General features: G+C 40.3%; 1 protein-coding gene and 1 non-coding gene across 2 annotated transcripts; both read right to left on the reverse strand.

Moving 5' to 3' along the window:
- Positions 1-20,441: 20,441 nt before the first annotated feature.
- On the reverse strand, positions 20,442-38,807 carry TMCO5A (transmembrane and coiled-coil domains 5A). Its single transcript, XM_087815028.1, has 11 exons — positions 38,776-38,807; positions 33,820-33,969; positions 33,284-33,407; positions 32,653-32,703; positions 31,861-31,932; positions 28,422-28,478; positions 27,909-27,968; positions 27,425-27,489; positions 26,338-26,395; positions 21,257-21,261; positions 20,442-20,640 (listed from the first exon to the last, which is right to left on the reverse strand). Exons 1-11 carry the CDS (start codon positions 38,805-38,807, stop codon positions 20,442-20,444), a joined length of 873 nt encoding a protein of 290 aa, XP_087671154.1.
- LOC148094159 (small nucleolar RNA U13) lies at positions 23,657-23,760 on the reverse strand. Its single transcript, XR_015716549.1, has one exon. It is a non-coding gene; the product is annotated as a small nucleolar RNA U13 (small nucleolar RNA).
- Positions 38,808-72,089: the final 33,282 nt, after the last annotated feature.

Genomic DNA, 72,089 nt, shown 5'->3' on the forward strand with positions numbered 1-72,089 from the left:
TAAAATGTATATTTTATGAATGAAGACATAGAAATAATATTCTTAGCAATTCATCACTGAAGTTGGGAATTTTAAACATGTAAAAGGTTCTAAAGTCTATGGGGGGGGCAAAGGGGACTATTTGTGTGTATTGGCAAGTGGCACTTTGTCCTACTTCCCAAATCACAGATGTCAACAAGCTGCCAGTGTCTAGGGCCAGGTCTGAAAACACTTTGGACCTGTATCTTTGTGCTCATGGGTGTCATGGTTATCAGTATCAGCATCTGGTAAGGGCTGATTTATAAAGAACATCAATGAACTTTTGTCAGTTCTCCCTTTCTAAAGTTGAAAGAGGTATTTGGTGTTGACAGGGACAGTGTTTTAAAAAATCATTTGTTTATACACCTGGTAATTGGTTCTATTTGGCATCTTCTACATTGCCTAAGTACTATTTAGCATATTTAATGAGATTCCCGTGAGCTTTAAAAAAATTTAAATGAAAGATTTAGATTTCACGAAAAGAAGAGGCAGCTGGTGAGACTTGGTCGTATGACAGGTGGAGAGCATATTTTTGGGTTGAGAAGCTCAAAACAGACTTTCTAGTCTTTTCTGCCTATTGACTTGGAAGGCACCCACATTGAACCCGCCTTCTTTTATTCAGAGGCACCAGTGAAATGTCTGCTGCTAGAATCTTTTTTGACAGCCAGCAGCACTTACACGAGCCGGCTGAGGAGCCATAGGTGGCTGGTTGACCAGCTCGCTCGCAGGCGCGGCGAGGCTCTGTGCCAGGACTGCACACATACAACAGCACAGTGGGAGCTGCTTTTCTGCCCCAGGCTTGGTAAAAATGGAATCTGTGAGTTGAAAAGAATGGTGATTTGGTTCCTTTTATCCCCCGGACAAACAGAGTGGGAATGAAGATTAGCACAAGCTCATATTTTTTAGATGCTGATTTGCAGAATTAATGTATAGCCCCCTTAGATGAGTGATGTCTTGACCATAGTGTTCAACTTTATCGTTAAGAGAAGAAAGTAAAACTGTTTTCATGTCTTTTCTGGGTAATTTTTTTGAGGCTAGCACCACCATGTGGATAAAGCAGATACATATTTTCCTTGGGCTTGCGTAACAGGCCAACACTATGCCTCAGGAAAGGTGATTTTGGTTGGTATCTTCTTGCCTGTCTTGTATCTTTTCTGAGTCATCACAGAGCATCATGGTGATAAAAATTTTTTTTTGCAGCAGTGTGATACTGCTCTCAAGGATCTTCTGCTTTTATAAAACGAGTGCACTGCATGCAGGAAGATGATTGTGGAAGATTCATAGCTTTGTATCAGGCAGAGCGAAAATCAGACCCCTGGTTTGGAATCCACTAATTTGCACTCTGTGAGAAATGCCAGGAGCTGTTATTGAGGCAATTTTCTGACCTTTATTGCCCAAGGGATGTGCTGGCTGAATCAGAGAAAAGGGAGAGAAATAAAATCTGCTTGTAGAGTGCAAAAGAATTTTATCAAACTACATTTTTGGGGGGGAGAATAAAGGGGAAAGAAGGGATCAGTTAGAAACACTCCATTGACTATGGCTCTAGTCCTAATAGCATGGTGAGGGAGTGGCTGGCAAAGACAGATTTTTTTTTTCCCTGTGTCACTGGCACCAAGATCCCTGGAGAGGGGCAAGGCTGGCTTCTCTGAGGGGCTGCTTCCTCATGTCCATATTGGCTGGTATGCATGTCAGGAGTGGGCTCTAATAGGTGGAGGTAGGGAGAGCTGTTGCTTTTAAGGATCTAGTACCATTTAGAACCTAAGAGTCCACCCTCTCAGATGTGCTAACATTTTCATCTCTCTGATGAGCTACTAAAGTGATAGGAAAATGTATAGAACCGTTTCTTGCCACCCGCCACTATTGCCTTAGCACATCTCCTTTACTCTTTCCCATAACCGGCCCTGCTCCCACAGCTGTAGACATTAATAGATGTGGAGTTTCAGACTGAAAGAGCTCCTTGTGGTTGAATATGGGCGGATGCCAGTCTGGAGAGAGTTTCTAGGGACACATTGTGGTGCTGTCCTCTGCAGAAGGCCATTATATCAAAAGTCAGTATGACAGGACGCTGGGTGAGCCAGCTGATATGTGTAGATTTGGGATTAAATTAGGATCAGAACACAGGTAAACAGAGAACAGGAAAATAGAGAAAATCAATGAAATCAGAAGTTAGTTCTTGAAAAGGATCAGCAGATTGATAAACTTTTAGCTACATGACCGAAAAAAAGAAGAATCAAGTAACTAAAATAAAAAATTTTAAAAAAGTGGGGTCATTACTATCAGTGCTGTACGATTAAAAAAGTATTACAAACTTTTGTACACCAACAAATTAGATAACCCAGATGAAATAGGCAAATCCTAGAAATACAAAGTCTGTCAAGACTGGATCATGAAAAAAATAGAAAACCTATTCTGTATGATAGATCTATAACAAGTAAGGAGACTGAATCAGTAATCTCAAATCTCCTAGCAAAGAAAAGTCCTGGACCTGGTGAATTTTAACAAACATTTAAAGAACTAAAACCAATCATTCTCAAACTTTTCCAAAACATGAAGAGGAGGGACGCTTCCTAGCTCAATCTATGAGCCTAGCATTTCCCTGATATCAAAGCCAGACAGAGGTGCTATAAGAAAACTAGAGCCCAACCAGCATGGCTCAGTGGTTGAGCACCAACCTACGATCCAGGAGATCATGATTCGATTCCTGGTCAGAGCACATGCCTGGGTTATGGGCTCCACCCCCGATGGGGAATGTGCAGGAGGCAGCAGAGCAATGACTCTCATCATTGTTATTTCTATCTCTCTCTCCCTCTCCCTTCCTCTCTCTGAAATAAATAAAAACATATTTAAAAAACAAACAAACAAACAAAACTAAAGACAAATTTCCTTATAAACATTGATGCAAAAATCCTCAATAAAATGCTGGCAAATCAAGGCCAGCAGCATTTCAAAAGACTTATGTGCCATGACCAAGTGGGACTTATTCTGGGAATGCAAATATGATTGAAATGAAAATTGATCATTGTGATACACATTAAGAAAATAAGAATAAAACCACATGATTATCTCAGTTGATACAGAAAAAGCCTTTCACAAAATTCAACATCCTTTCATGATAAATACACTTAACAAACTAGAGATAGAAGGAAAGCACCTCAATATAATCAAAAACCACATATGGAAGACTTATAATGAACATCATACTCAGTGATAAAAAACTGGAAGCCTTTTCAGGAACAAGGGAAAGGAACAAGGGAAGGATGCTGGCTTTTACCACTTCCATTCACTACAGTGTTGGCAATTTTAGCCAGAGCAATTAGGGGGAAAAAAAAGTAATAAAAGGCATCCAGATGGGAAGGAAAGAAAGGAATAAAATAATCTCTGTTCACACATTTAATCTTATATAGAGAGAAAATCCTAAAGGTTACACACAAAAACCTGTTAGAACTAATAAACAAATTTAGCGAAGGAGTAGGATACAAAATAAACATGCAAAAATTAGTTGTATATGCAGACAATAACAGCAAATAATTTGAAAGAAAATTAGGAAAACAATTCCACTTACAGTAGTTTTAAAAAGAGTAAAATTCTTAGGAGTTAACCAAGGAGGTGAAGGCTTTAATAATAAAAACTACAAAACATTGTGTAAGAAATTAAAGAATACATAAATACATGGAAAAACATCTCATGGTCATGGGTTGAAAAACTTAATATTAAGATGCCAATATCACCCAAAGTGACCTACAACTTCAATGCAATCCCTACCAAAATTTGAAAATCTCCATGCTTTTTAATTTTTTGTTTTGCAGAAAAAGAAAAAACCCATCCAAAGATTTATATGGACTCTCAAGGACCAGTGGATAGCCAAAATAATCTTGAAAACAAGATTGAAGAAAAAAATGGACTAACACTTCCTGATGTCAAAACTTACTACAAAGCTATGCGGTCCACTGTCAAGACCATGTGGTACTGGGATAAAGACATGCACATAGACAAATGCATCAAAATAAAGGGCCCAGGAATAAATCCTTGCAGATGTATTTAAGTGATTTTCAGCAAGAATGCCAAGACCATTCAATGGGGAGAGATCATTTTTACTTTCAACAAATGGTGCTGGAAAAATTGATTATCCACATGCAATAGAATGAAGCTGGACCCTTACCTAACACCATATACAAAAAATTAGCTAAAATGGATCAAAGACCTAAACATAAAAGAGTTTAAACTACAAAACTCTTAGAAAAAAACATAGTATAAAACCTTTACAGCATTAAATTTGGCAACGATTCCTTGAATGTATTAACAAAGGCATGGCAACAAAAGAAAAAATAGATGTATTTGACTTCATAAAAATTAAAAAACTTTGTGCATAAAATACATTATTAGCAGAGTAAAAAGCAATCAACAAAGTGGGAATAACTATTTGCAAGTTACATATACATATACATATACATATACATATACATATACATATACATATACATATACATATACACATACACATACACATACATATACATATATATATGGTAGATTAGTATTCATAATATGTCAAGAATTCTTTTTTTTTTGGATCTGAATCATTTTATTTTATATTGTTAAATTTTATTTTTGTTTAAAATATTACAGATGTCCCTTTTTCTCCCCAATGACCTGTTCCACCCCATCCCATCCCCCTCCCCAGTCCGTCTCCCCATCGTTGTCTGTGTCCTTGGGTTGTGCATATATGCGTATAAATTCTTTGGCTACTCTCTCCCCCTCCACCCACCCACCCTCCTCCATCCCTCTGACATTCGTCAGTCTGATCCATGCTTCCATGTCATTGAATCTATTCTGTTCATCAGTTTATTAAGTTCTTTAGATTCTACATATAAGTGAGATCATATGATGTTTGTCTTTCTCTGCCTGACTTATTTCACTTAGCATGATTTTCTCCAGGTCCATCCATACTGTCCCAAAGGGCACGAGATTCTTCTTCTTTATAGCTGCGTAGTATTCCATGGTGTAAATGTCCCACAGCTTTTTCATCCACTCATCTACTGATGGGCACTTGGGCTGTTTCCAGATCTTAGCTATTGCAAACTGTGCTGCTATGAACATCGGGGTACATATATTCTTTCTGATTAATGTTTCAGTATTCTTAGGATACATTCCTAGGAGTGGAATCACTGGCTCAAACGGCAGCTCCATTTCGAATTTTTTGAGGAACCTCTATACCATTTTCCATAGTGGCTGTACCAGTCTGCATTCCCACCAGCAGTGTACGAGGGTTCCCCTCTCCACCTCCTCGCCAGCACATGTCGTTTGTTGATTTGTTGATGGCAACCATTCTGACAGGCGTGAAGTGATACCTTATTGTGGTTTTAATTTGCATCTCTCTGATGATTAGCGACATTGAACATTTTCTCACGTGTCTCTTGGCCATCTGTATGTCCTCTTTGGAGAAGTGTCTATTCAAGTCCTTTGCCCATTTCTTAATTGGGTTGTTTGTCTTCCTCTTGCTGAGTAATATGAGTTCTTTGTGCACTTTGGAAATTAGCCCCTTATCAGATATATCCTTGGCAAATATATTTTCCCAGACCGTGGGGTTCCTTTTTATTTTAGGCTGTTTTCTTTTGCTGTGCAGAAGCTTTTTAGTTTGATGTAGTCCCATATGTTTATTTTTTCTTTTGTTTCTCTTGCCCTAGGAGATGTATCAGTGAAAATTCCACTATGTGGGATGTCTGTGACTTTACTGCCTGTTTTCTTCCAGGATTTTTATGGTTTCATGACTTACATTTAAGTCTTTTATCCATTTTGAGTTTATTTTTGTGTATGGTGGTAGTTGGTTTTGGGTAGTATGGACATTTTAATGATATTAATTCTTCCAATCCATGAGCATGGTATATTCTTCCACTTGTTTAAATCTTCCTCTATTTCTTTTTTCAGTGTCACGTAGTTTTCCGAGTACAGGTTTTTTACATCCTTAAGTTTATTCCTAGGTATCTTATTTTTTTAGTTGCAATGGTAAATGGTATTGCTTTTTTAGTTTCTCTCTCTGAAAGTTCATTGTTGGTGTATAAGAATGCCATTGATTTCCAGATGTTGAGTTTGTGTCCAGCTACCTTGCCAAAATCGTTTATCAAATCTAGCAGTACTTTGATGGAGTCTTTAGAGTTTTCTATGTACAATATCATGTCATCTGCAAATAATGACAGTTTTACCTCCTCCTTCCCAATTTGGATACCTTTTATGTTTTCTTCCTGTCTGATGGCGATGGCAAGGACTTCCAGTACTATGCTGAATAAGAGTGGTGAAAGTGGACATCCCTGTCTTGTTCCGGTTTTTAATGGAATGGTTTTAGTTTTTGCCCATTGAGCATGATGTTGGCTGTAGGTCTGTCATATATGGCCTTTACTATGTTGAGGTATGATCCCTCTATTCCCACTTTGCTGAGAGTTTTTATCAGAAATGGGTGCTGGATTTTGTTGAATGCTTTTTCTGCATCTATTGATATGATCATATGATTTTTGTCCTTCACTTTGTTTATGTGATGTATCACGTTTATTGACTTGCGGATGTTGTACCAGCCTTGCATCCCCGGAATAAATCCCACTTGGTCATGATGTATGATCTTTTTAATGTATTGTTGGATCAGGTTTGCTAGTATTTTAGTGAGGATTTTAGCATCTATGTTCATCAGGGATATTGGCCTGTAATTTTCTTTCTTTGTAGTATCTTTATCTGGTTTTGGGATTAGGATGATGCTGGCCTCATAAAAAGAGTTTGGGAGTTTTCTCTCCTCTTGAATTTTCTGGAATAGCTTGAATAGAATAGGTGTTAATTCTTCTTTGAATGTTTGGTAAAACTCGCCTGTAATCCATCTGGTCCAGGACTTTTGTTTTCTGGGAGTTTTTTGATTACTGCTTCAATTTCATTAGTTGTTATCGGCCTATTCAGGTTTTCTGCCTCTTCTTGATTCAGCTTTGGAAGGTTGTATGCTTCTAGGAATTTGTCCATTTCCCCCATGTTGTCCAATTTGTTGGCATACAGTTGCTCATAATATTTTCTTACAATCCTTTGTATTTTTGTTGAATCAGTTGTTATATCACCTCTTTCATTTCTGATTTTATTTATTTGCGTCCTCTCTCTTTGTTTCCTAGTGAGTCTGGATAAAGGTGCATCAATCTTATTTACCTTTTCAAAGAACCAACTCTTGGTTTCATTGATTTTTTGTCTCTATGTCTTCAATTTCTGCTCTGATTTTTATTATTTCCTTTCTTATACTTCCTCGGGGCTTTTCTTGCTGTTCTTGTTCTAGTTCTTTTAGTTGTTGTGTTAGATGGTTCATTAGATCTTTTACTTGTTTCTTGAGATGGGCCTGTAATGCTATGAACTTTCCTCACAGGACTGCTTTCGCCGTGTCCCATAGATTTTGGGTTGTTGTCTATTCATTTTCGTTACTTTCCATGAAGTGTTTGATTTCTTCCTTGATCTCCTTGGTAACCCATTCATTGTTTAATAACATGCTATTTAGCCTCCATGTGTTTGAATATTTTTGAGTTTTTTTATAGTGGTTGATTCCTAGTTTCATGGCATTGTGATCCGAGAAGATCCTTGATATGATTTCAATCTTCTTATATTTGTAGAAACTTGCCTTGTGCCCTAACATGTGGTCTATTTTTGAGAATGTTCCTTGTGCACTTGAGAAGAATGTGTATGCTGCTGCTTTGGGGTGAAATGTTTTGTAAATGTCAATTAAATCCATAAGGTCTAGTGAGTCATTTAAGGTCTGCGTTTCCCTGTTGATTTTTTGTCTTGATGATCTGTCCAGTGCTGATAGTGGGGTGTTAAAGTCCCCCACTATGATTGTGTTGCTGTCAATCTCCCCTTTAAAGTCCCCAAGAAATTTTTTATATATTTAGGTGCTCCTATATTGGGTGCATAAATGTTTATAAGAGTTATTTCCTCCTGTTGGATTGATCCCTTTAGTATTATGTAGTGACCATCTCTGTCTCTTGTTATGTTCTTTATTTTGAAGTCTGTTTTGTCAGAAATAAGAATTGCTACTCCAGCTTTCTTTTCCTTTCCATTTGCCTGGAATATTTTACTCCATCCCTTCGCTTTTAGCCTGTGTGAGTCTTTTGCTCTCAAGTGGGTCTCTTGTAGACAGCATATATTTGGGTCCTGTTTTCTTTTCCATTCAGCTACCTTATGTCTTTTGATTGGACCATTTATTCTGTTTACATTTAAGGTTACTATTGATATCAACTTATTTAATGCCATTTCCCCCCTTTATGCTGATGTACCTTTCTCTCACTATTCCTTCTTTTTCTTAAAGCAGTCCTTTTAGCATTTCTTGCAATGCTTGTTTGGTGGTACTGAACTTCTTTAGCCTTTTTTTTTTTTTTGTCTGGGAAGCTCTTTATTTCACCTACAATTTTAAATGATAGCCTTGCTGGATAAAGCAACCTTGGCTGCATGTTCTTGCTTTTCATAACTTGGAGAATTTCATGCCACTTCCTTCTGGACTTAAGAGTCTCTGTTGAGAGATCGGCTGTCAGCCTTATGGGGGTTCCCTTGTAGGTGTTTGCTTGTCTCTCTCTTGCAGCCCTTAATATTTTCTCTTTGTCCTTGACGTTTGCCATTTTAATTATGATGTGTCTTGGAGTGGGTCTCTTTGGGTCCCTCTTGTTTGGAACCCTCTGTGCTTCCAGAACTTGTGTGGCTTTCTCCTTCGCCAGCCTAGGGAAGTTTTCTATCATTATTTCCTCCACCATGTTCTCTATCCCTTGCTCTCTTTCCTCCCCTTCTGGCACCCCGATAATGTGAATGTTGTTTCACTTCATGTTGTCCCAAAGCTCCCTTAGACTGTCCTCATGCATTTTAAGTGTTTTTTCTTTTTGCTGCTCTGATTGAGTGATTTTTTCTACCTTGTCTTCTGAGTCACTTATTCTATCCTCTGCTTCATTGAGCCTGCTTTTAATTCCTTCCAGTGCATTCTTGATATCAGATACAGCATTCTTTATCTCTGTCTGATTTTGTTTATGGTATCTATCTCTTTTTTTATGTTTTCACTAAGGTCCTTTATCTTATCTAGTGTCTTCTTAAGTTCCTTGAACATCTTCACCATCAATCCTCTGAACTCCATTTCTGATAACTTGCTTAACTCCATCTCATCAAAGTCTTTTTCTGGCAGTTTTTCCTTTTCTTTAATTTGGGGGTTGTTTCTTTGTCTTCCCATTTTGGTAGGTCTTAATGTTTGTATCTATATATTAGATATATTTGCTGTCTCCCAGTCTTGTGGTATGGGATTTTGTCTTGTGGGTCCAGTGGAGCCCAGAGGTGTATTTTCCTTATACTTCTGAGCTCTTTGCTCTAGGCATGTCCTACTTGTGGTGTTCCTTTTGTGGTTTCTTATGTTCTCCTGTTGTGGTTGGGTCTAGATTGTCATTGATCAGTTCTTGGGAGGCCCCTCCTCTCAGGTTGGCTGTGTCTCAGCCCCAGCCTCGTCGTGTAAGCTGTTGTACAGGTCCTGGCAAGGCAGGACAACACACAATTAAACTTCCAGGAAACAAGAGGTATCTTACAAAATATCTTGACAGTCACAATGAAAACAACCCATGTGAAAACAGAACTGGGAGAGTGAAGGGAGAACACACACAAAAAATGCTTTAAAAAAAGAAAGAGAGAAAGAAACTAATGCTTAGAGAGAGATGTATATTGTTGTTAAAACTGGTGAAAATTTAGAAAATAATAATAAACTAAAATGTAAAAAATTGAGAAGCTACTGGGAGATAACAGAAGCAGAGAAAAGATTCTGAGAGAAGGGCCAGCAGAAAATTAAGGGAGAGAATAGGAATAGGATAATAGTTGAAAATGAGAAAACAAAAATACAATAAAGAGAATAAGAGAAACTAACAACCAAACAAAAAGACAGAAAGACAGAAGGGAGGATAACAAAAGAATGAAAGAAAAGTAGAAAAGGAAAAGAAAAAAAGTTATGACAATGGATCGAGAGGAGAGAGAGAGATAAAGCCCAGACAGGGAGGTAGTCTGGTAAGAGATTTGATGGAAACTATAGAGGAAAGCAGTAAACTTGGTTATAATGATAAAGTCCCAGTCATTAAGCAGGGATATCAAGAAAGTTTTGATAGTAGAAGCAAGGATAAAACAAAAGAAAGCAAATAAACAAAACAAAACTAAAAACAAGCTAAGCAAGACAAAATTCTTTTATAAAAAAGGAAAAAAGTAGTTAAAAATGTTTTTTTAAAAAAATTTTAAAAAAAGTTATAAAAACTAAAAAAGAAGAAAAAACAAATTTTCTCCCCTTTCTCTTCTTCCTAAGGAAAAAGGAGAAAAAATAAACAAACACACAAACCAAAACCAAACCAAACAAAAAAACAGAAGAAAAAAAGACAGTCCATCGGGTGAGTTTCTTCTGGGCAGCTTATGTTGTCTGAGGGTCAATGTTTTGTGTGCTGGTTTCAGTTTTCCTGGGAAGTGCTTGTGTATCAGCCAATGTGAGGAGCCGTCTAGGTTTGGCTCTGGTGTCCTCAGGTAGATGGTTGATCTGAGGCTCTCCGTGGACCATCTCCTCTTGTCAGCTATTTTGCAACCTTGTAGTTGCCTGGTCTCACTCAGAGTCTTCTGTAGAGTCCTTAGGGTGCAGGGTGGCTAGTGTAGCCCAGGGTATCACTCCCCTTAGAGGTGTCACTGTCAGGCGCTCACTCTGTGGGAGTTAGTCTCTGCTTCACCGCCAGCTCCTCAGCCCCTACCCTGTCCTCTGATTCTAGTTCCCCAGGCTCTGGCCTGCTGCAGCTTCAGATTGATTTCAGCCTGTTGCCTTTTCTGTATGGGCTGTTTCAGCAGCCTGGGTTCAGAGGGTTTGATTAAAAAAACATTTTGGTGAGTCCTTTGCCTGCCCAGCCCCCAGCAGGGGTTTCAGCGTTTCCTCCAGCTCCCAAACAGCAGTCCCTGAGAGACTTATTCTTGTGATGTCCTCTGTGAGCTGCTCTCCTTCCCCCTCAGGACTGTGCCCTGTGGGGTGTCTGGGGCCTCAGTGAGCGGGACCCGCCCCTTTCCTGTTGGGGGCAGTGCTCCCGGCTGCAGGAGAGGCCGGAGGGCTCCGCCCCTCCCTGCTCAGCTCTGGTTGGCTGGTCGCTCCAGGTTCCCCCCTCAGACTGTCTGCTGTGCAGACCCCAATCCCAGTCTCCGCTGGTCTGTCCACGCAGTGCAGGCCGGGAAGTTGGGAGCCAGTTCCGTGATCAGACTCACAAACGCACAAAGCGACACACAGGCAGGAAGTCTGCTCCGCAAGGTCCCGCTGCCTGCGCACCAAGGCCCCCAGCGGGAGGGGACCCAAAGTCAGCTCCAGGCAGCTCCCTGGTCTCGGCAAAGCTGGGGCGGCTTCACATGCCACCATGGCGCCCCTCAGGGCTGGTCACCGATCCCAGCCTCCCGGCACCGGGGAGCTGGTGGGGGCGGGGCTCCTCCCTTCGCCCACACCACGCAGATTCAGCCCTTTCTGGGGCTCAACACAGAGCCCCACAGGGAGGCCGAGGGTCCCCGTGTGTGGCTGCTCAGCGCAGTCCCCTGGTCCCTTACCACTGGGGTGCCACAGGCCTTGGGACAGCCTTCCCTGTGGTCGGCACCCCGAGCACTAGACGCCGGTCGCAGCCGCCACTAGAAGCTTTGTTTTGCTAGGAAGGCACCGTGCCCTATCAGAGGCTGTTCCCTAGGAAGGCGCCGGCCCCCGTCAGAGGCCGTTCCCTAGGAAGGCGCCGGCCCCCATCAGAGGCTGTTCCCTAGGAAGGCGCCGGCCCCCGTCAGAGGCTGTTCCCTAGGAAGGCGCCGGCCCCCGTCAGAGGCCGTCTCCTAGGAAGGCGCCGGCCCCGTCAGAGGCCGTTCCCTAGGAAGGCGCCGGCCCCCGTCAGAGGCCGTTCCCTAGGAAGGCGCCGGCCGCCGTCAGAGGCCGTTCCCTAGGAAGGCGCCGTCCCCCGTCAGAGGCCGTTCCCTAGGAAGGCGCCGGCCGCCGTCAGAGGCCGTCTCCTAGGAAGGCGCCGGCCCCGTCAGAGGCCGTTCCCTAGGAAGGCGCCGTCCCCCATCAGAGGCTGTCCCCTAGGAAGGCGCCGGCCCCCCTCAGAGGCTGTTCCCTAGGAAGGCGCCGGCCCCCCCGTCAGAGGCCGTTCCCTAGGAAGGCGCCGTCCCCCATCAGAGGCCGTTCCCTAGGAAGGCGCCGGCCCCCGTCAGAGGCCGTTCCCTAGGAAGGCGCCGGCCCCCGTCAGAGGCCGTTCCCTAGGAAGGCGCCGGCCGCCGTCAGAGGCCGTTCCCTAGGAAGGCGCCGGCCCCCGTCAGAGGCTGTTCCCTAGGAAGGCGCCGGCCCTTCCGGGACTCGCCGCTCCCCTGGGTCCCTCCACCCTGTGCACGGGGCGCCCCTTCCCCTCTCTGCTCCGGGTGTGGGGTCCCCGCTTTTGGAGGCCGTCGCACTCCCGAGGGGAGGGAGCTCTGCAGCCTCCAGGCCTCGGGGCTCGGCGCCCAGCACAGGCTTCAGGGGGCTCCCCCTCCCTGCGCCCCCTCTCTTACCGGACTCCGTGATGTGTCTTCAGTGCCCCCACTCGCACTCCGTCCACTCAGGTATGTGTCTCTGGTTCTTCCAAGCTGGCTCCGTGGGATTTTAGGAGGAAATCGAGTCCGTGGCTGGGAGCGGGGACGCGCTGCTCCTCACAGGGCCGCCATCTTCCCCTCCCAAGGATTCTTAAAACTCAAAAACTAAAGAGCAAATAGCCTGATTCAAAAATGAACAAAGGACTTGAACAGATATTCCAAGAAGCTATGGCCATATAAGTGATAAAATGGCCAATGAGCACATGAAAAGATGCTTTACATCACTTATTAGGGAAATGCAAATCAAAACCTCGAAAAGTCACACCACTTTACACCTGTTAGGATGACTACTATATTAAAAATACAGCAGGTGACAAGTGTTGGCATGGATGTGGTGAAGTTGGAACCCTTGTGCACACTTGGTGATGTACAATGTTATAATCACTAGAAAACAATATGTCAATTCCTTAAAATTAAACATAGAATTACCACATGATCCAGCAATTCCACTTTTGGGTATATATCCGAAAGAATTGAAAGCTAGATCTCTTATGTTGTTGTTGTTAATCCCCACCAGCAGGTATTTTCTCCATTGTCTTTTAGAGAGAGTGGAGAGCGGGGGAAGAGACATTGATGTGAGACACATATTGACTGGTTGCCTCCCACATATGCCCTGACCAGGGCTGGGGATCGAACCTGCAGCCAAGGCATGTGCCCTTGACCAGAATCCAACCGGGGACCCTTCAGTCCTTGGGTTGACATTCTAACCACTGAGCGAAACTGGCTAGGGTGAAAACTGGATCTTGTAGAGATATTTGTACACCCACGTTTATAGCAGCATTATTTACAATAGCTAAAATGTAGAAGTAACCCAAGTGTCCATTGATGGATGAATGGGTAAGCAAAATGTGGTATATCCATACAATGGAATATTATTTAAAAAGAAAGGACATTTATACAAATGCTACAACATGAATAAACGTTGAGAACATTGGTAAGTGAAATAAGCCAGTCACAAAAGAGAAATACTGTAAAATTCCAGTTATATGAGATGCCTAGAGTAGTCAAATTCATAGAGACAGTAGTATAATGGTGTTTGCTAGGGACTGGCAGGGGGTAGAAGGGTGTTATTATTTAATGGTTATAAAGTTTCAATTTGCAAGATGAAAAGAATTCTGGAGATAGATGGTGGTGATGGTTGCAGAACATAATTATAATTAATACCACTGAGCTATACACTTACAAATGGTTAAGATAGTCAATTTTGTGTTATGTGTATTTTATTACAATGAAAAACATTAATGGATGGCCTTGGCTGAGTGACTCAGTTGGCTGGAGTGTAGTCCCGTACACCAAAATGTTGTGGATTCGATCCCTGGTTGAGGCGTGTATGGAAGGCAATTGATCAATGTATCGCTCTCACATCTATATTTTTCTCTCTCTCTGTCTCTTTCTTTGTCTCCTCTCTAAAACCAATGAAAAAGCATACCCTTGGGTGAGGATTTAAAAAAAATGTTAATGGACAATTTGAACAGACCGATAATAATTAAGGAGATTGAATGAGTAGCAAAACTCTTCCAAAAAAGAAAAGTCCAGGACCAGGACCATGGCTTCACTAATGAATTCTACTAAGCATTTAAAAAAGAATACCAATACATCTCAAACTCTTCCAAGAAATTAAAGAGGAGGGAACACTTCCAACTAGTTTTATAAGGTAAGCAATGCCTTAATACCAAATAAAGACAGATAAAGACACTACAAGAAAGTTACAGGCCAATATCCCTAATAAACATAGATGAAAAAAATCTTTGACAAAATTCTAGCAAAACAAGTTTAACAACACAGTAAAAGGATCATACACCATGGTCAAGTGGGATTTATTCCAGGGATGCAAGGATGGTTCAACATATGTAAATCAATCAATATGACACACCACATTAACAAAATGTAGGACAAAAATCATTTCAGTTGATGCAGTGAATTTAACAAAATTCACTATCCTTTTATGATACAAATTAGCTATGAAAAGAATGTACCTGAACATAATAAAGGCCATATACGAAAACCCACAGCTGACTTTATACTCAATGGCAAAAAGTTGCAAGCTTTTCCTCTAGGGTCAGGAAAAGTGTGCCCATTCTCACTGCTTCTATTCAACATAGTACTGGAAGTCCTAGCAGATTAATTAGGCCAGAAAAAGAAATAAAAGGTATCAAATTAGAGAGTTAGAAGTAAAACTGTTAGTTTGCAGATGATACAATCTTATACATAGAAAACCCTAAAGATTCCACCAAAAAAAGCACTAAAACTAGTAAGCGATCTAGTCAAGTTGCAGGATACAAAATCAACAAATGAAAATCAATTGCATTTCTACACACTAACAATATTTTATCTAAAAAAGAAATTAAGGAAACAATTCCATTTATAATATCTTAAAAAAGAATAAAATATTTAGGAATAAATTTAACAGAGGAGGTGAAAACTGCAAAACACTGATTAAAGAGACTGAAGAAGACACAACTAAATGGAACTATGGAACCTACAGATTCAATTCAATCTTTGTTCCAACGGCATTTTTTACATAAATAGAAAAAAACAATCCAAAATTTTCTGTGAAACTACATGAGTCGCCAAATGGTTCAAGCAATCTTGAGTGGGAAGAACAAAGCTGGAAGCATCACACTTCCTAATTTCAAGCTGTATTAGAAAGCTGCAGTAATCAAAAGGGTATGCTATTGGCATACAGATAGACAGATCAGTGGAACAGAATAGTGTCCAGTATTAAACCCATGCATACACGGTCAACTAATTTTTTACAGTCCTCAAGAAGACATAATGGGGAAAATAATCTCTTCAATCAATGGTTTTGGGAAAACAAGATATCCAGATGCAAAGAATGAAATTGGATCTTTATCTTATACCACAGACAAAAATCAACTTAAAATGGATCAACTCAAAACATTTAGAGTAAGACCCAAAGCCATAAATTCCCAGAAGAAAACATAGGGGAACAGTTCCTTAACATTGGTCTGATTCTCTGGCGATGTAGAAGGTTCTTCTATAATCTAAGCATCACCAGGAGCCACCCACTCTTTGATACTAGCTAAGATTGCCTTTCCTGCCATCCTCCACATTCCATGTAGTTTTTCTTTTTTTCCCCTAAGAATTTCTGCAAGTCTTTTTTCCTAGTTACTTCTCCATTCTATAATTGATAAGGCTGTTGATCTCCAATCCAGCATTGATTCAAACTCGAGCCATAATCCATTCTTTTCTCCCAAAATTTGCTTGGAAGAGTCAAAACAAGACAACTTGTAGAGGCAAATACCTACAACCATGTGTGGTAGATTTTACTGGTGTGATTGAAGTGTGTGGAGCATAGGTTCAGCACTATTTAGAAAATAAAATAAAATAGAATATTAGCTTTTCCTGTCATCTGAAAGTCCCTTGTTCATTTCCACCAACTTAGATTTCAGTGTCTCATTGCGTTGCTCAGCTTTCTCTTTTGCTTTCTCTCCCAGATGTGACAAAACTTCCTTGTATATTATGGTTATAAAGAGCATTTCAGCTCTAGCACTTACCACTCCCCCACAATTCACACTTTGCATAACTCAAGATTTATTAATGTGCTCTGATAAAGGTTGATGTGTTCCAAGTGTCACCCTTTCTTCTCTTGCCTTTCCTGTTAGTTTCTATAGGAGCAGGGAGAGAAATATGGAAGTTTATTTCCCCAGAAGTAAGAATTATACCTTTACCTTAGAAGACAAGATGGTAAAGTTGATTTCAGTTTTAAATAAAAATTGCATCAAAATTACCATTGTTAGTGCCCCACCCTAAAGAGTTAGGAAATGCTAGTTTACTAGAAGGACCACTGAAAAGGGACTCCGGACACCAGGTTCTTATCATGGTTCTGTTACTAACTAGTTGAGTGATCTTGGGAAAGTACCTCACTGGGCTTGAATGAACAATCCCTAAATTCCCTGCCAATTCTATGAGTCTGTGATTTGTTGGAGAGTCTCCAGTTGCCTAATTCTTCTATATATACAACCATGGCTGGGATTTCCCCCTTCACAGGTAGGAGAACATCCCAACCCTCTGGACTATGCCCCAACCTCTCCCTGGCCAGTTGTCTGGTCAACATCTGCTGTCAACAATAGGGATTTTACAGGCCAAGCTTTGGAGCCAGACATAGACTTGGATCTTGGTTGTTTCAACTCAGAACTTCAGTTGTTTCATTTGTTTTCAGAACCAGTTTCCTTATTGTAAACTGGGCATGATATTTACCTTGTGAGATTGTGTTTAATATAAGAATGCAAGTGAAACACTGAAGTGCCTGGCACTTAATAAGAGCTCAATAAATGAATTTATGATCATTAACATCATGTCTGTTATGAAGGGTCTGGGTGAGTGTCATGGCAAACTCATGCCTTGCTCTTTCCTGATCTGCTGAGACATCTTAGTGTGGTAGAAAGAACTCAGTTTACCGTACAGGTGACTCCTAAACTGTGGTTTTGTTGAGTGGAAAATATAATCTGAGAGGGATAGCTAATTGGTTCTGGGCAGCAATTTTATTTTAAAGCTGTGTGGAGGAAGAAAAAGGCAGATTGTTTAAAGAGTATAGAGGAGAGAGGACTTTGAAAAGTAAAAAAAAAAATTACCAGGAGGGAATTTGATTCATTTCCTGCAGAGTGATGAGGAACATGCACTCGTTTCCTCTGTCTTCATGAATCTTATCTTTCATAAAACTTAATCTATGTAGCGCTGTGGAGCAGTGAGATCTATTTTTTGGATTTATCAAAGTGTGGAGCCCTGCTTCAAGGTGGGCATAGGTACAAGGACAGAGAGTATGTAAGGAAACCTATTCAGGACATGTATTTTGAAGATTTCAGGCAGGTTATAATAGCTTTGGAATAGGGCACTACGTATATCATCTATACTTCTGATGTTCAAACCTCTCAGGTCTAGGAACCTGATCAAACAATGGGACAGGTTTGCCTTTATCAGGGACCTTCCTCCATAAGGTCTGCGTGTAGCTGGGGTATAAAGTGAAGAAATAGCGGGACGCCTCAGGCATCATGGAGCAGCGCCCTCTACTGTTCTTGAGGGAACCATGCCTCCCTGGTGAAATCAGAAGGGATGTGCCCTGCTCCAGAGCCAAAAAGCTGCCCTGTTGTCTGCACCGGTCAGGACACTGGGAGGCCAGCTGCTGGCACCTGCTGCTGGCCCGTCTCAGCTGTAAATACTCAGAAGAAGCAAGACAGCCCCGCCACCAGCAGCTTCCCTCCCCTACACTTGTTTCCAGGCAGGCGCTGACCCCACGCTGCATGTGAATGCTCCCCTCCCAGTTCTCACTGCAAACGCAGAAGAGCTCCTATTAGCTTTGCTTCTTAGCAGAAATAATTTTTATTTTTCACTAGATTACTGGTTTGTTATAAAATAAATAACTCAGGAACGGACAGATGGGAAGAGATGCATAGGGCAAGGTATGGGGGAAAGGGCAAGGGGCTTCCATGCCCCTCTGAGCACATCACTGCCCCCCAGACCTCGACAGGTTCCCAACCTGGAAGCTCCAGCAGAAAGAACTTACCACACAGTGATTTTAACAGTTGGACCTCACCTTTAGAAGACCCTTGCTTCTCAGTATGCTAAAATTTAAAATTTTAATCCACTTTAAGGAACCTGCCATAGGAAACAGTAGCTCATTGTCGCAGTTTAGACAAGCAAGAGGTCAACATATTCTTTTTTTCTCAATTTCTTCCCCTCCTCTCCTTCCTCCTCCTTTTTTATAAAACCATCTAAAATACCACAGAATCTTTTTTTCACCATTTATTTATTTATTTATTTATTTATTTATTTATTTATTTTTATTTATTTATTTATTATTTTAAATCCTCACCTGAGGATATTTTTTCCATTGCTTTTCAGAGAGAGTAGGAGAGACAGAGAGGGAGAGGGAAACATTGATGTGAGAGAGGCACACCACTTGGTTGCCTCCCGCACAGGCCCCAACCGGGGCCTGGATGGAGCCTGCAACTGAGGACCGGGCACTTGGTCAGAATGGAACCTGGGACCTTTAGTCCTCGGGCCGACGCTCTAACCACTGAGCCAAACCAGCTAGGGCTTCATGTTTTATTTTCAAGGGCTACAGATACTGTAGAATCTTTTTCTACAGTAATGATGTTGCATGGTAGAAACTGTTTTGCTAACTTTCTCTACCTTCTGGGAACAGGTTTTTGTTTTTTTTTTACTGTTGGCTCTCCTTACCTTCGGAGCAGACATGTGTGCTCTGAATTCTCACTCTCAGCTACTGTATTCTGGGTATGGCCCCAAATCATAGTCAGCATTTACCTTTACTTAAAACAACAAAAAGGGGGATTCTGAGGATTTTAAGCCTGCAGTAGGGATTTGCAATCTCTACAATAACTTTTGAGCTGTTGTCTCAGCATTATTCCACTTAGCTACAGCAGAGAAAATATAGTGATGGATAATGAACTATGCAGGAAATGAAACATTTTAAAAAGTTTTCTTAGATGACTCAGAAGCTACAATGTGTGAAAGCACCTTTTCTTTCATGATTCCAAGTTTCAAATTCAAGAGTCTAGATGGTATACATTTCTTGCTCTTTCCTGCATCAGGATGCCAGTAAAGGGAAGCTGGTCACACCTATCTTTCCCTCTGGTCAAAAATAAAGTCCGGTTTAATGCAGCATTGGCCACCAGTGGGGAGAAACTGCCAGATTCCACTGGATCCCACAATTCCGCTGCCATTCATTGCAGGAGTAAGTAGTGTGTGCAATGTAGATCTTATTGACACGGTGGAGGGTATTTGCATTTAGGGTGCTGGGTAAGTGACACAGTTATTTGTGTTGTCAGACTACAGGTATTTGTGCATTACTCTAATAATTGCCAAAAGAGAAGCCTTTGGTTTCCTCTGAAGACTGGAGTTAAGAATTTACTCATTACATGAAATTTACCAGATTAAGAAAGTTGCTCAATTTTTCGGTACTTCTATTTGGTTTCTTCTGTTTATTTACTTCTGTGTGGTTACTTCTATTTAAAATATTCATCTAGGGTAGAAGATGCTTTTAGTCTTTTAGAAAAGAATGGCTTTGCTGACACATGGTCAGCTGATTAAGTACTTGTATGTCATTCTCCATCTCAGACTAGCATAATACACGGATCTGATGTCACCTATTGGACATAGACATGGGAATCCCTCTTTTCTCAATTTTTCTACTGTAGGACTCATCATGTATGCATGTGATATATCTGTCTCTCCTTCCCACCTTCCCAGTGACATCTTGCTACTAAGAGGAGAACGTCCGTTCAATGAGAGAAGAGAGAGATGAAACCCAATAACATTGCTTTGAGGCTTTTGGATCCAGCCATGCCTGAAGCCCCAGATTTTTCGTTCTATGAGGCAATACTTTTTTTTTTTTTGCTATAAACTTCTAAATTAGCTTAATCTAAGGTCACTTGCAGCCAAAGAGTTCCAGTATAAGTAGCAAGCAATCTTCTGCAATGCAGGGATCCATTTTCTTAGATTGTTAAGATCGCTAGAAGAACTGATAAACTCTAACTGCTCAGCACCTATGACATTATTCTAAAGATGACCTAGTTTGTTTACTATCTGATACTGTTTAGCATATCCATATAGCCACAGAAATCTATTGACAAAGCTCTTTACTGGGCAAGGTCAATCTTGGAAAGACAGCATGGGGAGGAAAGGTAATCAAGCAGACAAACCTCCAGGGGAAAACTGAAGAAAACCTTTCCCTCCACAAGCTCTGCCGTCTCCTAGACTGATACCACTTGCTTCTTTTGCTCAAGGATATTTCTTAGAGGTTAGTGGGGTAGCATGTCCTCTGTCTCGAGCGTGAGGGACGGAAACAGGAAGCATCTTAGCTTCCACAAGATGCCCCTGCCCAGTATCTTGGGAAGTATGTTGATAAGGACATCTGGATTTATAAAACTTATATGAAAAAACAAGTAGCCGAGCAGTCTGATGAAAAACAGGGTGGTGAAAAAAAAATATCGAAAAATCCTGTAAAGAGAAAGCCAAGAAACTGTTAACCGGAGGTTAGAAAACCTGAAACGAAATAGTAAGTCATATGTGAGTGCATGTCTGGCTCCTTCTTGGTACTCAGATGTCTCCCACTCACTGCTGTCTCAGTTCCCAACAATCCCGTATAAAGGCAGCCCCTTCCTATAGTGGCCTGCCGGCTAGCTACTCTCTCACCACTGGGTTTCATTTTCTTCTAGCATTTACCACTGTCCCAAATTATCTTGTTTCTTTATTTTTTTGTTTAATTTTTGTTTCTGAAAATTGTTTTACAAAGTAGTGATACCAAATTATACCCCACCAGCAGGGAATATGTTTCTGCAAATCTACATTCTGTCCAACATTTGATATGATCAAATTTTAAAAATCTGGCCAATGAAATGGGTGTAAAGCCATCTCTCTCATCATGGTCTTGGTGTTTATTTTGCTGATGAACAATGATCCTGAACATCTGATCATAGGTTTATTGGCCTTATGCGTTTGCTCTTTCCCATTTACCTACTAGGTTGTTTGGGTTTTTTATTAATTATAGGAGTTCTTTACACCAGGCCTTTTCCATTGTGTGTTTTAGTGTCTCCCTCTGCTTTAGAACTCTCACTTGCCCTAAAGTTTGAAAGAACACAAGTCATTAATTTTAATAAAGTCTAGTTTATCAGCCCATTCTTTAGTTAGAATCAATGCTTTTTGTGTCTTGTTTTAAAAAGAAAGTCATTCCCTACCTGAAGGCCTAAAAAATATGATTTCCTATTAAGGGCTTATGGTAGTTTAAAAATACGTCCACAGATTCTTTGCTACTTTTCCCTTCAAGAGAGTCCCCTCCACTGGAGCGTGGACTGGACCTAATGACTTGCTTCAAATGAAGAGAATATTGTGGAAGTGACAGTGTGACTTCCTGGACCACATACTAAAGGCGTCGCAGCTTCCTCCATACTCTCAGGAGGAAGCCAGCTGTCACGTTGTGAGGACACACAATCGGCCCCGTGGAGAGGTCCATGTGATGAGGAACTAAGACTTCCTGCCAGTAACCAACAAACTTTTCCAGATGTGTGTATAAACTACCTTAAAAATAGATCCTCTAGCCCCAGCCAAGCCTTCTAATGACTGTAACTTTAGCCAACATGTTAACTGTAACCTCATAAGAGACCCTGAGCTAGAACCATGCCCCTAAATGGTTCACAAATTCCTGACCCATTGAAACTGTGCAATAGCAAATGTTTGCTGTTTGAAGTCACTAAGTTTTGGAGTCCTTTTTTATGTGGCAGTAACTAATGCCCAGTTTTTGTGTGTGTGTTTTTGTTTCTTTGGGTTTTTTTTTACATTTAGGTCTTCAACACATCTGGGCTTGCTTTTTGCATCTACTGCATAGTAAGAATCTAATATTTTTTTAATCTGAATAATCATTTTTGCCACCATATTTATTGAACAAGTCTTCCTTTCCCCTCTGACACAGTCACTGTCACACTTCAAAGTTCTGTATGTGCACTGTTTCTAAACTTCTTGTTCTATTTCATTGGTCAATTTTCTAATTCCCATGACAATATCACACTGTCATAATTACTGTAGCTTCATAGTAATTCCTGGTATCTGGAAAGGCATGTTCCCCACTCCTTGCTCTTCTTGAAAATTGCCCAGGTTATTTATTTTTAATCCTTTACTCTTCCATATACAGTATTTCTTAGAATCATTTTATTCAATTACATGACAAATCTTTTGGGGAGTATGGAATTGAATTGACTCGATTAATCATTTGGAGACAATTGATAGATTTATAATGGATGTTAAGGCCTCCTATCCATGACTATGGTATTTCTCTTCTTTCACTCATGTTACCTTTAATATTTCCTAATAAATTTTTATAAATTTCCCTATGGTAGTCTGGATTTCTTCTTTAACTGATGTATTATTTTGCTCTTGTGGTTTTAATATGATTTGCAGGAGGAAATATCCATTTTTTGTTTGTTTGTGCTGGGCTGCCTCCTGCCCCAGGACAAATTCATTACCCACTTTCACTCACCAGCCAAAAACAGCCCCTTCCCCATCAGTTTGTGAAGTTTTCCTGTAGAGTTAATCTTGGTGACAGGAGCCAGGATCCATTCTATTACAGCATCTTGGTCAGAATTCGATTCAGAAGCCCTTTGCAAACCTCTTCCCACCAGTCTCCCTGAAGCTGGATATACCACTCCTGAGAAGGTTTTGAGATGACATCTCTGGGATGACATTTCCAGGGAAAACTGTAGGAATAGCCTAGCTTTCTTATCTCTGGAGTCAATGCCCAGCACGCCCGGTATACCAGTGCCCCACAGGATGCTGGAGCAGAACAAGAAGAAATACATTTGTCTTTTGATGCAATAAACTAGACTTGCAGGACGTGAAGTTCTCTTCAGGATTCCAGCTTTCTGAAAGGCAGACATTTCTTATCCTGGGACTCCACATGGGCAATTCCATGCTGGGCACTGGTATTAAAGTACAAGTGAAGATAGCCTAGGCATTTTAGGGAAAATTCTGCTAGTTGTTCTGGGAACTTCATATTTAGAGATACTGAAATAAGTAATACTTCACTTATCTGATATGAAGGGGTATCCCCCTTAACAAAATTTCCAGACAACTGGAGCTGACCTTTAAGCACCAATAATTTTACATTAACCATTTTGATGGAACTATTTCTAAATCCTATTTTAAACCACTCTGAATATATGTTTCTCTATGCCTTCTTAAACAGATTATATTGAACACAATTTGACCTTTTCTTGGAAATGCAGGGGCTTCGTGAATACCAATTTTACTTTGCTATGGCAGTGAATCCCTCAGGACTAATGTCCACACAATTGTTTGAATCTTGAGTTCTTATTTAGTTTAACAAGTATTTCTGAGCAATTATTATGTGCTGGGTAGTGTTAGGTGCTCTCTCTTTCACAGCCATTTCTCTCTTTTTTCTGCAGTTAGGCAGTGCTATACTTGCATTTAGAAGTTCTCTCCCCATTTTTATGTATATTTTTCATGTCAGAGGGGTAATGTACTGACACTGTAACAAGGTTTGAGGGAGGAATGTCACACACAATAGCGTGAAAACCCAACCATCATGCTTATGAACCACAAAAGGATCCCCTCACTACTAATTTACTGACGCTACTGGGGAACCACATACATCAAGCTAATTCAAATTGTTAAAGGGAAAATCGAGTAAGGATACGATTTGCCACATCTGTTTTAGGTGATACGATTCTGGTTTCTGATGGCTATTAGGCCAGTGGTTTCTAATGCTGGAAAATTGAGATTAGTAATTGCCTTTGAACAAGGATGTCACAGAACTGAGAAATGTAGTCACTGATGACACTAGTTTGTTGACTTGACCGTGTGCGTGTGTGTGTGTGTGTGTGTGTGTGTGTGTGTGTGTGTGTGTGTACAAGGTCTCCTTGTCTAGACTTTACTTTCTGCCAGGATGCCTAAACATAACTCCCAACTTACCAGGAAGTGTACTCGAAGATATTTACCTTTTACAGAACCATATTCCCTTCTTTTGGAGAGAATTAACCTGGGAGAAGAAGAAACATTGATAAGTAAGTAATTTCTGGCAGCTATCGTCACTATCAAATAATATTCAGTGAACCATTAGTTAAATATTATACAGTATTTAGATAATATCTTACACATTTTTATATGCATAAACAGATGAACAATTTTTAATATTTTTATTGATTTTTAAAGAGAGAGGAAAGAAGAAGGAGAGAGAGAGAGAGAAACATCAATGTGAGAGAGAAACATCGATTGGTTGCCTCATGAATGCATCCCGGCCTGGGATTGAAGCCATAACATGGGCATGTATCCTGACTGGGAAATGAACCGGTGATCTTTTGGTGCATAAGATGGCCCCCAACCAACTGAGCTACATCCGCCAGAACAACAGATGAAAATTTTAAAGATAACCTTGTATAAAATTTTATATTATCTTTTTACATACTGATAGGAATAAATGAAGGCATAGAAAGGTAAAGTATGTTGCCCAAGGTCAGTATGCCTGGAGACGCCGTGTTCTGATTCTGGGCTCTCTCAAGTACACCCTTACCTTCTCCTTAGCCAGTAATCCTTAGGGAAGTTTACAGGCTATGAAAACCATACTAACTTATTCAAAGGGATGTTTTAAAAGTTATAATGGTGTAGTCTGACCGGGCGTGGCTCAGCGGTTGAGCGTCGACCTAGGATCCAGGCGGTCGGGGTTCGATTCCCGGTCAGGGCGCATGCCCGGGTTGCCGGCTCAATCAATGACTCTCTCATCACTGATGTTCCTATCTCTCCCTCTCCTGTCCTCTCTCTGAAATCAATAAAGATATATATATATTTTAAAAACAAACATAAAAGTTATAATGGTGTAAAGGTGAGGATAGGTCCCCAATTTCTGTGACATCTCTCTTCTAAAATATTTTCTTAGTTATTTCATTTTTTTTTTTAAATAAAAAAGGAAGAGGAATCATGATCATTTAAAATTGTGGAAGTGAGGCTCACAGAATTGGAATTAGAAATGTTCTGGGTTACAGATTTGGTTCTATAGCTGGAGTGAGACTAAGCGGCATGCCAGCTGGTAGGTTGCCCAGGCAGCCTCTCTACAAAGATTGCTCCAACATCATAGGTCATCGAACCATCATGGGATGATATTCTTGATAAAGACAATTCTGTTTGTCCTCTGATAGGTGGTCAGAGGGAATACTTTGATGAGCCACTGGGGGTAGACAGTGGGACACATCAGGGAGCATGCCAAGCTGGTTCTAGAAAGGTTAGTTAGTTTCAGGAGTTTTGTTTGCTGAGTGGATATGCAAGCCTGGGCTCAGAATAACTTTGTTCAGGAAAATGGGAACCATGACCATTGTGAACCTTGTCTAACATATATCCAAACATCTGGATGACTCCAAGGACAATCAATGGTTAATTATTGATACTTGATTTTCAGGAATAGATAAGTTCTCTTTTCTGAGATTTTAAAGATTACCTATCTCAAGAACATAAAATGCCAACCTTGGCTCTAAAGTCAATATCAGTTTCAAAATAAAGTCCCCTAAAATTGATCTTTTAGTTCTATGTAGTTGCTGCCACAAGATGCCACATGAGCCAAGAGGCCTGGTGCTTTATATCCAATTCTATTTGCTTCAGACCTTTGCATATATTCTGGTGACATCATGATGTTAAATATGAATGGACAATGAAGCTGCATCATAAAGAAGCAATGCCTTCCTATGTTTTAATTCACAGGCCAGCTCTGGTTAGATGGTGAGAAATGCCTGGTGCTCTGTGTTGTGAAAGATTCAGGACATGTTGGGATCATGAGGAAAGAGAACTGTGGCTGTGGGAGGAGGAAGGAGTGAGTGGTGTATGTGTCATGTGCTGGCCTCTCCGTAGAGCGTAACCTCAGGTAAATATTCCTTCTTGCTTCCATTCTGAATTCTCTTAGGTCTTAGGCTAGTTTCTCTGAGAACATGTCATTCGCTTGCCTATAAAAAGTGAAGGCAATTGTTCCTCAGTATCCTCTTTGCTTGTTTAGGTTTGGAATGCCTTGGAATGATGTCTGGCACTGTTCTTGGAAGATGCACATGGGAAGATTGGTAGATGGTTGGTGGCTTGTGGTATTTAGGAAACTCCTTCGAGAGGCAATGACACTGAGAGAAGCTGAAGATGGAGTGGAGTGCTTACCTTACTATTTTTGTTGTTATGCTCTTTTCTTGCAGAGTTCATGCTCAAGACTTTTGATCTAGGGAAAAAGAACCAAAAGAAGAATTGAATAAAGTACACTCAGATATTCATATTATGTGATGGTTATTTAAAAACAGCTTTAGATTCTAAAGCTATTGTAGTTAGTGGGTACATGTAGATATTTACATTTGAATTGATTTAAATAAAAGAAATGAGTTCCTCAGTGACAACTCAGTAGGTGACTAGTTGCTATCTATTGGATAGCACAGAAACTTCTATTGGGCAGCCCTGTTTTAAGATCCTGGCTTAGGCGTCAAACCATACCTAATGGTCAGGAAGAATTTGGGGAGACTTGAAGGTGTCCTTTAAGGGGTGAGATCTCCAAGTGCTGGTGCCCTTACCCCAGGCCACGGTATGTACTCGGGCTACTTAGAGGCTGTATGCAGTTTGGGTCTCTATCTCTTGATTCCCAAATATTTAATAAGTAGAAATACTTCTTGACTGAATTGAGATTTGAATTCTAAAGGGGGTCAAGAAGTGGAAGTGAGGTTTTTGGTTTTGGTTTCTCACCATTTAGACTCTTATTTATAATTTATAATTTTTAGTGTTCATAGTTTAATATAGTTTGAGTTTTATACTATGATAGCTCTAATCTGTGTCTATAGATTAGTTTCATTTTTATCACATATGGTTCCCATTTCTTGTTTGGGGAAAGTAAGGCGGGTATTAAGTTTTAAGACATTTTCTGTGACACATAAGGAATGTCCTACTTATCAAGGTGACTGATCAATAACCCTTTTTAAGCATATGTTCTTGACCTTAATATAAACTTGAATAATTGATACTATGATAACACTATGAAGGGAGAAGTGTTTCTCAAGTCTTTTAAGAAGAATGGGAGAAGGACCTGCACTTCAAGTTGGTGTGGTTTAATGGGGGTCAGCCAGATCGCTAACAGGGGAAACTATGGGGTGGTGGGGCTCACGCAATTCCAACTAGGAACTGGTCAGAGCAACGTGTCCTCTGACCCAGGCTGAGATGGAGTTACCACTAAAACCAGGATGTTCCTTTGTTAGCCAAAGCTCACACTTCTCTCTCAAGGAACCGAGTCTCTAATTCTTCTTCTATTTTCCTCAAAGTTTCCTGGTACTTCTTCAAAGAGAAAGAAAAGAAACCACAGTTACTAATGAGAAGCTTTAGGCTTTTCCTAATCATAATAAGCATGTATTACTATGTTGTAATATGAATGCTTGGTATTCCCACTGCCACTTTATCTTCTGTCCCAGCCCCCCCCCCCAACTATCGATTTCTCACTACGCTTCACCATTGGGCAGGTCTCTGGGGTAACAGGGATTATAAAAAGGAAAAGTGCTCATTATTAATTTAAGAGCACAGAGGTTGGGAGACCAGGGCAGTAACAGAACAACATTGGTGGTGAAGTTTCAAGGAGCCTAAAGTATTTTTGTAGTACCACCTTGAAGAGTTAAAATTGTTCCAGATGGCGTCCTTTGAAAACATTTCATCCTGTACCTTAACAAACCCTTTACTGTCCCTTTACTTAGGAGCTGTACCTTTATGCAGAGGGCCTGATCTTCACAAAGCTGGGCCACAAATGCAAAGTCTTCCATTACCTGAGAAGCCAAGATTCAGTCTTAAATTTCTCTCAGTAAATTGATATAGCAATAAGAATGTACTTGTTTCCTTCTACATCCCAGATCCCAAATGCATTTTTCTCATTGTTCTAAATATGTTTTTGCTGTGCATATGACCTCACTTCCTTTTTTGAGGATAAACAAGCAGTAAATATTTTCCAGTCCCAATGGGAAATATTTGGGAACAGTTGGGAGAATAGATACTAATTTTTTGAATTTATAGATTATGGGATGTACCCTGTAAAAATGTTAAAAAGAAGTAAACCTGGGGGACTATATTCATATTTTTTTTCTTCATCTCCTCCTTGGCCCCATCATAGTCTGGATCTGGAAACTAATTCTAACTCAGTCATTTGAGGAATGTATCAGATGTCTGACCGAGGATCAGGTTGCCCTTTTTTTGGGAGAAGCAACGTTGAAGTTAGTCATTACCTTGGTCAGCTTCTTCTCTTGGTCAGCGCAGGCGGCTTCCAGCTGCTGTAGCTTAGCCTGTAGAAAGGAAAGGCGATTGGTGACGCAGCAAAGTGAAAACCATACAGGGTCCCATCTGAAATGCTCTCTCAGAGGTTATCTCACAGGTGGCCAGAGTACCACAGGCATGGTTGCAGATGCCTCACAGGCATGACTGCAGATGCCTCACAGGCATGATTGCAGATGCCTCACAGGCATGATTGCAGATGCCTTTCTGATGGAGGAGCCAAACCATCCAGCGTCCTTTGCAGCTGCCTTGGAACCTACTTTTCTACACTTTCAACCTCTTCCCATCCGTCATTGCTTCCTTCACCCCGAACTTCAATTCTTAGCTTCCTTCTTAGCTTTTGCTCTTAGGAAAAACATCAGTGTTGAAAAAATTCACTGTTCCTTTTCTGTTCATATATTCACTGCTCACTCTCTTCTCCCTCCTTGTATTCCTTCTTCCCTCTTTTCCTTCCTTAAATATTTGATGAAAGCCAATTGTTTACTGGCCACTTTGCTGGAGTGACAGGGAGGGGGCAGGGGGAGCACTGGGGATACAGTGGTATTAGGATTAATAGGCTCTCTGCCTCGCAGAGCTGACATTCTAGTCGGGGGACATAACAAATAAGTCAACACAATAATGGTGTTACAAAGGAAATGAAAACAGAGTAATGTGATGAGTGTGTGTGATGGTGTGAGGGCTATTATAGGCGGTTGGCTAAGGCCTCTCGGATGAGATGATGTTTGAGCTGATGTCTAAGTAATAAATATTAGACAAATGGATATCTGGAAGAAATATGTTCCATGTAGCAGTCACAGCAAGGGCCAAGGCTGTGGAGTAGCCCAATCTGGTGTGCATGGAGAAATTATATGGCTGGAACTTAGGAGAGGCTGGTAAGAAGAAAATGAGGTGAGGAATGTTAAACACAAACGAGGTTAAGGTTGGGCCTTATCGTTTCTAGAAAGAGTTTGGTTTTTTATTCTAATTGCAGTGAGAAACCTGGAAAAAAACTTGAAGTAAAGACACAATCTGATTTGTGTTTTTAAAGAGGACTTTTCTATGTGCAGCAAGTTGATTGTTTAGGTGTAAGAGCAGAAGCAGGAAGACTAGTTAGGAGGCTACTTCAGTGTCCAGGTGAGAGGGTGTGGTACCTTGCAAAAGGGTAGTAGTATTAATAGTAGTACATAGAGGCAAATGGATGCAGTTGGGATGTATTCTGTAGAGAGAGCAGACATGACTGCATCTTTCCCTTTTTCCAATTTCAACTTTATTGTTCTCACTTTCATCTAGGTACCATTATTTCACATCTGGGCTCTTCCAACAGTTCCTTTCCCCTCCGGTGAATTACAGCCAGGGCCAGACAGCCAGATGTGCTAAGGGCTATATTTTCAAGACAATGGTCTGAGTGACAAGGAGTGGAAGCAAGCATCCTATTAAATTACTGAACTGATCACTCACAAGCAAGAACAGAAGCAAAAGAAATGCTGTATATTTCATAGAATTAGAGATATCACCTGATAATTCTAAAACACAGGTGGGCAAAAGGGAATGACTGGAATGGGTAATTATATTCTAGAACTCTTTGGGGCTGGGCTGGTTGCTGCCAGGAAAATAATGACCGTTGTTCTGACAATAACCAGCATAGCCAGACTTAAAGTGCCACCACTAGATTTTGGCCAGGCTACTGTCAGAAAAACTTGTTCTGGGGAGAAGAAGGAAGAAAGTAAAATTCCTGACTGTTGTAGTTATATGGCAAAGATAGTCCAGGGGCTTCATAATAGTTCTGGTCTTAGCTCCAATTTCTTCCCAATATACTTGCAGGCTCCAGATTTCTTTCTTTCCAGATAAGTTTCCTGGATAAGCATGGCCAAGGAAGTTTACTTGGTAGATTTGGACTTCCTGTGTTTTTTTTGTTTGTGGTTTTTTTTTTAGCCATCAACACTAATTGGACCAAAGGAAGATAGGAGTAATTCCCTGTTCTTTCATTTTCTGTTTCTATTTTTAGTGTTTCCAAATCTTCATACATACAGTATGGGCTTAGGTGTGGACTTAAGTGTGGGTTTAAGAAGCTAAAGAGAAGCAAGATAAAGCAAGGACAAAGATTAACTCTACAGAAAGTATTAAGAATTTTATCTGCTCTTTGAATAAAATAAATCTCGAATTCTTCTTGTATCTTTGATCAGATGGGTTGTGGTTGTGCCCAGATTCCTAGCTCTGGAACACAGAGAAATGCCAAGCACTGTAGGATGTGCTTAGCAGGGAGAGATCACTAAATATATATATTTTATATTTTATATTATTTTATATTTTATATATTTTATATGGATGATGGGGATACTTTTGCCACATTCAGAAAATAGCAAAGCCTTATCAATGCAAATAAATGAAGCAAGGTCTGAGATGTGGGTGGAAGGGTGGATTTTTCTTTTTATTTTTGTCAATATTACAGATGTCCCCGATTTCCCCCTTTTTGCCCCTTCCACCCAAATCCTGCTCTACCCCAGGCCTTCCCCACACTATTGTCTGTGTCCAAGGGTTATGCATAGATGCATATATGATCTTTGGTTAATCTCTTCCCATCTCTTCCATCCCCCTGCCCTCTGAGATCTGTCAGTCTGTTCCATACATCCATGCTTCTGGACCTATTTTGTTCATCGGTTTATTTTATTCATTAGATTCCAAAAGAAGTAAGATCATGTGATATTTGTCTTTCTCTGACTGTCTTATTTCACTCAGCATAATAGTCTCCAGGTCCATCCATGCTGTCACAAAGGGCAAGAGCTCCTTTTTTACAGCTGCATAGTATTCCATTGTAGGTCACTAAATATTTGAGTGAACAATTGAGTAAATTCTTTCTGGACTGGAATCAATGACAAGGTGTGTGAACTATCTAACACATAGTAGATTTACAAATCTTAGCTCTGCCTCTATGAATTTGTACGTACACTTCAGTCAGACTTTTAAATAATTGCCTTAAAATTTTGTGACTTTTCAAGGTTTTAGCCCTCCAAAAAAGGGGAAAATATTTTATATGCATAATTTTTTATATGCACAACTTCATTCAATTTTCAAATTGAGGCTGGCAGAAACAGATTAAATGTCCCAGCTTCATCAACCACATTAAATTCTGGAACCAGGATTTAAAGTAGGGACTTCAACTACCTTCAGCATTATATATGTATTTGTGCATTTGTGTTCTGCTTTACCTGATGGAAGAGAAAGCAAAATATATGCTTTCATAGTGAAATTTCTTACTAAGGACGGAGGAGAATTAAGCATTCAGTGAATCAGGGTTAAGCCTGACATGGTCCAAAACTACAAAGAATTTATGCCAGCGTTGACAGTTGTTTCCCTTGAAGGCTTGTTCCTGGTCACACACCCCCTAAACCCATTTAAAATTGCTTTTTTGTTTACCTTTGACTCCTCTGGGGTTCCCATTTGATTGCTTTTTTCACATCTGGTTGCCTTAGGTGATTTCCTTGTAAGCTACGGTTTCAAATAAAAAAATACACTTCAAATAAAAATACATCTAGTTAAAAGACATAGAAGACAAAGACATCCTCTGGTGTGTGGGGGCAGTAACTCGGCCTTGATGAAAAGTGCCAGGAGACGGCCTCTTGGCGGATCCTCGGGGACATCTTTATTCTACCTCCCTCTTCTCACTAGTCTTAGCCCCCAAAGGCAGCGTCCACTCAGGACAGGAGTTCTTCCCTGAGCCCCTAACCCACGCTGGGTCACTCAGGGCTGCAGGCATGGGCCAGACAGTAGGGCGATCATAGGAAACGCACTGTGTTCTAGTAGGAGCTGAGGTAGAGGGAATGCCTGGACAAGAAAAAGGGAATTCTTGGGAATTGTTTTTCAAAAGTCTCTGTTGAAAGTAAACTTTACTTTTCACCACAAAGGTTCTAGTCAGTTCCTTCCGGAGAGTGTCTGTTGGAATCCACTTTCTTGTGGTAGAATGAAGAACCCATGGGATCACTGGATACCCTGGAGGCCCCACCTATTGCTCTCACTTGATGCTTCCAGGGAGCATCCATGGCCGTTAGGTCATGAAGTTCAGCCTCAGGAATGTGGAGCAGGGGTAGAACCCACCCCCAGCACTGGCCCCCCTGACGTTCGGGCTCCTCTATAATGGTTTCCCCTCCCTTGTCTCTTTGATGACTGGGAATGCTGCGGGAACACTGGGGAACACAGAGCTGATCCCACCTTTTTCTGAAGTTCTTCTATACTGTGGACCAGAGCTTCATTCTTCCGTTCCTGTTGAAAGAGGCGGGGTGTGAGTGTGAACCTGCATACCACCAGCTGTCCTTGTTCCGTGGCTTGTTCTCCACCTCACCCAGTGACATTTTCCTGCAGTACCTCTACCTTACTTCACAGCGTCAGACGCAGCACCTGGGGTTTGATCTCAGTATATATACACCAACTTTCCAGGGACAGAGATGCCCACATGCACGGCTTAGCAACATCAAACGTTACTAGAGAAGCCCTGCCCTCCACACATCCCCTTCCATGCTGGGACCCATTCTGCCATGACTTTTTTTTTTTTTTTTAAATTCAATACTTTTAGTTCTTCCTCTTTTTAAAAAATTTATTGTTGACTGTATTACAGATGCCCCCCATTCCCCCACCTCCACCCAGCCCCCACCTCCCCTCCCTCTGGCTGTCCCTACACCGTTGTCTGTGTCCACACGCTATGCATGTATGTTCTTTGTGTGCCATGGCTTTTGAGTCGACTCTTCTTTGAGTGTAAACGGGGGGACTAGCTTATCTGACAGTTGACGAGGGACAGGAGGAGGAAGGAAACGTAGCGAATGGCTCTTCCCTGCTTCTCGCTTACGAGTCTGTCTGTTTCTTCTTCCAGCTCCTGCAAGGCCTTCTCCGTCTCCAGCGCGGCGCAGCTTTCCCTCTCCCACTCCTCATCTTCTGCTGAGTCTCTGCTCTTAGTGATCTCGCTTTCCAGCCTGGATGACACGAGTACGCACACTGTGAGAAGCTGGCGGTTTCAGAACTGATGGAACACACGTCTCGGTTTTAAGGGCGCTTCGATGACAGTAAGTACAAGTCTCAAGTTTGGGATCCTTCTTTCCTGATTTAGAATCGGGTTTGCTCTAAAGGTAGGGCAAGTAGGATTCCCCCTCTTCCCGAGTCAAACACCCAGTGTTCTTTCAACTCGGGTAAGTGTCAGCTAGTCTTTGAGAAATCGGTTTGAAACTGGCTATATTTCAGAGAAATGCCAAAGACTGAAGAAGAAAGCTTTGGCTCTACAAGATATAGGTCTCTGGAGCCAGCTAGAAAACTCAGTTTTGTCTATTTTTCTTCAGTCTCCTCCCCTTTTTTGGATTGGGAGCTTCCCTTATAAAACCCAACACTCACCTCTGAATCTCATCTTCTTTCTCTTGGATTTTGAAAAGAAGTTCCTGATTTGCTTCATCTATTCTCTGCATGTCCTTTTCAAGGTCCATGTTCAAACTGTTAATGTTCCTTTTTGACTGGGCCAGTCTTAAGATTTCCACTTTCTCCGACCTATAGGCTCAGCCCCCCAAATGAACAAGGGCCAGTTATCTTAAGATCAATAAACTTTGGGACAAAGGGGATATCTAGAAGACATGTAGTTCATTTAACATGACTGTTTCTGGGAGCATACCTTTTCTTTGTCATTATTAGGAAATTATATTTCTTAATCATGCTATGTGATTTGTTCCAATAATTCTAAACTCAGTCAGCAAGGGAGGTCTTCCCCAGGCTTTTTCGCCCAAAGTACTCCACTCTGATTCCAGGAGAAGATTTGCATCCTTAAATATTCTCTTGCATTGAAGAGAATGGTTTCCCACACAAAATTGTTCACAAAATCTGCTCATGCAATACACTTTTATTGAGTACTCTTATCCAGGCAGCTGGCACATCACTTATGGTTGGACCCAGCTTTATGCAGAGCCACAAAAGGTTTCTACTGGCAGGTAGAGTTTTAGTCTTTTCCTCCCTCCAACCATCTTAAAACTTCCCCATTGCCCACTATAAAGCTTGAGAATCTGCTATGGGAAATCACTCCAAAGAGCACACGCAAATATGATCCAGGCATTCACTTTCAAGAATGCAAGCACTGGTGACATCAGAGGAATGGTGACATGTGAGGCTCCCCTGGTCTCTCCCCTGGAGGGCACAACAATTTAAGTAGCTATAATTCAACAGAAAATTCCCTGCTCAACACACAAACACATCTGAGAGATCTGCACACTGAAACTTCTGAAGGTGGGTGAGTGGGAGCGAGCCAGGGAGGAGGGAAGGGAGAAGAGCGGCCATGGCCCTACTGATGGACACAGCTGGTAGCTCATTGTGGGTCCTGGGAGAGGGGAGAAATCAGGTTATTACCTGTACCCCCTGAGCCTAGACAAGTAAGGAGATACTGTGAGCTCTGTGGGAGCGGTTGGCCCGAGCTGTGGCTGAACCCAGTGACCATGGTGGAGATGGAGCACAGAGGTGTGGCTGCCGTTGTCTGGCAGAAAAACAAAGCCAAGGAGCCTGGCTGCCTCCCTTCACCCACCCAGAGCTCGCTGCCCCTCACCCGCTCAGAGCTTGCAGTGGGCCCCAGAGGAGGCTGCAGTGGTGAGTTCTGGGTTACAGAGCACATTGTCTACAACCCTGAGAACTGGAACAACCGAGGCATTTTTTTCCCTTGGGTGGTGGGCACATGGTGCCACTGATCCCTGTGACAGGGGATACAGATACAGAGGTGAGGTGGCTAATGCCTGGCAGTCTCCATGACTGGGAAGAGACAAAGCTACAAAGGCACCAGCTGACTTCTCCCGCTCACCCCACTCCCGCTCATTATGGCTGCACTGCTGGGAGAGTCTGGTTACAGGGCACAGCTTGGAACCCCAAATGCCCTGCACATTCTCCCAGGGGTGGGAGGTGCCCTGAGACCAGGGAGACCTGATCACAAAGGAGATGCCCACCTCACCAGGGTATAAAGGGCATTTTCCACTGCCCTCAGAGATCCCAGAAGCCAGAACAGTACAAAAGAAACTAAAAAACCTGTGCTTCAGTGACCCCAAATGGAAAACAGAAGAAAGACTTCTTATCAACCTACTAGAGAATGCCACTCTTAATAATCTAACTCCCATAGGTCCCTAGACAGAGAAGGAATCCATAAAATACCTAACATAACCAAGGTAATGAGGCAGCTCGAAAGAAAATGAAAAATCTCCAGAAAATAAACTTAAAGACAGGAATATGTGATTTAAATGACAAAGAATTCAGGATTGTGGTTCTAAAAAAACTCAAAGAGATACAAGAAAACACAGATAGAAAGTTTAATAAACTCAGAAGTAAACTCAATGAACAAAATTAATACTTTACCAGACTGACTGAAACTTTAAAAAAGAACCAAATAGAAATTCTGGAGATGAACAACTTGATAGAAGAGATGAAGGATGAACTACCAAGCTTAGGAAACATTGCTGATCAGATGGACGAAGGATTAGTGACATTGAAGATAGAAATCTAGAAATTATGTGGATGAAAAAAGAAACTTGAAAGTAAAAAAAAAAAAGATGAAAGAACTCTGCAAGAACTATGGGACTTCATCAGAAAGAGCAAATAAGAATAATAGGCATAGAGAAGGAGAAGAGAGGGAGAATTGAACAGAGAACCTATTCAAACAAATATTTGATGAAAGCTTTCCAAACGTATGGAAATAGCTAGACCCTTGAATCCAAGAAGCACACAGAACACTTAATTATCTCAATCCAAAAAGGCCTTCTCCAAGACACATTATATTAAAATTGTCAAAAATTAATGACAAAGAAAGAATTCTCAAAGCAGCCAGGGAAAAGAAGACAGTAACATATAAAGGGAAGCCCATTAGATTGTCATCAGGTTTCTCAGCAGAAATCCTACAAGTTTGGAGAGAGTGGAATCAAAAAATTAAACTATTAAAAGAGAGAAACTACTAGCCAAGAATAATATATCCAGCAAGGTTATCCTTTAGATATTAATAAGAAATAAAAACATTTCCAGACAAGCTGAGGGAATTTACCACCACAAAACCTCCATTACAGGAGAGTGTAGGGGGTTAATTCTACCTGAAACAAGGAACAAAAGGATACAAAACTGAGTAAGATTACTAACAGACAGACAGAAGCATTATATTGCACCCCCCTTTCAGAAATGGGTATTATATATTTAAAAATAATGGTTAAAGGAGGTAAAAACATTAAAAATAGAAGACAAAGTCAATAGCTACTGTAATTCGGAAATGAACTCGCAACATAGAGATAATTTCCGACAATAAAAACATAAAAGGGAAGGAGGTAAAAGTATTAATTTGCAAAGGGGAATGGAGATAAGATGCATTCGGAAGGAAAAGGACTACTATATATAAGAAACTTTCTTTTGCATATACCCAATGGTAACCACACACAAAAAATCCAAAACTGAGACACATTACTTAAAAAGAGGAAACAGGGAAAAAAATCATAGAATACCACCAAACTAAAACAACAGACAAACACACAAGGAAAAAGAAACAATGGAGATGCAGAGCTATCAGAAAGCAAAAGGTAAAATGGCTATAGGAAATCTTCATACATCAATAATCACCCTAAATGTAAATGGACTGAACTCAGCAATAAAAAGGCAGAGTAACAGATTGGATCAAAAAACAAAACCCAGTCATATGCTGCCTTCAGGAGACACATTTCAGCTGCAAGGACAGATATAGACTTAAAGCGAAAGGGTAGAAAAAGATTTTTTGAGCAAATGGCATCCAGAGAAAAGTGGGTGCTATGTAGCCATACTTATATCTGAAAAAATAATATTTCAAGATAAAAAAGGTAACGAGAGACAAAGCTGAACTTTTATTAATGATAAAGGGAACAATACTTTAAGAAGACATACACTTCTCAATATGCATGCACCCAACCAGGGAGCACCAAAATATATAAAGCAACTACTAAGAGAATTAAAGAGAAAAACTGATAAAAACACAACTATGTAGGGAATCTACATACCCCATTGACAGCTATGGATATATCATCCAAACAGAAAATCAGTAAGGAAATATCAGCTTTGAATGACACATTATGACCAAATGGACATAATTGGCATTTACAGAGCCTTTCATCCCAGAACATCAGATTATACATTCTGGACAGACCATATGCTGGGATGCAAAACTATCCTCAACAAATTTAAGAAGATTGAAATCATACCTAGTATATTCTCTGACCACGATGCTTTGAACTTGGAAATCAACTGCACAAAGTGGGAAAAACCACCACAAATATGTGGAGATTAAACAACATACTACTAAAAAACAACTGGGTCAAAGAAGAAATAAAAGGAGAGATCAAAAGGTACATAGAGACAAATGTGAACCAATAGGACATATTAAAACTCTTGAGATGCAGCAAAAGCAGTAAAAAGAGGAAAATTTATATCATTACAGGCTATTAAGAAACAAAAAATCCCAAATAAACAAGCTAACATTACATCTTAAATAACTAGAAAAAGAACAAATGCAGCCCAAAGTTAGCTGAAGGAAGGAAATAAAAATTAAACCAGAATTAATGAAATAAAGAACAGAAAGACAATACAAAAAAATTTAATGCAACAAAGAGCTGGTTCTTTGAAAAGATTAATGAAACTGACAAACCTCTGGCTAGACTCACTAAGGAAAACAGAGAAAAGACTCAAATAAACAAAACCAGAAGTGAAAGAGAAGTTATTACAGACATCACAGATATACAAAGAATCATACAAAAATGCTATGAAATCTTTATGTCACCAAATTCAATAATCTAGAAGAATCAGACAAGTTCTTAGAAATATATAACTGTCCTAGACTGAATCATGAAAACCCGGAAAATTTAAACAGACTGATGATCAACAGTGAGGAAACTGAGGCAACCACACAAGGCAATATACAGATAGTGTATTATAGAACTGTAACCTACCTAATTTTATTTACCAATGTCACCCCAATAAGTTTAATAAAAAATGCAAACATATTTTTTGAAGTAAATTTGAAATAAAGAATGGTAATGCTAGAGTCGTCTAGAAAGGGTACCTGGCACATGGGAAACTCTTTCCTTGGTTTGACTTTGAAATGATTAACCAGGAATGAGGTAGTGAGATAGAAGGACTTTTGAGAGGGAATGGGATGGTTTTAGAAAAGAAAGCCCTACCTTGGAAAGGCTGACTTAGATAGGAAATTTATAAATGCCCTCACTTCAGGAGGGCTTGGCGTCCTTGGGGTGGAGTGCGATGGGGGATGGATAGATAGGATTGGAAGGAGGGAGGGAAAGCAACAATAGCAGACCTGCTTCATACCTTGGTCCCTGGATGTGGCTTTGTATAATCATGATTACTTACTCATAATCTAGCTGGTTGTCCTTGAGTTCCATTGCAGATTCCCTAAAATACCAGCAGACATGTATCTAATGAATTGGGGAAATGAGTCTATTTATGAAACACAGATAACTATCCAATAGCCCAAAATTAAGTTAACTGGTTTTCTCCCTCCAACCCTCACATTTTGGCCATGACAGAACCCAGCCTTTTGATTCTTCTGCCCATGATCTGATTATGCCTCGGATATAGGGATAATGCTGGCAAGCTGAATATATGTCCTGATAGCAGGTATATTCAGAGATGGTTCACCAACCCAAAACCCTTTGGAAATTTATACACAGCAGTAAGAATCAATAAAGGTTATCAATTGTTCTTAAGTCCCTTTTTGCTCTAGGCCTAGCTGCTTCCTTTAAGGCCCTATGGGAAGGGTGCCAACTGCCCTGAAAGGTAATCTTTCTGCTCTCTAGCCTGGCCCCTGCAAGGATCTCTAGATATTAAGGTCTTTAGTATTAAGCTGCGCTGAGGAAAGCCATGCAGCTGTGATTTGGCTCGTTCTGCCCCTTAGTCTCCTCTTTTTCTTCATTTCTTTGACAAACTCTACCTCCCCTCTGATGTATAAGATCTTTCTGATTCTGCCCTAGTCAGTTTTCTTCTGAAGCGTCTAATCTTTTCCCACTGGAACTATCTAGTAGAATTTCAGAAACATCCAAGGGGGTCATGACTCTGCCCTTGACATTGGATGGGTGGGGCATCATGTCACAATGGGGAGGGTGACAATGGTTTCTCATGACTGGTGCAGAGTTCAGAGCCCAGATGGGCCCATGTGTTTCATCGCCGAGTCTTTTCTCTGGTAGCAGTAGGTTTAATGGGCTCGGTTTCTGGGAAGTATGAAGGGGTAGCCCCTTTCTTTTATTTCTCTGGCAGGTTGAGCTCCCTCCCTGCTGGAGTGTGACTAGTATGGGAACTCTGGGTCCTATGGCCAGCAGTCTGATCCCATCATGTAGCCAACTAACTACTCTTTCATTCATTTAACAAACACTGAAACATTGGAAGAGCACCTGTGTATGCCAGGCAGGTGCTGTCTAAGCACTAGGCAGACAGAGTGAACTAAACAGCCAAAAGCGTCTGTCTGCATGGAATTTACATTCTTGGGGGGGGGGGGGTGTATGTGGGGGGAGGGGTAGCACACACAACAAAATAAATATGTTTATTTTTATTTGGTGTGATAAGAGAATGCTAAGAAGAAACAAATGGGTGAAGGGGGTAAGAGGAAATGCAGTGTGCATTGTGTGTGTGGGAGGGAAGTTGTTGCAGTTTTAAATGGAGTGGTGCAGGGAAAGCCGAGGAGCATTTTCAGACCCAGTAGTGTAGATGTGTTATAACGCCTAGTAAGCGGGACACCTTAGGTACTGCTGAGATGGACGCACAATCCACAGACCTCACAATCATGGGCAATAGCAAAGTCCATGGTCAGTAGCAGCACGGGCCAGCATGCAGCCTGAAAGGCCAGGAGCACCAAGGGGAGGCATGAAGACCTGAAGCTCCTCCTTCAGTGCTCTAAAGACACATAGCTTTTCCCTGCACCTCGTCCTGAGAAAGAAGAGAGCTGGGGAGAGGGAGAATCTCCCTAAAACACTGGAAGATTGCCCAAAAGAGATTTTTAACTGGGAAAAGTTCATGAAGTCTTGAAGTGGCCTCATCGAATCTTTTTTGCCAACTTTAGGAATAGCAGCCGGGGGAGGAAGATAAAATCAGTTGCAGAATACACATAATGAATATGCTCCTGCATACTGGAGTATGTACAGTTTGGCCAGATTCTGCACCAACTGTAACTTTGTTGTGTGTGTGAATCATGTTAACCTGGGAAGTTTTGGATCTTAACTTAATAAGGACTACATTGAGTTGATTTGTGGTCCAGAGTGACTTCTTAACACACTGTAGTTTCTAACAAACTATTTGTAAAATTAATGGCCTCTGATGACCCCATTACCATCTCCCTTCTTCCTGAAAGAAGGCATTTCATTGCTTTATGAAGCTGTACACAGAAGAGTAATTAAGTAACAATTCAGGCCAATGGCCTCTCCCAGGAATTAATGGTAGGGAGAGTTCATTAACCCCAGCAGGTTATAGCTTCTCCAGGAAATGCCCTGGACCAAGGTTATCGTAGCTATTAATGGATTGGATAGGGACTTGAACTGGGATAAAAATAAAGCTCTCTCTCCTTCCTGGGGAGCTTTTCTCCTTGAGGGGCTACCAAAGGCAAGCCCATAGGAACAGCCAAACCCCAAGGTTGGGGCCTTGTTTGGGATGAAGACAACAGATTGCTGTTAGTGTGAATTGCTAAATCAAGGTAAAAACAGGGCCTGGAGGGCAAATTAAGGTCCTTGATATAAGCCTTCCTGCTGTTCAGGAGGTGGCTTGATTAACACCCAGTTCAGCTTTAGAGCAGCTGTTTTCTATGCCAGGCCCTGCCCTGTGCAGAAGAGTTGCTCAAAAAATGTCAGATTTTGCTGCATTGCTGCCAGGAAGGCAGTGGCCTTTGTGTGGAAATTTGTTGTGAAAACACTCTCTCTTTTTCAGGCTGTTTACTGGGCCTTTGCCCTTTTGCTGGAAGGGCCTGGCCAGGGACGTGAGCCCTGAAAGGAGGTCCCTGCGCCCAGGCCTTCCTGCTGCCTCACAGGGATAGAGAGCTATTTTTTCTACTCACCTTGCCTGCCTGCCTGCCTGCATGCCACTTTGGGAAATTTTTCTTAGATAATTTTATAAATGAGCCCAGTTTTGAGGCTCATATCCAGGCAAGGCTCTAGCACCTCATTTTAGGTCACTATTTTTTGAATATAGAAGCAATTTTGCTATTTCCCTTATGTCCCTACTTATTTTTATTTTTAATTTTTTTTTAATCCTCACCTGAGGACATGCTTATTGATTTTTTGAGAGAGAGACAGAGAGAGAGACAGAGAGAGAAACATCGATGTGAGAGAAACATTAATTGGTTGCCTCCCATATGTGCCCTGACCAGGGATCGAACTCAAAATCTTTCCGTGTACAGGACAACGCTCCAACCAATGCAGCCAAACTGGCCAGAACTATTTTTATTTTATGTTTTTGTCTCTAGTTATTTTTAGTGGCTATTTCTGTACAATATTTAGGTTCATAAACTTTCTTTGAATTTCCTTTCAGAATCCTCTCAGAATCTCAAAAGCAAAACTTCAACCGAAATGTGGAGAGAGAGAGAGGGGGGGGGGGGGGCATTAGCAGTAAACTATGGTAGTTTGAAGTGGTTAAAAAAAAAAAAAAGTTCATCAAGGATCTCACCTTAGCAAAAACCCTGTATTTTTTCAAGTTTCTTCTATTTTTTCTATTACTAAACCATCTTTTATAGTTATCATAGAATAGATATGTTGTGTTTTGCTTTTTCACTTAACATATATATATATATTTCTAATCCTCACTCGATATTTTTTCCATTGCTTTTCAGAGAGAGTGGAAAGGAGAGAGAGAGAGAGAGAAACATCAATGTGAGAGGGACCTTATTGGTTGCCTCCCACATGCTCCCCGACCTGGGCCAGGGATGGAGCCTGAAATGGAGGTATGTGCCCTTGACCAGAACTGAACTCAAGACCTCAGTCCTCTGGTCGACTCTCTAACCACTGAGCCAAACGGGCTAGGGCTTCACTTAATATTTTCATAAACACTTTGCAGGTCACTACTACTCTCTGTATTTATTATTTCATTCACTGCATAAAATTCTGCTAGTTGGTCATCTTCATAATTTGCCTCACCATTTCTTTCTTACCTTACGATTTATCTGTTTACAGGTATGTCTCCTCCTGATGGCCAGGAAAGTGCCTGTACTAACTTTCTAGGGCTGCCATAGCAAAGCACTGTAGACGGGTGATTTAAACAACAGACACTTATTTTCTCACATTTCTGGAGGCTGTGAGTCCTGATCAAGGTGTTGGTAGGGTTGTTTCTCCTGAGGTTGCTTTCCTTGGCTTGCAGATGACTGTGCTCTCTCTGTTTCTTACATGGTCATCCCTCATGTGTGCCCAAGTCATAATTTCCTCTTCTTATAAGGATACTAGTCATATGGGCTTAGGGTCCACCCTAATGGCCTCATTTAAAATTAATTATCTCTTTAAAGGCCCTATCTCCAAATAAAGTCACATTCTGAGGGATTAGGACTTTAGTACATGAATTTTGGAAACACAACTCAATCTACATGAGGTATTCAACAAATGTTTAACTGTTACCAAATTTATAAACATTCGGGTTGTTTTCCCATCCCCCAAATAAAAGCACTTCAAAAAATATATTTGTATAGTCATTAAATTTTTTGTTATAACCAAAATATGCACTTAGACTATTTTCCATTTTGGATTTCTATTCACTAGCATATCAGTTAACTGTTTTTTACTTTACAGATGAGGAAAATAAGGACAAGAGAGATTAACTGTCCTGCTGGGATTAAAAAAGATTAAAACATTTCCCATACCTGAGACCACACCCCGCAACATTTTCTGATTTATCCTTCTGTAACCCTGGAGAAAGACAATAGGAAGGGGGAATGTCCCTAATTATAACATGGAGCAGGTAGTACAGAGCAGTTATTCAGTGTACCCCACAGATTAGTGACATTATTTTTGTTTTCAATGAGGTCATTTTTTTCTGAAGTAACTGATGCTTGATCTCTGCTTTGATCACCCTTTGCTTTATTTTAAATGTGCTTCTCTAGCTTTAATTTTAAATATTTGCCATTAGAAAGTGATCAATAAATGGAGGATTCCTAAAAAGGATAACTAGAGTCTCAGCAAGCAAATGTTGATAAAAAATTTACACTGAAATTTGGTGTAATTCTATACTACCTTCTGTTCTGTGTTCTTTTGTGGTAAACCCTTGTTTGTCCCATTAGATAATTACAGACAAATCTTTCCTACATTGAGATTTGGGGACGTCTTTTGTCTAACAGAAGTAATATGGTTCCAGAATATTCATACCATAATGACTTATGATTGGCTTAGCTTTGGCTATATACAGTCATGTGCTGCTTAATGACAGGGTCTGGTCTGAGAAATGAGTCCTGAGGTGATTCCGCCATTGTGCAAAGATCATAGAATGTACTCACACAAACCTAGATAGTGTAGCCCACTACTATAATTGTGCGTGCTGTGCTTTTATGCAACTGGCAGCACAGTAGGTTTGTTTACACCAGCACCACCGCAAGCACGTGAGTTACAATGTTATAAGAGCGATGATGTCACTAGGTGATAGGAATTTTTCAGCTCCATTTTAATTTTATGGGACCGCCATTGTATAGGCACTCTAACGTTGATTAAATGTTATGAGGTGCATGACTGTATTCCATCATTCTTCATTTATTTAGTAAACATTTTTATGAGTACCCAATAGGTATTGATGTAGATAATGAAATGACCCAAAGATGACTAGAGTACTAAGTTTCATAAGGCACTGCCATGTGATAAATGCTACAGTGCTGGCAGGTAGAAAGTGCTTAGGAATACAGGGGGGAATATATAACTATGATTTAGGGAAGCTTCAACGGGGAGATGTCTTTGGGGTTGAGTTGAGTCCTAAAGAAACAGAATAAGTTTATAGATAATACAAAATGATATACCAAGTGTAGGAAACTATAGGTTCAAAGGCACAGTATGTTCAGTGCTAAACAATTCACTGTAGTTTCTGTCTAGATAGCATGTCCCAGTGTGTGTTGCATGAACAATTGGTGGTATAACAGATGGTTTAATTTTAAAAATGAATTTCAATTGCAATAGATAAATATTTAGTAAAACTGCAAGTAGTACATTAAAACATGATTTAAAGAATAGCTTTGAATGAGAATAAATTTGAGTAAAAACAATACTTTGTTAATAGAAAGATATTAAGTAGAGAATTATTATGGGGGGATGTGAACACAGCAAACACTGTGAAGGTGGTGTGTGGGGACCTGAAGGTCGGGAATCAGTGCGCTAAGAGCATTTGCGGCAAGGTGGGGAAGGGACAGGTAGGTCAGCTGGGGAGCACTGCATACTTGTGCTCCACTTTGGGCTCATCTTGAAACACCCAAGAGGCTCAGATGGTTTTTTGGTAGAAGAGTAACACTGCCGTTGTACTTAAGAAAGTTAATTCTGGGGCTGTGAATGGTGAGTGGAAGGAAGAAGCCCCAGTGCTGATGCAGACTGTGCATTACCATCAGACATCTTAGGGGAGCTAGGTGACCTTATGTTTCCATTTGGAATGGGTGTTCAAATTTTTGTCATCATTTTTTCCCTGTTGGAAATTGTATATTTGAGTTTCCCCCTTTGTATTATTTATTCTCTGTTTGGTTCATGAAGGCAATATTAAATCTTCATGGTGAACAGTGCCTACCAAAGTTGCAGTGAAAGAGTTTTTATCCCCAACCCCTCCACCTTGGCCTACGTGACCATTGCATTGAACAACTGTAGTCTGTAGGTTGTTTGGTCTTCTCCCATGTTCTTTAAAATTGTTTCCATTAGGGCGAATTCATCCCCCAGTGCAAATTTGGCAATCCCATGACATTTTCTGGTTGCTTTCAGTCACAAAACAATGTTCCAGTTCAGTAATCAAAGGATCCAGTACTATGTCATAATCAAAACTCTAAACCTGGTGTAGAATTGAAGATTCTTCCCTCTGGCAGCTGAGGCCTACTGGTGGGTGGAAAGGCAGCAACTGGGAATGGGCTTCACTGACTTATCTCTTTCCACATGGAGCACATCTGCTTCTCCTTCTCACCGAGCTGGCCATGCTTGCAGACACGTACTAGGTCGAAGAGGAAGCGGGGACTTGAACGTCCTTACTTAATTGATCCAGTTGTGAACTGGCACCCTGGGGCCTGGTTGGTGTTTAAACCTGATTCTTTCTCTTGGAGGTTCTCTCAAAGTTTGTGGAGGTCCCCCAACCAAGATCATGATGCACCTGGAATCTCTAGCTCTGACCTGGGCCATTGCATGTCTAATCCAGCTGTTCACTTGCTTTTCCCTCAGCCACTAAGACTCCTGCCATTCTGCTAGCTTCTCTGCTGGTTTTGGCCCTTCCATTTGGCCAGTACTGGTTACATAATTTGCTGAACTCTGTGCAAAATGAAAATGCAGGACCCTTTGCTCAAAAATTATTAAAGATTCCAAGTCAGTGACAGCAGAACATTAAACCAAGTACAGATTCCTTTTGAGAACAGGTCCCTGGGTGACTGCACAAGTCCCATGTCTATGAAGCTGGCCCTGCAAATGGCTTTCATGATAAGACCTAAGAGAAATCCTATATAGGTAGCACACACTGAGGTATGCTTTGTCTAAACAGGCTCTGGAACGTAGACCAATTCCCACTTGTTTACTCTGCTGTCAAAGCAGTTACCTGACCTGTATCATGTCCTTAGATTTTTTAGATGAATCAGACAGCAGTTCCCAGTATTTCCTGTGCTTTAGAGGGCACATAATAAGATCTCCTAGTGAGCTCCTGAAAGCCTTCTCTTGTTGTATCAGTTTCCTATTGCTGCTATAATATATTACTACAAATTTTGTGGCTTAACACAACATCAATTTGTTATCACACAGTCCTGGAGGTCATAAGTTTGACATGGTTCTCACTGGGTAAAATCAAGATGTTGGCAGACCTGCATTCCTTTTGGAGGCTCTAAGAAAGAATCCATTTTCTTGCCTTTCCCAGTTCCTGAGGCCACATGCATTCTGAGGCTCATAGCCCCATCTCATTTTCAGTGCCAGCAATATAGAGTCTTCAAATATCTGATTCTCTGACCTTTGTTTCTGTCATCGAATTGCCTTCTTTCACTCTGACCCTCCTGCCTTCCAGTTAGAAAGACCCTTATGATCATCTCTGGCTCATCTAAATAACCCAGGATAATCTCCCTATTTCCAGATCCTTATTCACATTTGCAAAGACTCTTTGCCATATGAAGTAATGTATACACTGGGCATCAGGACATGGCGTGTTTGGGGCCTACCTCACTTATCTTTGGCACTCACATCTCACTGGGCTGAGGAGCAGTAGCACTCTCCTGCTCCCTGTTGTGGGCTCAGACGCACAGCACAACCCTCTGAAGAAATCCTCCTTCCAATCCTGCCTCAACTTTAATTCTAAAAGTAGGTGAGGGGTTTAAGAATCACCTAAGAAGTTTTCCAAATAAATTATTTATTCTCAAGTCCTTATCTCAAGGTCTGTTTCAAACTCATCTTTTGTCTTATGCTTTCCTGATTTAACTGTTAAGAAGTTCCAGTAGCAATTTGTATGTCAACTTTGGTGCTTACAGAAAATTTATAATTATGGTCAAGTAGGAAAGCAATAACATTGTTTCATTTTCTATGACATAACTGATTTATTTCCCTCTGATAAAGGGTTAATGTGAACATCTGGGAGGTTATAGTTTTCTTCTACTTCGGCTTTGAGTCCTAATACCTTGCAGTTTTCACATTTGTGTGACCTGGAGTGAAATCTTCAATTGGCATTTCAAAGAAAAGGTGTTTTTTTGTTTTGTTTTGTTTTTGAAAATGTAATATGGGAGTGGATGGCTGTGTGTCACCAACAGCTAGCTAGATTAAGCTCTGAGTCAGGCTCCAGGATCACTCCCTCACTGATCATGTGACTCTGAACTTGGGTAGAATCCATTTAGCCTGACTTCCTCTTTTCTCTGACGGTGCTCCTTGTCTGGCACCTCAGCTTGTGCATAAACCTGTGACCAGTGACCTAGTTTATTCCTGTTTCAGGGTCTGGAACTCTGTCACAAGTCTACCCGAAAAAGCACTTCTGGCTAATTCTGTAGTTAGACTCTATTCTTGTCAGAACCTCTATGCATGGATCTCTGACCCAAAGCTGGGACCCATCCGGTGCTTCCCCATCTCTCCAAGGTCCTGCCTGCCCAAGTCCCCATGTGTCTATGTTCTGCCTGTTTATGGGGCATGGCCTGGTTACCATTTGTTGGATTTCCTTTGTTCTAAGCACTTGCCTGTCCTTCCTCCTTTGTCTTTAGCAATGCTTCTTGTGTAACCATCCTCCCCTTTGCTGCTGAATCAAAACCTTGATAGCTCCCCCTTCTAAAAGCTTCAGTGGCTGTGGGTAGAATGCTTGTTGTAATGTTAATATATAAGTTGGGGTACTTTAAATGAGATTTTAGAATTAAGATACTTTTTGAAAATTCTACGCATGGGTTGTAGTCTGGTGACACTTGAACACATAAATCACTTTAGGGAGCTATTTTCACGAATAACATAGTGTTCTCAAAGTCTGAGTTATGCTAATGTTCAGGAGAGAGCTTCCCTTTAAAGTTGACCTTTTTTTCCCCCAGTAATCACGGATTTTTATTTGGGTCCCTGTAATATTTAATAGTACTCTTTCCTGAGAAGACGTAAACAAAGAAAGATAAGGTTGAATGTTTTCTTAAGTCAACTTCAGTTTTGAACAAAACATATCTGAAAGGTGAAACTGAAGATAATTTTGGAATTCTAAACAGGTTTTATAACCTCTATTGGCAAGAGATCTGTATTTGCAGAATCCATAAAGCTTTTAAGGTATAGTTGATATTGAAACAATAATGACCCTGGAACAGGATATTTCCTGGAGATTAATGACTAGCTGGGAGGGGTTGATGGCCTGAGGTGTAGTTGAGGGCCATTAACCTCAGACAGTCATTAAAGCCCAGGAAATGTCCTATGTCTAGGTCGTTATTGTTATTATAAATTGAAAATGGAAAAAAGAAACAGGCACACAGATGATCTGAAGGGCGACTCCATTTCCAATGGTCTGAACAGGGAGCGTTTTGGGAGAATTTATTCCCCCTTCCATTAGCCAACCAATCTCTCTGAATCCTCTGTCACATCGCCCTTCAACTGATGGGTCTTTGTGCTGGAAATCCCTGAACTCTCCAGATACTGGAGTGGAGAGTACAGTTCCCTGGCTGTAGCTACCTTTGCTCAGAGTGACTGGATTAAACAAATAGTAATGGTGAGTTACTTTGCCACTGCTCTTAATTGCTTCCTACATTACCATTTACTTGCTTCCCCTGGGATCTTCTGTATTCTTTTCTATTTAGCAGTAGTAAATTTCCCACATCTAAATTTTAAGCCCTTGGATATTTTATCTGTGTTTATTTCCCAGGTCTTTAGGGTGAAAGTGCATGTTACTTGCTTTTCAGTTACACTGTCTCTAGTCATCCTAGATATGGCACCCCCATCCAATTCCTTGTTCACTTTCCAAAAAGTAATATAATTCAGAGGTGTTTTGAATTCCCAACTAATGAGTATTGCTTAGATTGCAATGCACTAAATTTCAATTTTCTATAAGTCCTAGAACAGCAGATTCACCTTCCTCTTTTTTTTTAAGCAATGCAAGGCATTCAAAATAGAGAAGTCACCACTTAGTGTTTACAGTATCACTTTAGGCTTTTTACAAATAGTTGGGTGTGACATATTCGGATGGAATATTCTGAAACAGAAGTTGCCAAACTTGTTTTATTCATAGGCTTTAGGAAATTTCATGTCAGACTTAAAAAAAATCAGAAGAGCATGACCGGAGCATCATGTAACCATGGCTCTACCATTCCATTTATTCAGTTGTCACAGGAGGTTTGAGCCATGTGTCGGATGAGCTCAAACTCATCACCAGTGAGTGTAAAACAAAAGAAAATCCTTGGAACATTGGCCTTGATAATATTGGTCAGAAACAGTGGCTTTGTAGAATAGCCAGTGTTGTTATGGGTTTATAAATACACAGTTCTTCCTCAAAAGACTTCTCCCTGTGGTGGTGCCTAAAATTCCTGTTATGTAGGACTTTGGCCTAAGATATTGAAAGGCCCAGTTAAAATACAAATGCTAGTTTTCCAACATTGACTTACCTTAATTATAATGTATTAAATCTTCCAGACCACAGTTAGCCTAGGTATTCAATATAACCAAAATTATAAGATTAATAAAAAATAAAAGGGAAATATCATGAAAATATGCTGTTTTCAAATCCCCATCAATGTAATCTTTGAAATCCCTTTTCCTGGTAGGGTCGTCAGAGTAGGTCATATTTTCTTTGCTGTCCCAAAAAGTACTCCTATTCCACCATTCATTCTCATGTTCACAACTGTTTATTGAACATGTGTTTTGTTCCAGTCTGTGCTCTGTTGCCCTCTAGCATCCCTTCTTTAGATTGATTTTCCTTGGTGAGGTGGGCTAACTTTCATGCAGGCCACAGGATTTGTCCTTGCCTTAGGGTGGCACAATTCTTGAAATGAATGTCACTCTCTAGTGTGGTTAGTGTTACCCAGGCGAAGAGGGGAAGGAACTCTCTTTTCACCAGAACAACTTTTTTATTTATTTATAATAATCAGATCTCAAATTTTCATTTTCTTAGTATGCCTATTGATTTCCTAACTTATTTTAATTTAATAACTTGCCTCTCCAACTCTTTGATTTACTACATCACCCCTTCTTGTGGATTTTGGTGCGAGTTACTACTGGAATGGGTTGGGAGATTTTAACTGATTTTGCCTGTGGTGATCTATAAAATCCACCCTTGGCCCTCTACTGGAACAGGCATCTTGAATCTCCTATCAGGGTGAATTCCCTCCATTTCTCACACTGCCAAGGAGTCCCAAGGCCCTCTCTTTGATGTTTATGTAACCACACCTCTACCCCATCTAGTCATTGCTTCTCTATGAAGGCCCTGCAATCTTCTAGTCCCAGGTCATCTACACAGAAGCCCCCTGGCATGTTTGAATTCTTTCATTGCAAAGGTGGGATTGGGGTGCTTTGAGGACTCTCATTGCAGATTATTCTTTCAAGTCATTTTTGTGCTGCTGTAGGTGATACCAAGAGGCATAGGCATCCTTAGTGCACAGCTACACTATAACTCAGACAAGGGAAAGAAAGGGAGCACATCAATGGTAATTTGGCTCTTACCATTCTAAAAGAAGATAAAAGCATGGGAAGATACAACTTCCCATAAATATGTTTGTTGAAGAATTTCCATTAATTTGGGTATAAGCTTTCAATAACTGTTCTTCACTGTGCCTAATCCATGCAATTAATAACAGGTACCTTAATAATATCTTGGCCAGATTGCAGAATGTTCTAATTACTTTTAATTAATAGAATAGTTTTATGTTGATTCATAATTTTAATTTTAAAAGAAATTTGAAGCTCTTTTCTTCCCTTCATTCTACAAAGAATTGACTTTTTCCTCCTCTACCTTCTGGCCAGGAGTGTTTCTCTCATGTTCAGGCAATGTAGAGGAGGAACGGGGCAAATCCCTCTCTAACTGCCCCTGGTGAGGCTGAGTTCCCTGCTGGGTTACTTGTCACCACCTGTTTGCCTTAGGGTAATCTTTAATGCCTCTGTGTGGCAGGCATGTAGTTGCTGGTCCTCTCATATGTAGGTTCTTTTGAGGGTCTTCAAAGTCCTCCCCTTCTTAATATACAGTTTCCGATGTGAGAAACCTGGCTTTGCCTTTTCCACTCCCTTAACTCTTGAAAAAGTTGTCCACCCCAAAACAGACCTGTCCCCTTTCCTGGTGGTCAGCCCTTCTTGGTAAAGTCTGGGAAGACAGCTAGAATTCAGCAGTTTTTCTCCTTGCCCCTTAGGAAAGTCATTCTTGTTAAATAACAGGACAGAGAGCTTAACAGCTGCCTCTTATCCAGCCTCACTATGCCCACTAGTTTATTTTCCTTGGTTCAGGTAGCCCAGGAATCTGTGGTGGCCAAACAGATTGCCACCCGGAAAACGAATTGCCCATCTTTCCTTCTTGTAGTCTTCTCCTTTTCTTTTTCTAAATTATTTTTTAAAAAATATGTTTTTATTGATTTCAGAGAGAGGAAGGGAAAGGGAGAGAGAGACAGAAACATCAGTGATGAGAGAGTCATTGACTGGCTGCCTCCTGCACACTCCTCACTGGGGATCGAGCTCGCAACTTGGGCATGTGCCCCACCGGGAATCAAACCGCGATCTTCTGGATCCTAGGTTGATGCCCAACCCCTGAGCCACACCTACCAACCCAGCTATCCCCTTTTCTTAACATGAATTTTCTTTCAACCCTCTTTTCTGGGTTTTAGTAACAAGATAAACTGCTTTCCTACTCCTTAATGGCATAGAGTCTCTTTAGAAGGCCGCTCTCCTCACTGCCCTCTCAGGGCCCAGGAAGACGTGGTAATGATCGGCAGCAGGGCCTCTTCTAAACTGATGGGGATTAGTAAGGCTATAGAGATATTTTAGATGTTAGAATATGGGAGTCAGCATATTTTACTCTTCAACTTTGATCTTGAATACAGTTCTGGGGAAATTGGAAAATTCCCACTTGATATCCTGCTTTAATCCAGAGGAAAAAGAAAAGGAAGAGATAACTAAAGTAACTAGCACTGTTCCTAACCAAAAACCAAAAAAATTCGAGTCACATAACTAGAGATAAATGGGCAGAAACCAGTTACATACCATAGAGGGAAAGTTGCTGGCCCAGAGGCGGAGAGGCTTGACAGAAATCTCAAAAGGAGTCGGAGAGATGAAACTCCTTTCCGGAGCCCCTGGTGCAATATTAACAATTCACAGAGAAAACAAAAGTCCCACTATGCTCCTGTTGGCTCTGAGTACCTGATTTCCCCCCAGGAAAGTGTAGAACTGAAAGATGAGGAGAGAATTGAATTGCAAGAGAGTGGGGGAGACATAGACCACCGGTGGGCTGTAAGCAAGTTCACATCTTCAGACCCTGATACCTTAGGATGCAAAGAGCCAACAAATACAACTTCTGATGACCTGGTAATAATCACTCAAAGTGCCTGCTTTTTTTTTTTTTTTTGGCTGTTTTACTTTTTATCTTGAAAGTTCACTAAGATGTTATAGAGAAAATGCTAAAAAATAAAATGAAGAAAAAAATAGAAAAGGAAAAATATAAGGATTTTAAAAAGTATAACCAAGGTCCTGGCTGGGTCGCTCGGTTGGTTAGAGCTTCATCTCGATACTCCATCGTTTGGGGCTCGATCCCCGGTCAAGGCACATACAAGAATCAACCAATGAATGTATAAATAATAAGTAGAATAATAAATTGATGTTTCTGTCTCTCCCTTCTTCTCTTTCTCCCTTCATAAAAAAAATAGTATAGCCTAGCAATTTTGATATTATTGTAATAATTTTGATGTTATTGTAACTGTAATTCTTGACTAGACTGTTAAGCAGTTATCAGCAGTTATAAGGGGACGGTGACCACTGAGAGGAACATGGTTCAAGAGGAACTTTAGTTGGACCAGTTAGATCTCTTTTCCTTTTTTTAAACTAATAATCCAGACTCAAGCTGAAATAACGCTGTATCCTAAGTTTATAGAGCATCTCACATTCTTGCCTTCCATTCTCAAATCTATGGTAGGGAAACCTGAGTAATTTATTGTTTGCATAGGTGGATTCACAGCTGTTTCAGAAACCATTCATTCATTCAACACATTTTTTTGAATTCTTGTTGTATTCTAGGATAAAAGAATTAACTTTTTTTTCCCCCCCAAAGCCAAATCCCATAAATTTTGTTGTATTGTATTTTTCTTTTTTAAAAATTAAATGCATTGGGGTAACATTGAAAGAATTAACTTTCAATCAGTACTGTGTATATTTGTACTAGGTACTTTACACTTGAGGTCTCTTTTATTTGTCTGAGAAATGGGTATCATTATCTCCATTTTACAAGTGAGGAAACAAAAGTTCAGAGCTGTTTGCCCAAGATCATAATACCACTACAATGCTGCAGTAGAGATTCAAACTTTGATCTACCTGATGATAAAGCCATGATCTTCCCATGACATAATTCTTATTCTCCAAAGAATAGAAGTAGGATTAATGATTTGGAGTTACCTAGAGGTGAGTCAGCGTAAGTAGATTCAGCATAAGATGCTGAGTCAATGTAAGGGGGAACTTTCCATCACTTAGAGTTATGAGTCCTCTTGAATATGAAGGAGCTTTGTGCCTTCCCCTCCCACTCTCACTGCAAGTCTTCAAATAGAAAGGAAAGGACTATCTGTCAGAGATGCTGCAGATGTGGTAGCTGTACAGGGGAAATGTGGATCTGCATCACCTCTGAAATCCCTTCCAATTAGAGCACCCACTGAGCCTGACATTCTGCACCCTCCAAGAGTCCATATATGTCTGAAAAAATGGGGCAAGTAAGCTTTTAAAAATAATTTAAAATTTTTTCTTTGATTATCAAGATGATACTTATTATAGGTAATTTGAAAAATTCAGAAAAGTAGTATGAAGAAAACAAATATTACCCAACCACCCAGTGATAGTCACTATGAACATTGGTTTACTTTTGTCCCTTCTTTCTTTGTCCCCATAATTTTTTAGCCACAATCATATTAAATACAAGTTTGTTTTCTGCCTTTTTGATTTAAGGATATAATGAAAATACTATATCTTTTTGTAAACTTCCTTTTAAAGGATATGATTTTTGAAATGTCTTAAACATAATGTTTTATCTCTATTTCTGAGTATTCCTTAGGATAGATTCCTCAATGTGGAATTATTTTAACAAAGTGTTAGAGCCTTTAAGTGTGTGTGTGTATATATAAATATTTGTTTAAAAAGCTGGAGGAGGTTATCAAGAGGACGTGACCACTGATTAACCTAATTGCTGGACCTGGGCGACAGGAGGCTCCTCACCTCTTCCTCTGTCCTTGGAATATATGCTCTGCCCACTCTCCCTACAGTGGGAGCCATTTCCAAGGATGCAGCCTTGAGACACCAGTGTGTTGCTGAGACCGTCTAGATGGTATGCATGACAGAGCCCGGTTAAGGCCTCTACATAAACTTTTAATTCTGCCCAGTGGATGTGGAGATGTGTTCATCTTGAGTCACCCAAAACAAGCCTTGTATGTAAGTTCCCTTGCTGAGAAAAGTGCCACCTACCAAGCCGGAGTGGCCTGCCTCTCTTCGGTTTCCCTGCCCTCCACGCACAGGCCAGTTTCCTGTTTCATGTGGGGAGACCCTTAAACCAGCAAGTGTCTGTACAGACGTGGAGTCCCACGGGCAGTGCTTAAGAGCACTCATCTACCTCATCTTTGCTTCTATTTCGGATGATTATCACAACTTTTAGGTAAACTTTATAGGTCAAAAATGATACTTAAAGTATGCTTTAATTGTATTTCTTTGATTATTAATATGGTATATTTTAAAATTTTTGTGTTTATTAGGCACTTTATCCTTTTATTAAATTGCTAATTTTCTACAAGATAAAATACTTATCAATTTTTATGAGTAATATAAATATTCAGAAAATCACCATCCTTACACAGTGTTAAATTCTATCCCCACCCCCTTGTTTTGATCCTTAATTTTTTGTTTGTTTGTTTGTTACAAGAGGCCGGAAGCCAATTCAAATTAGCTGAATAAAAATGGGGATTTAGTGGCTCACTGAAGGCTTCAGAAAACTGCCTTCAGGTAGAGCTGAGTTCAGGGACTCAATACCATCACCCAGGCTCGGAATCTGTCCATCTCTCAGCTCAAATTCCCTCTGGATTGTCCTCATTCAAGCAGACCTTTCCTATTGGTGGCAAATGACCGCGCAGAGATATTCAGCCCTCTCTGCCACCCCAGTGAAGGATTCTCTTTCCAGCCATTCTAGTACAATCTCTTGAATTAAGTCTCATTGGGTGGACATGAGCATATGCCCCTTTCCTAAAATAGTCACCTGCCCAAGGTTATAGAATGCAGGATGGGCCACATGCTTCTTCACTCAACCATTGTTGGGGAAATTGACATAGACCCAAATAAGCCAGGAGGGAGCACCGTTTGCCTAAATACATATAAAGGTACTGCTACCAAAAAAACCCACCTAGATGTTTATTGTGTTTTTAATTTGTTCCAGGGGTTTTCTAATATAAAGACAAAGTATTATGTTGTCAAATTTAACTCCTTCTCCTGTAATTCTTATTTAACTTTAAAGTCTAAAAAGCTAGAGAACTGATAAAATTACTTTTTTATTTTCAGTTCTTTTTCTGGAATATATTTTTGCCCTTATCACTTAAATGAACTAGAAATTAAATTGATTTGGCAGCTCCTAATAGTTAACTAAACATTGCAGTAATATTTATTGGTGAAACTGATTTGGGTTATCATATTTACAATATATAAATTATAATAAACACTGCTTCCTATTTCTGAGCCACCTATTAATTTTTTTCCTGTCAATTCTTATACCAGCACCACAGCATTTTAGTTACTGTAGCTATATAATATGCTTTGATTTTGGTGGGGCAAATAAATGGTAGGTCGCTTGAATGAGAGGGAATAAAAATACCTGGAGCCAGGAGTTCTATTGAGCACAACAGAGCCTATTTTTACCCAGAAGCAGCTGCCTGCGTACATGGGCTCTCCTGGAGCTGTACTGAAAAAGCAGTTGAAAGGAAGGGGAGAGTAAGAATGGAGGGGAGCGTAGGGTCAGAGAGTCCAAACATTGCTGCTGCTTTAAAATACGGTGGTGCCCACGTGTGACAAAGGATACCGTCTTCTCCGTTTGGAGCTGAAGGCAAATTAAGCAATTAACAGCTTCCTTTTGTTTGTTTGTATGTTCTTTTACCTCACTTGCTTCCCACATTTCCAAATCAGACTATCAATGCCACTCATGCCTCAGAGAGTGATGTCAGTTAGATGTCATGAACTTGCTGCTTCCAAGGCCATTTGCCCAGAGAGAGAGGGTGATGCCTAACACCGAGAAGTGGCCCTTCCATATTTAAACAGGTTCTGCAACCTACAGGGTTCCCACCTAGGCCCACTTTGTGGCAGGGGCTCTCCCCCTCTCCAATGCCTCCTGCCCCATCCTGGGCCTGTCTGGCTTCATGCGGGTGCAATGTTAGCATCTTTTTTGGTTTTACTCATGAAACTTTGTCTAATTTTTCAAGCTCTACGTGCCCCTTGTTCTATTGTTGATGACAAGATTTTCCTGCCCTGACATCTTGAATCTGAGAAGCCTGAGCTTTAACTTACATCTCCATATTGTTGCCATTCTTGGAGTTTGAGGTACTTAATCATTACATTTTACACTATTCCTATGAAATTCTGTTGTTAACAGAGACCTTCTGGTCGGTCAAAAGATGAACTTGTAGCTGTGTCAAAACCATCTCCCTCTCAACAAGTCAGAAATTCATCAGCTCTGGGTGCTTCTCAGTGGCCAGGGATATGCTTCTTTCTTCATTGATCCTGTTAAGTGACAAGATCCTATCTTTTGTGGTGAAAAATATCCATGTGATTATATGCTTTAATTTATCATGGGACGATTGTATTAACTCTGTCGCCTTCTTACATTCTGTCACCTGGGCCCCACTGAGTGGTGAGGCTATTACCTTCTCAGGAAGGCTCTGACTCACTCATCAAGGGGGTGCTTCCTGTCCACACTGCTGTGTCTCCCTGGAAGCTTTCCAATGGGGACATCCATCGTTTACACATTGATTTGCACTGCCGTGGCCAGCATGTAATTGCATTTCCGATTTCTTCTCCTGTAGGCCTTCTACAAAATTCCACTTATTCTCTCCTGACTTTCCCTTCCCCATTGTCTAATAGTTGTTTTTCAGTTTTGCTTGTTTATTTGCTTTGACAAAATTTACCTTAACCAAGATTACTGATCCTTCAAGGCTCTATTCATTTTCCAGCTCTTCCAGGAAGCTTACCTGAGCTACATGGACTGACTTTAAAGTTATAATAGAGATACTAATTAGGTGCTTAATTATTGAACACTTTGCATCACAGCATAGTGGTAAGATCACAGGCTTTCCAGATAGATTTTCTAGGTTTTCAAGCTGCTTGACCTTGAGCCAGTTATTTACCATTTTTAAAATTCAATTTCTTCATCGGTAAAATGAGGCCAGGAATAACCCTTTTCCTCATCACTACAGAGTCGAGATAGTGTTACATATATAGTAGATGCTCAAGAAAAACACAGGAGTGTTTCTTTTTGCCAATGATGGGTTTACTTTAGAAAATATTTCCTTGCTGCCCTAGGACAAAATTTCTTATAAATGTTGGTAGTCTGTAGGCTGAAACCTTATGGAGTTCATAGGCTAAGGGTTATGGACTAATGGATTACAACCTCAAAGTTTTCAAATTAACAATATAATGAGAGACTAACACAATCTCATTGGAGCGCAAACCAGGGTAATAACAATTGTCTTATACGTACCTGACAGATGTCAAAAGAATGAATAGTACATTGACAAAAAAAGTGACTAAAATAAATTATACTATTTATTGAAACATTCAGAGTGACTTTTCTCATGAATAACATTGAAGTGAACTAAACAGACTTTTAGGAAGTTTTTTGAATTAATGTCTTTGTCTGATAGATTTTCTCAGCAATCTTCTTTTTCTGTTTTCTTTTTATTTATATTAAATTTATCAGGGGGTCCAGCAATCTTCTTGATCATATTTAATTGTAGGCGTATAAATGAACATTGATTTAGTAGAGGGGATTTTTCCAGAGAACTTGTTCTGATGTTGTTCAGGGAAAACCACTGGTTGGTCCATTAGGTGAAAGCATTTCCTCTCACGTCCTCCCAGGCTCCGTTTTATGAAGTCCCCTCCTTCACCCCGCTTTGCTCGTACTTTCTAGTTTGTCTGTCAGAGCAAGCTATGGAAATTTAGGACCTTACTTTTCAAAACAAAGGAATGAATAAGATGATTCCCAACAATTCTGAAAACTAGCCTATTTCCTTTCACATCCCCATCAGTTTTTTGTTGTTGGTGGTGGAAGAAACAACATAACTGTATGCAGATTCTATGTATGATTTTTTAAATAATCAATGATGTACATAACTTCATGCCATTTTCATGACTATTACAATCAAAATTTGTGCTTAAGTCTTTCTCACTCGAGCATTCAAAGGTTCTCAGCTTCTGACCTTCATAAACGGCATGGTGATACGCCCTTTTTAGGACCTGGAATATAATCTTATTGACACTAGCAGGGTTTCGTTTGCGTTTCCATTTTGTTCTGGTAAAATTCATATATATATATATATGTGCAAGATTATATATATAATATATTGAGTATATGTATAATATATTATTGAATATATAGTCAATATATAATTAAATTAAGGGAAAACTATATACAGTATTATTTATACTATATCTAATTATATATTAATTATATGATATATTCTGTTTATTGATTATATTTTATACATTATATAGAATTAATTATTAATTGCATATAATAGAATTAATAATATATAAATTATATATAATGTATAAAATATAATCAATAAACAGAATATATCATATGATTAATATGTAATTAGATAGTATATATAATATAATTAATTTTATTATATACAATTCTATTTATTACTCTATAGATGAAATTTTCCCCTGAATTGATTGATATATTGAAAGTCAGAAGGTTTTTTTCAGATAGGTGTTCTAGCTTAAAGGTTAGTCTTCATGATGTATATGCTTAACATTACAATCTCTACTAACTTCAAAAATTTTGAGTTAACTTAAGTGATTTAGTCATTTCCATTACCTTTGATTATACTGACTGTGTGAAACAAATGACTGTAAATTAAAAAAAATTAATGCTGTATTCAATGTAAGCTTTTGAAAATATTTTAAGCCAAAACTTGGAATCCTAATTTAAGTTAAAAATTCAATAGTGTTGATTTCAACACTAGAAATAACACACCTGAGGAGGTTGGATGAATGTTCACCTTTGAATGTTCCCCAGTTTGCACATGTGCAGGCAGTAATGACTGTTGGCACTTCACAACTTATTCTGCTGCCCCAGGTTGTCGGATAGGATTTTAGACATCTATGCATGTAGAAATGCAATTCTAGAAATATTACAATGAAAAAATTATATCTTAGGCACAAGAAAGCATGGGGGATAACTTTGTTAATCAGGTGTGACTTACCTCCCCTTGCTGCCCTGCTCCCAAAGACATGTTAGCGTTATTTACATTGGTTTACCATACATATACGATCCTTAAAAGATTTAAGGGGTTGAAAGCCATGAATACCAGTGATGTTGGGTGTGACCAACATAAAGTCCACCAAATTGGTTGAAAAGCTTGGTGAGAGTTTGGGTACCCTCTCATTTCTTAGGGGAGCCTTTCCATTAAAGTTATCAAAAGCTTTCCTCTTGTTCAAAAAGCCTATTGTTCTAGGGAGAGAAATTCAGCTGGTAGGGCACTCTGTAGATCTATTTTGTTCCTCTAGGACAAAGAAGGGACAGCCCAATACCTGACACCTGCAGAGCCTGAGCCTCTGAATGAAAAACTGCCATGCATTTGAATGAAGATAAGAGAGACGGGGACAGTGAAAGATGCTCCAGCGGTGAGGGACTGTCTGTGTTGGCTGCAGCCCATCCCTCTTATCTCACCTAATGGCGGGTGCCTGCCAATGTTTATTTGGCCATCACCATTCACCAGCTGCTCCTCTACCATGTTGTTTTTCTTCCCAGATGGCAACACGATGTTTCACGATAAAACTGACACAAAAAACAATGCAAAATTTGTCTGAGAGAGGTTCAGCAAGCATGAGAAAAACATCTGATATCTCTCAGAGCCCGCCAAGTCCGCAGCTTACGGTGCCAGAGTAATTATGGGATGATCTGAACAGAGGCAATGCATGGGGAAGCCACTTCCAAATGTAGCAGGTAGGTTTTCAGAAGAGGCAAAACATTCAGCCCTCTCATTCCGCTGGCAGCGGGACAGAATCGATGAGCGCAGCCCGTGGGTCCCAGAAGCCTCCTACATTACTGAATCCCTGCTTTACCCCGGGCCGCCTAATTAATGGTCCAGTATTTTAAAAACTCTTTTATTCAATTAGACTCTGCTTTCAATAAGATAAACACTCCTGCTATCAAAATCCTGGGACACCAACATTTACAGCCGGCCTTCTCGCCAAAGCATCTGCTTTTCTGTTGCCCCCGGTCTGTTAATCTGTCCAGTCTTCTTTTGGCTGTTTGATTCTGTAAAAATTGACTGCTATTCTGGGGATAGATATGAAAGGAGAGGGTATCCCTGCCATCTTGTTACTCGGATGGGTATTTCTCCCTTAGCCTCTACATGAGAACACAAACTAAAGAGAATCACTTTATTATTATTGATTACAAAGAGCCACAGATGTTATTTAAAATGGGGCATTTCATATTCGTCACTATTACTCAAAGTACCGCCTTTCATCTGGGTTACCATTACTATAGTCTTTGTCAACCAGATTTTAGATAAAATGCTGGCGAGCTCTTTTTTCGTTAATTTAGCCACGTGCCTCTTCATTTGACACAGAATTGTCACTAGGGGTGACTGCATTCATGTCGTTTGGTTAGATTTTTCAATTATTACAGTTTATTTGACTTATTTTAGAGACAAACTGAAAAAAAAAAAAGGTTTTAAAAAATGCTGTTTAACATTTAAAGAATCTGCCCCAAACTGGTTCTACTGCACAATTGCTGGTTTTAAACTGTTGTTAATGAAAGTATAGAAAATTTCCAGTAATCTGGACATTTGAGAAAAATATTATTTTAGTGAATGGATTCATTTTTCTGACTTGTGAGTGGTATAATAATTGATAACATTTAAAAACAGATTTTGCATTTCTTTGGTCTGGGAAGGAAGTTTTTATTGTAGGTGGTATCTAACAGGAAAACCTGTTCAAGGAACAATTGACACATTCCCACATAATGGGAAAGGCAGTTGAAAGAGCTCAACGTTTCCTGACTGAGGACCTGAGTTCAGGTTTTATCTGTGCTGATAACATTGGGTGAGTCACTTGACCTCTTGAAATCTCTATCTCTTTATTTAGAAAGTGGAAATACGAATAATACCAAATACAGCAGTTGTGAAGATCAACCGACAGATATAAAAGAGCTTTGTAAGTTATGAAACATGTCACAATTACTAGGTATCAATGTGCACTGATAACGTTTTTCTCTTTAGCTGTGTGTTCCTGAAGTCTTCCTTTTTCTTAGACTATAACTTTCCTTTACTAGGAAATTTCTTTTTCCTTAATTTTATAGCTACTGAAGTCTCAGAGATTCTGGGAGGATAGAGTGGTGTAGATTTTATGACTGTTGTGAATATTTGATCTTCTAAGGGCAGAGGAAAGATCTGCATATATTAACATTTGAGGTTACACTATAATTCGATTTTGTAGGAAGCAACGTCATTTGACATTTCAACCTTTTTGCAGGACAGATTGTTGGGCATTTTCCAAGGCAGCAAGAGCAGAAATTTTCCTTCCAGCATTGAAATCACTTGAATGTCTTTATACAGGTGGAGTTAATATAATGTACATATTCTAGTTTATATTCATGTTGCATCAAAATGATTCCGTGGAGCAGAGCAGGGTCAGGTTGAAGATTCTCAGAACAGAGAGGGAGGTTGTTCTTACTAATCCCCACCGGTTGGGGTTCATCTAGATAGAGCAGTGGTTCTCAATCCTGGCTTAAAAATCATCTGTATAGCATTTGTGTCTGTTTGGTTTCAAGTCTTCATAGCTACTGTAGTTTAATTATCTATGATGAAATAAAGAAATTAGTACTGATACCCAGCAGAACCCATGTTCAAACATTCTGACTTAAATGGTTTTGGGAGTGGTGGTTAGTCATAAAATTTTTTTAAGCTTTCCAGGTGATTCTAATATACAGTTAGGATGAGAACCACAAAATTAAAGGTAAGTGGCAATAAATTACCTACCAGGAGGTATGCACTCCTTAGGTTTTCAGCTCGATGTCTTTTAGCTAGGCATGATTTTTGAGTGATCACTTGAACTGACATTCCATGGTGGTGTAAAAATCATGCGGTTTTTTTGGGGGGGGGAGTTTATAAATGTTGACACTAAAATTTTATTTATTTCTGAGCATTGTTTAGTTTTTTTATACTCAACTTGGTGTTTCTACATTAAACACATCACCAATTTTTGAATTTGGAAATGGATTAAATAGAATAAAGTTGTAAAATGGTAAATATTGACAGATATATAATACATATATAAACACTTTTGGGGTTCAAGAGGAAAAGGGAATCCCTAGATAAAAATATTTGAGGACCACTGCTCTAATTCATTATTTTACCTTTTTTACAGAACACATATGTCTATCTGAAATGATCACTTATTTATTTCTTTGCACATTTATTGTGTGACTTTCTCAACGAGAACACAAATACCCTAGGTGCAGTATATTCACTTTCAGGCTGCCAGTACCTAGAAGTTTCTGGAATATAATAGGTATTATAGGTTGAATTATATAAAAATTTATATATTTAAGTCCTAATCCCAAGACCTCAGAACGTGATCTCATTTGGAAATGGAATTGTTGCAAATGTCATTATTTACAAGAAGAACACACTTGAGAAAGATGGATCACACTAATCTAAGGTGACCAGTGTCCTTAGAAAAGAAAGTTTGGGCACAGACAGACTCACACAGGGAGAAGGCCTTGTGAACGCCGGAGTTATGCCGCCCCACACCAAGGTACTAAGCCAAGTGAGGAGAGATGCTGGGAACAGACCCTTCCCTAGCAGCTTCAGAGGGAGCAAGGCCCAGATGACCTTTCGATTTTAGACTTCTAACCTCCGGAACTGTGAAACAACAAATTTCTGTTGTTCTAAGCCACCTAATTATGGTACTTTGTTACTATAGCCCTAGGAAATGAAGACAGGAATATATTTAATAAATGTTCATAAAATGCATGAATCTTCTACAGCTTCCCATGGACTGCCACATTTTCCAGAACAACCTGATCAAGTGTTATTCTCTTTCTGCAAGTGAGCAAGCTGAGGACTACAGAGATTAACTAACCGGCCCCAGGTCATGCCTGCCTGCCTCTTGAGCGAGAGCTCCTAAGCTCTGCCCCGCATGTCCTGACGTATATGCTGTGTAACAGGCACGTGTGAAAACAGCAAGTTGCCATGAGACGGCAGCACAATGCGCAGAAAGAGTGCTCAGCTTGGAAGCCCAGTATCTGGAATGTCAAACATTCAGTCTCCTACTCAGTTTAAAGATCCTCCCCCACCGCCACACCCCATAACTCCCAGCCTGACTCAGGCTCAGAAACCTGCAGTGGGGAAAGAAGACGTGTGATCTGTCTTTGCCTTTCGTATTCCACTTTGTCATAGTCACCTCTCAGGTTCAGGATGAGGTGAGGGGGAGGAGGGGAAGGAGAAGTAAAAGTCTTTCCTAATTAGTACAGTGATGATGTGACTTTGTATCTGAGTGTCAGATGGAAGATTTTTTGGGTTCCCCTGAGACCCCTCTTGTCCCCTGGCAGAGGAGATGTACCCTCTGGCTGACCTGGTCCCAGGTTTTTCTGTTGGAGCCATCTGATCCTGGAGGGGGAGCACTTGGGCATGGTCCGTTGATGGCAATTCAAGTCCCCCTACGTCCCTTGGCATCTATTCTGGCTCAGGAAACATTTGTCTCTTTCGTATTATAAACTCTGGGAGTGCAGGTTGGGCCTCGGAAGGCCCCCTCTTCTCCTTCCCCATAAAAGGCAGCAGTTCCTGCCCTCTTTCTAGGCTAGAATCAGCCTCCAGTCTCTGTCCTCCAAACTCCACAGGGGTTGCGTGTTTAGCCTTCTGGGAGGTTTTCCTGGAGCTTCCCTCACTCGGCCTGAGTGGTTGTGCTGGGAAGCATCCTGATGCATCTGGATTTTAAAGTAAGTTTCATGATGTCATCATAAATCAGATCTTGCTAGGACTGTTATTATGACCAGAATACTAAAAGGACTGGGTATAACATAAATAAATGTCCATGTTCCAGTCCATGGATCCTTTATCTTATATATTTCAATCATTTTAAGTAATATAGCTATTCTTACTGAACATCCACTGTATGCCAGGCACTGCACTTGGAAAAGATAGACAGCCCCGATTCCTAAATTCATGTCCAAAAAAAAATTCCTTTGAACACTAGCCTGGTGTACATGCTAATGAACTTGGATGAAGGTTAGAGACTGGGAAGAGCACTAGGTAGAGAGACCAAGGCACTCTGAGCATGTGCACTCACATGGCCAGGCCCACATAGGCCAACGTGAATAGTGCTGTGTCAGGCAGGGGCTCTCACAGGGCTGAGTGCAGAGAGGCCAATCCGACTACTCATCTCTTGTTTGCATATGAAAGCTTGAAGAGCCCATACTGTAGCTGGAGAGACAGCCTTGTACAAATAAGCACAACACAAGCGATATTTTATACTAGATTAACATTTTGGACAAAGCATTACACTAGCTTGGATGGCATATCACAGAAAAGAAGTGTGGTTTGGTAGACAGAGCATGGGCCAGAGCACCTGTATGCATCTCAGCTTCATAACTGAGTGATATGTGTGGCCTTGGACATGTTTATTAAACTCTCCGAGTTTCAGTTTCTTTACTTGCAAAATACGGATAATGAAACTTTGTATATACACACCCACTATATTTAGCTCGCTTGCTCTTTTTATCTTGTTCCATATATGATTTAAATAAAAATAGATAAAATTTATGATCAGGTAAAATGCAGAGAAAGTGGGTAGTAGAGATTGGGGGGAGTGAACTATAAAAATATGGTCCATGTACTTAAAAAATACATATGACAGCCCTGTAAACTGTAAGGTTCTATTCAATATTAGTTAATAATATTTATAAAACATTATTTTCTAGGTTCTAGGTACCCATCTATGATTAATACACTCTCACTAAGTCCAGATAATAAAGATGCCTGAAATTTATGGAGAATTTCTGAAATGAATATTTTGAAACATTGTGGAACTGATTTTTAAAACGAGAATCACACCCAGAATCCCAAAGGCTCAAGAGGACAACTTCTGAGTTCCATATCGCAGCTTCTGTCCTTTCTGGAGATTTCTTCAGTTCATATTCCAGTTTTGGCAAAACTCTTTATTCTGGTTTTTTAGTAACCAACTAATTTGGTGCCTGCCAATCATGCCCCTTTACCAGTCTTTAGGTCTAAAGGACATTAACTATCCCCAAACACATGGCTCCTTTGCCTTCTTTCTTCACACACACACACACACACACACACACACACACACACACACACACAGACCCTTCCTCCTAAGTGCAACCTGAGAATTTGGTATGCTAATAAACTCCAGTGATCAAGCAGGGAGTCCTTAAGTCAGTAGAAAATTGTCTAATTTGTCTCTGGAAGAAAAAAAAAATTTAATTACTATTTGGAGAATTTGTTTAGTTTTAAATGATTTTAGAATGTGGCTAAAGCTTATTATGTTAAGAGCCTATTAAGAGCAGAGTGTAATTTGTGTATTTATTCAACAAATATTTATTCAGCACCTACTAGATATCAGTTAGCATTCTAGGCCATAGGGATGTATCAGTGATTAAAAAAAAAAAAATGAAAAAGCCAAAAATCCTTTATTGAGCTAACATTTTATTTAGACATCAGACTATAAACAAGATAAATAAGTGAAATATGCAATGCTAAGACCTAAGGGGAATAAAGAAAGCTTTGGCAGGGCAAATAAATCACAAGGGGAAAGGGAATTTAATTTAGGTAGGTGTCCAGGCAAAGTATCACTGAGAACTTGGGTTTTGAACTGGCCTGTGGGACCAGCCAGCCTCCTACTTGTCCTGGAAGAGCAAGTTCAAAGACCTAGAGGCAACAATGGGCCTGGATTAGAGAGGCTAGAGAGGAGGCCAGTGCGCTGAAATTGGGCGAGTGAATGTGACAGTGGGATATGAAGTTGACGGGGACGAAAGGGGTGGTTCTTAGGGCTCGTAGACCACAGTAAGAACACTGACTCTTGAGGCCGATGGGGAGCCATTGGAGGGCTTTAAGGAGAGAAGTGATGTGACCTCGTAAACTTTTTAACAGGGCCACCCTGATTGCTATGCTAAGGTGCAAAGGTAGATAGACTGCAAAGGTGGAACTGGAGACCATTTAGGTAGATATTGCAGTGATCCAGGCAAGGGACGGTGGCGGTGCTGGGAATTGGTCAGGTTCTGGATGCATGTTGAGGGTACGGCCAGCAGGATTTGCTGGTTGACCGCCATGTGAGGGGGTGAGTAAAAGGAGAGTTAGGGAGGATGCCAGGGCTTCTGGCCTGGGGAGCTAGAAGAACAAAAGTGCTGATGGGAGGCATCGAGAGACCCGTGCCAGCCTTTCCTACCCTCTCTCCTCACCTCTCCCCAGATCCTACCCCTACGTTGCTTCTTCTGTCTTTCTCAACTCTTCATAGCTTGTCCACTGATCTCTTTCACCTTCAAGTTCAGGGCTGCACCCATTCTTCCTGTGACATGCCATTTGACATCTTATTAATTTTTCCATTTATTTTTAATTTATAGTTACTAAAAAAAGGTGCAACTCAAACTCCCTAGTATCCGAATTTAATAGGGCAAGAAGATGAGAATTATGGCCGTTCAACCCAGAGCTCCTGTTGTCTTCTCTCTCTCTCTTTTTCTTAACATTAACATTCAAATATGTTCCAATTCTACATAAAAAGCCACTTTTTTTCTAAAATGAAGTGTATATAAGGATGTAGCTTGATTTCAGGTAAAAGGAAATGATCTAAAGTTTAAACAGGTCACCTTTTTCCCCTTTTTTTATTGAATTTATAAGGGTGACACTGGTTAATAAAATTATAGAGGTTTCAGGTGTACAGTTCTATAGCACATCATCTATATAGTGTATTGTGTGCTCACCACCCAAGTCAAGTCTCCTTCCGTCACCATTTATCCCTCTCTACCTTCTCCTACCTCCCCCACCCCACACTGTTGTCTGTGTCTATGAATTTTCTTTTTTTTGCTTAATCCCTTCACCTTTTCCACCCAGCCCCACACCCCACCTCCCCTCTGACAGTGGCCAGTCTGTTCTCTATCTTTGAGACTGTTTCTAGTTTGTTCATTAGTTTATTTTGTTCATTAGATTCCACATATGAGTAAAATCATATTATACTTGTTTTTCTCTGACTAACTTATTTCACTTAACATAGTGCTATTCAGGTCCATCCATGCTGTTCCAAAGGGTAAGATTTCCTTTTTTTTATGGGTGAGTAGTATTCCACTGTGCAAATGTCCCACAGCTTTTTATCCACTCATCCGATGGACACTTGGGCTGCTCCCAAATCTTGGCTATTGTAAATAACAATGAAGTGGACATAGGGGTGCATATATTTTTTAAATGAGTGTTTTGGGTTTCTTCGGATATAGTCCCAGAAGTGGAATTGCTGGGTCATGTGGCAGTTTCATTTTATATTTTTTGAGGAACCTCCATGCTGCTTTCCATAGTGGCTGCAGCAGTCTGCATTCCCACCAGCGGTATACTAGGGCTCCCTTTCTCCACACCCTTGCCAGCACTTGTTTGTTGAGATATCACAGATAATTTTAATAGCATATTATAGTTGTTGAAGATCTCTCACAATGTCACTTATGCTCATCCATACTTTAAAATTGTGGTGGCTATTAAATCCATCTCTAGATATTTATATTTAATAACTTAAAAGCTCATATACTATTTTATCATAGTTTTCAGTTTTAAAATAGTTTAATGCATTTAAATATAATTGTTCTCTTTGTTATTTTCTGTATTTTATTGTATACACTTAGAAATATTATTATCAAAAAAGGATCCATGGATCTCAACAGACTGTCAATGGATTCCATGGCACAAAAGAAGTTATGACCCATAGACCGGATAGTTTTTTTAATTAGATCTAGAATTACAGGTAGATAATTAGATAGACAGATAAATAGATAGACGGATACCATCGCCATAAGGTCAGCCTTCCTCCTTTGCCTCTCCTGTTTTCATGAGGCAGTGGGTGACCCAGTAGCAAGGGACATTCTTAAATTGTTGACACTACAGCCATAGCAGAGGACTGAGCATATTTTTCAGAAAACCTTCTTTTATGCTTAACTAAGTGGTTATGCATGATGACCAAATACAGAATGTTTCAGCCCAGAGAGAAAATGTTAATAAATATATCGTGTTTAACATCATATTTTCTTTGTTTAGTATGTGTTTAGGGGAAATGCTAGCAAACAGTTTCTGCAAAAGAGATTTACTGGTTTGTTTCTTAATTTAAATATTTCCCCAAGCAACTATGCATTGTGATTAGGTCTGATATGTACATATATTCAAATGCATTTATACATACAGGTCTATATTTATACAAACATGCATGGACATACATAGATGTCAAAATTTATCTACCATGCAATGAAAAGTCATTTTTATTAATGATATACTTTAAAGCTAAGACTTAAAATAAAAGTTTCCTATTGCCTTAAAGACTGGTATTCTCCATTTATAAATCTCTCTGCTTCTTATCTACTGGAGACTTTAAAAATAAATTTATAAAATCCCCATTAATTAATATTTTGTCCCATTAGACTGTATTGCTGCCACACTGCAATCAGTCCTTCAAATGTTAGTATAGACAAAGAGGTAAAATTTGGGGTTTGAAAGCTTACTTTTCAAACAAGTGGTTTATTGCCGGCAAATATATTTGTCCTATTTATATGTTCCCCTATCTATCTTTTTATCCACTGACACTTCATTTTTGGTCCTTTGCCACAGCTTTTAATTGAAAGCAACATTCTTGTTTTAGTTACTTTATAAAGACTTCTTCGGCTAAGGAAAGGCAGAGGTGATTTATATTTCCTACTTAGCCCTGCCAACAAATATCATTCAAAAGACATTAGTTTTTAGTGTATTTTTTCTATACAGATACTGAATAGGCTTGAGTGTGACATTTATTACTATCTTGCTACAATAGGTTTTATTCTATTCATTTAAATTGGGGTGTCTAGTTGGGCCTGTGTTTCAACTAGTTTCTGTAAATTTTGGCCACTCAAGTGGTTAAGTGGACTGAGTCCCCCTGGTTGGGGACCATGGTACTTGGCACCATCTATTACCTTTCCAGTCAAGTAATGGCCGTGGTGCTCTGGGTCTGGCAGGTGCTCAGCAAATGCAACTCATGACAAAGAATGGCTTTATCTGATCAAAGTATGCCCACTGCATCTTCAGATTTCTTTTGAGATGGTGCTGATAGAACTTAATTTGGGCATGTAGGTAGTCATTATGGACTTGTATTGTGCTGTGTGACTTAGGCTGTAGATGGTACAGACAGCCGCCTCTGTCCTTTGGATTTTCAGAAAGTCACATTTAATAATATCTGAAGTATACATTACATTAAAAAAAATGTCACTATAATTTATCCAGCAAGCATCTCCAACAGCCATCCACCATTCTCAACAGAAGCACTAATCAGAGTTGTGAAGTTGATCAGCAGATTGCTTGAGAAAATATTTAGTTTAGGATATTGTTCAAAATATTTTAAGATTGTATCTTTTTTTGTTTTTAAAAGGCAACACACCCCATGAGCATATATTGTAAAATTGGATGTTGACCTAGTAGTAGGTTTTGAATTTTTTTGCCTGAGCATAACAGCTCTTTGCTAAGGTGGAAGGCTGAGAGTTGCAGTGAATATTACACTACATTGTCTGTAGATATTTTAAAGGCAGAGACCCAGTAAGGGGATCATAAAACCCTGAGTTCCTTCTCTTGCCTTTGAAAAACTTATGCCACTTAATACCACTGAATCCTTATTGCTGTGCTCCAGTTCCAAAAGTCCAAAGGAAAGCTATTGAAAATTTTACCAGGGAATTGGGTCAAAATAGATTGAGGAAAGAAAGCCCATTCCAGCAATGATACTACTACAGATTTTCTCCAAGTGAGTTCTTGCACATCCCAGGATCCTTTCACAGACCCCAACGCCATGCCAGGCACGGTGCTGAGTTCTAGGGGTAAGAGATAAACAATAAAAGAGAATTGCCCTCATGGAATTAGCAAACTAATCTGCCAATAGTTATCTACAGTTTAAGATGGAATGATATAAATTCCAAATGGAGATGGAAGAAGAGGACAGGTGACCGTTGGCCATGACCTGTCCTCGGAGGCAGCTCATAAGAGGGAACCCTGTGCTCCCTGACCAACTGCTGTTCGAATCCGGCCTTTGAGGGGGTGAGCAGTGAGCGGTGTCTGCCGACCGGGGTGGAGAGGGATGTATGTTGAAACTCAGTCAGTGAGGCCTTCCGAAAGCAGAGGCACCTTCCACTTGTCTAGGCATCACTGCGGTTTTCTCCTAAGGAAAGGGCTTTGCTGTGAACACATGCTTTTTTCCAAAGGGCTCCTTCGGCAAGGGAAGGGCCTGCAGTGCTCCCCGTCGGCCAAAAGAGGGCACCCGGAGCCCTCAGAACCGGCGCCGGGCTCAGATTTGTCAGGGTGTTTTCCGACGCCCAGGGCAGACCTGATTGAAATATGGCTTTGGAACCTGGAAGGGCTGTGCAAAGCGCTGTTGGTCTCTGGTTTCGGTCTTTTGAAACTGAAGACACACATTCGTTTAGGTGTATCTATATTAGTGATTCATTATCTTAACTCCCTTTGTATTTATAGTGTAGTCATAGTGTCAAAAGGAGCTGCTGTCTTGATAGCCACAGAATATAGCAGAAAAAGACTAATATTTATCTTTACCCTGGAAACTTACCTTTATAGATCCGTTGCCAAAACATTGCTCAGCTATGATTAATTTGAACATATAACTATAGAAGTCTTCCTCCTTCCTTTTATTTATTTCCCTTCGAAGTCCTCCATTTCTCTACTGAGAATGTTAGACTGTTTTAAGGTCTATAGGGTTATGGCAGCTCATAAAGTTCTGAAGATGAGGCCATTAAGCTTGAAAATAACATCCCAAAGATTGGTTTGTGGAGCCAGTATAAACATGACTGGCCAACTTTGTTCACAACCGCAAGGATTAGCCTTGTTTTTGTTTTGCCTTTAAGGGCAATCCTGCCTAGAGGCCAGGATGAGCTAGGAGATCTCTCGAGGTAAGATCAAGGACACTGCAGGAATTTCCATTCATCTTTTAAAAACAAAGTAATGAACTGGCTGGGGCACGGATGTGAACCAGGATTCCTGAGTTTTAGCTTCTGTCCAAAAGGAACTGAGTTGCAGAGTGCTCTGAGGACCTCACCTTTCTGCATGTTAGTTGTCTCCCCAATGAAATGGAAACAAGTTTATCTTTATTCATTTGGACTTTTCCAACAGGGCTAATTTTACAGACCCAACAGTGTAAAATCTACGGATGAAGAAGGGCTCATTTTTTTTTTTTTTTTAACTGTATCTCCAGTGACAACTAGTCCCTGGCTTATACCAGTAACTCAATGAATATTTGTCGAATGAGTGAAGGGAGGAAATAAAAAGGACACATGTTTTCTTAAGACAGCATGCCTTATTATTTGATACTCTATTGACAAAACATTTCCAATCATGGTGATGATAC

This window comes from Miniopterus natalensis, chromosome 1, assembly GCF_054644295.1.
Source record: "Miniopterus natalensis isolate mMinNat1 chromosome 1, mMinNat1.hap1, whole genome shotgun sequence".
Taxonomy (NCBI): domain Eukaryota; kingdom Metazoa; phylum Chordata; class Mammalia; order Chiroptera; family Miniopteridae; genus Miniopterus; species Miniopterus natalensis.

Excerpts from the sequence above, each read along its gene's own strand:
- TMCO5A (XM_087815028.1), bottom strand. The coding sequence starts at position 38,807 with ATGATTATACAAAGCCACATCCAGGGACCAAG. Across the intron at positions 31,933-32,652 it reads TAGAAGAACTTCAGAAAAAG|CTTACAAGGAAATCACCTAA; the intron begins GTGGGATCAGCT and ends TTGAAACCGTAG. Across the intron at positions 27,490-27,908 it reads ATCAGGCCCTCTGCATAAAG|AAGTACCAGGAAACTTTGAG; the intron begins GTACAGCTCCTA and ends TTCTCTTTGAAG.